The following is a 58,981-nucleotide window of genomic DNA, read 5'->3' as shown; positions in this document are numbered from 1 at the left end:
CAGCAGCACATTATATTTTAGTTACTTTTATACACTTTCATATTTTGGTGTTACTGTTCCTTTAAAATTTCAGGCAACTGCGTGAAGCACCAGTACCACTCCATGGCCATATTTTGCATGCAATCAAAGATGCTAGATTACTTATTACAAAAATAAACCTGTAACATAAATATATTTCTTGAACATATTTAATTGCATGGCTGCTGTATAAATATTGTCTTTTAGGGCAGTGGTGCATGGGACATTCTTGTCACCCACACTTAATCTTCTCCAGCACGGGGGAAAAAAACATTCCAAGTTTCCTTGTTACCAGCAATAATGCAAAGGGGTGTCTGCACGATACACTGGAAGTTTACATTATTGCCAGTGGTAAGGGAACTTTGGTTTGATGCCCAAACTGGAGGAGATTGCGCGTGGGCAACAAAATGTGCCATTGGCCTTGGTGCAGTGAGAAAATGTCACCCCTTTGTTCTGGCATGCTTTATTAATATTTAAAATAAAAACGGAAGCTCATTTAGACATTTTCTTAAAGTTTGTACATGCCATGGCATGTTTTGGGGCAGGGCTGGATTCAGCTAGAGGCTTATAGTGGTATATTTTTTCGAATGTAAGTACAGGTATAGGAATACAGAGACCTTATCCGCACACCCTAGTACTCCAAAATTAAATGCCCGGTGCACACTGCTGGAGGGATCGGCACCCTCCAAAACCAGTACAACCACAAAAAAAGCAAATGGCACTCAGGGCTATAAACAAGGGAAAAACCCTTAGAATTTTATTGCGGAGGTGCACCTCCGCAATAAAATTCTAAGGGTTTTTCCCTTGTTTATAGCCCTGAGTGCCATTTGCTTTTTTTGTGGTAGTACAGGTATAGGACCCATTATCCAGAATGCTCGGGACCAAGGGTATTCCGGATAAGGGGTCTTTCCGTAATTTGGATCTCCATACCTTAAGTCTACTAAAAAATCAATAAAACATTAATTAAATCCAATAGGATTGTTTTCCATCCAATAAGGATGAATTATATCTTAGTTGGAATCAATTACAAGGTACTGTTTTATTTCTACATAGAAAAAGGAAATCAGTTTTAAAATTCTGAATTATTTGATTAAAATGGAGTCTATGGGAGACAGGCATTCCGTAATTCGGAGCTTTCTGGATAACGGGTTTCCGGATAAGGGGTCCGATACCTGTACATGTCTTACATGTTGAGCTTGAATGGGGACAGATGAATGGTTCAGGTGAACTGGCAGACATTAAGACCCCTAATGGCAATTACAATTTATTTAGCTAGGATTTAGCTGTGTGTTTGATTCCTTTTTCGGGTATATTCACCTAGCCGTTCTCCAGTTGTTGTCTCTTTAGAACTGTGTTCTATTGCTTCAGGATTAATGTATTTCTTTATTCATTATTCATTTACACAATTGATATCTAGTATGAATGTATATACTAGCTATTATGAATTTCATCATGTCCCTCTGTAAACAGAGCACTTCCTTTTATAAATAAGAATATTTCCCCCAAGTTTAAAGTGCTATAACTTTTCTACATTCTTCATTACTGTGTGGTGCATTTTAATAAATGTGTTTATGCTTGGTTCCTTACATTGTGTCAGATTCTGAATCCCATGTTATATATGCAGATTTATTAATCACACCTAATTCAGCTGTTGAAGGTGAAATCTTAGAAACTGCATCAGTGGCCAAATAAAAGTATCGGTACAAAAGTATGTTATAGAGGCAGATTTATCATAAATTGGGAAATCCTCAAGGGTACCCAGTAGTCCAATACTAGGTAAAGGTAAGCAGTCACAGCAGTCAGACAGGTAGGGGGCCACGTGTTGGATGCAGCACGCAGGCCGCCAGTTGACAGCACTGCTTTAGGGCATAGAATGTTGATTCTATGTGAAAAGATAAAAAGGATGTTAAACCTAGAAAGGCCTACAGGGTAACAATATACATTTAAAATTCTGGAAAAAAAAGAACTCATGTTGCATAAGAACACATTATATTTAAGATATCAGAGTTGGTGAATTTTCCTTTCTCTGGGACCATGGGGTATAGCATCCACCACTAGGAGGCAGGACACTGTAAGGAAAGAAACTCCGCTGCCTAGAGCTCAGTTTTTTCAGTGTCCTCAAGGAGACAGGATCTGATTTTCACATCACCTTTTATTGACACATTGATTGATTTTGCGGCCAGCAACACACTGGCACCAGGGGATGACCCAGAGTGCTCCTCTACGGAGTACCTCTTTAGTGGCTTCCCCCTACGTGGGATCGCGGTGCAGGGCAAGCCAAACAGCCAAAAACCGTTCCTCACTAAGGATCAGGGGGCTGCCCAGCACACGCACGCTACCTGACGGTTGTCAGCAGGGATCCTCAACAAGGATTCTCAGCGCACAGAAGGGTGAGTGGCATCTGAAGCCCCAACCCCAGATACGTCCTGCCTCCCTCACACCGGCTATAACTGCGCCAAATACGCGCGTGCACATAGGGGGCGGAACTCGCAATCGCGGCTCTTCCGAATTCCGCACTTCCGCTTCCTTTCCTCACTTTGCGCCAAGCTGCGCAACCTACAGCACCAAGGCTGCGCATCTCTCTGCTCTCGCGCCATACCGATCCGGGCAACGAGACGCCATAGACCGGATAAGTGAGCAGCACTTCACGCAGCAAAGCACAAGCCGCTGGGAGGCAGGAACGGGTAATAGCAGCACTTGCTGCACTATACAGAGTAACGCTTACATTAGCTGGGCAGATTGTTGGGGCACATTACTGTGGGGTTAGCTCATACACTACTCCCTACCTAACATGGCAGAGGGCAACCCAGAAGGACCCTTCTCAAGGGCCACCCATTCTAAGGTTAAATACCTGGCGTGCGCCAAATGTCGCAAACGCCTGCCAGCAGGCCGCAAGGAACCCTTATGTTCATCCTGCACCAGCCTACCTGTGGAGGCACCTTCCCAGGCACTGGAATCCTCGACCCCCCTGGTAGAGGTACAAGGTGGGGACCCCCCCCCCTATGGCTACCTCTGATACCTCAGCACAGCCATTATTACCCAGTCAGGATCCCCCTGCTTGGGCACTACAACTGTCCACAGGCATCCCTAAATTAGCTGCATGCCTGGATAAACTTTTAGACAAACTTGACCAGGGTTCAGGGGACCCCCGCACAAAACCCTCCAAAAGACCTGCCCCCCTCCCTACCGAGGAGGACAGCGAGGGAGAGTCACCAGCTCCCTCCCACACCTGGGAAGAGCGATCCCTTAGTGAAGGGGAAATATTTTCAGACCAAGCAGAGGGTGGAGATGATCTCAACAAACCCTCCTCAGAGGCACTCGACAACCTTATTTCGGCTGTATTTCGTTGCCTTGACCTTAAGGAACAGGAATCCTCTTCGGATTCGTCTCTCTCTCTCTCTCTGTTCAAAAGGCAAAACAAAACTTCCCTAACTTTCCCTTCTCACCAGCAGCTTGATAGTATTATACAATCCGAATGGGAACATCTGGAAAAGAAATTCCAAACCAACCGCCGCTTCCAACGCCAGTATCCCTTCCCTCAGGAAACACTAGACAAGTGGTCACTACCACCTTCAGTAGATGCACCAGTATCTAGACTGTCCAAAAACACAGCACTCCCAGTCCCCGACGCTTCCTCATTTAAGGATTCAATGGACAAGAAAATGGAGGGTTTCCTTAGGTCCATCTTTAATGCAGCCGGCGAGTCCCTCCGTCCAGTATTAGCATCGGCCTGGGTCAGCAGAGCCATACAGTCATGGTCTGCATCCCTCATGGAGGGGATCAGCACAGGTATGCACAGACAAGACCTCCTCAACCTAGCCTCACAGATAAAGGAGGCCAATGACTATATATCAGAGGCTTCTCTGGATGCGGCTCAGGTAATCAGTCGGACATCAGCTCTCTCCGTAGCTGCCCGTCGCACACTCTGGCTTAAACTCTGGTCCGCAGACCTTTCCTCAAAAAAGTCACTTACTACCATTCCCTTTAAAGGGAAACTTCTCTTTGGCCCTGAACTTGATAAAATCATAAGCCAAGCCACAGGGGGGAAAAGCACACTTCTTCCACAACCACGCTCCCGCACCTCCTTTCGCCGAGGCCGCTTTTTTCGTCCCTCTAAGACATCCAAGTCTTCCACCTCCAGCAGAGACTTCTCCCCACAAAACACGGGCCCCAAGTACCGCCCTCAAAACCGTTTCAAATCCAATTGGCAGACACGGCGCCCTCAAACCAAGTCATCCGACAAACCTACTTCCACATGACTACCCAGCACAGACACCCGCCTCATCCTCAGTGGGCGGCCGACTCCGCCTATTCAAGGAGGCCTGGTTTCAACTCACTCCGGACCCTTGGATACGAGAAATAGTGTCCTCGGGCTACCACTTGGAATTCGAAACCAGGCCCCCATAAAGATTCTTTATGTCTCGAGTTCCTCAGGAAAAATCCAAACAAGGCGCCTTTCTAGCACTCGTAAACCACATGCTGTCTGACCAGGTCATAACCCCGGTTCCCACCAGAGAAAGGTTCCGGGGCTTCTACTCCAACCTCTTTATCGTCCCCAAGAAAGACGGCTCCTTCCGTCCGGTCCTGGACCTGAAGCAACTAAACTCCTTCATACGATTCACCCGCTTCAAGATGGAGTCACTGCGGTCAGTAATAGCGGCCATGAACCCTCAGGAGTATATGTCAGCAGTAGACATCAAAGATGCATACTTACACATCCCCATTTTCCAACCGCATCAGAAATTCTTGCGGTTTGCCTTCAGGAACCAACACTACCAATTTCAGACCCTACCCTTTGGCCTGACCACAGCACCGCGCATTTTCACGAAAGTAATGGCGGCAGTCACGGCGGACCTGCGGAAGCAGGCACTATCAGTAACGCCCTACCTCGACGATATTCTCATCAAGGCGCCCTCTCACGCAGAGGCGGTATCCAGCCTGGAAACCGTACTACGGTCTCTTTCCAATCTAGGCTGGACCATAAACTATTCCAAGTCCACCCTTACTCCCAGTCAGCGAATCACCTTCTTAGGAATGACCTTCGATACAAGGATACAAAGAGTACTCCTTCCGCCAGAAAAGATCAACAAGGATCCTCCTGACTACACCCCAGCCTTCAGTCAGCCCTGGGCTCAATGGTCGCCTCCATAGAGGCAGTCCCATTCTCACAATTCCACCTCAGAGAACTCCAGTGGAACATCCTGAACCAATGGACGCGCAGGTCCCTAACACAGCCAATCGTCCTGCGTCCCAGAACCAAAGCATCTCTCCGCTGGTGGCTAGACAGCACAAACCTGTCTACAGGCAAATCCCTGAGGGAACCAAACTGGATAGTCCTGACGACAGACGCCAGCCTCCTAGGATGGGGGGCTGTGCTCCAAACACAAACAGCCCAGGGACTCTGGTCCACCTCGGAAAAACAGCTCCCAATAAACATTCTGGAGATCCGGGCAGTCCGCCAGGCACTCTTCCACTGGCAGAACCAGCTCCAAGGCTGTGCTGTCAAAGTTCAATCCGACAATGCTACCACAGTAGCGTACCTAAATCACCAGGGAGGCACCAGAAGTCGCGCAGCACTTCAGGAGGTGGGTCTAATACTGACCTGGGCAGAGGCCTACAGTGTTACACTGTCAGCAGTTTATATTCCGGGACTAGAGAACTGGCAGGCCGATTACCTCAGTCGACAAACACTCGACCCGGGAGAGTGGTCACTGAAACAGCAAGTTTTTCAGACCATCACACGAAAGTGGGGCCACCCACAAGTGGACCTCATGGCGTCCAGGCACAACCGCAAGGTAGACGCCTTCATGGCTCGATGCAGGGACCCACTGGCCATGGCAGCAGATGCCATGACAACACCTTGGGACTTTACCCTGGCCTACGTGTTCCCTCCCCTCCCACTACTACCCTGGGTCATCAAATAGATCAAACGAGAACACTGCACAGTGATCCTCATAGCTCCACACTGGCCCAGACGAGCCTGGTTCTCGGACTTAGTCACCTTGAGCAAGGAGAACCATTGGCCACTGCCACTGACCCCGGACCTCCTCTCCCAAGGCCCCATCTTACATCCCAACCCGGGAATACTGCATTTGACGGCGTGGCTACTGAATCCCTAGTCCTACGCCGCAAAGGTTTTTCCTCCAAAGTCATCCGCACGATGATCGCGGCACGGAAGCCAGCCTCCGCAAGAAACTACCATAGAGTGTGGAAGCGCTACAAGGAGTAGTGCGACCAGTCGCGCATCACGTGGGATCAATTTTCACCGGTACACCTGCTCGAGTTCCTGCAGTCAGGTCTGACTAAGGGTCTCTCCCTAGCTTCCCTTAAGTCACAAATATCCGCACTCTCGGTGCTATTTCAAAAGAAATTATCAGACATTCACGATGTACGCACGTTCCTTCAGGGAGTCGCACACATAACACCTCCCTACAGAGCACCGACACCCACCTGGGACCTCAACTTGGTCCTTCGCTCCCTGCAGGAGGCACCGTTCGAACCTCTGGCCACCATCCCACTGCTATGGCTAACATGGAAGACCATATTCCTCATCGCGATCGCCTCCGCCAGAAGGGTATCAGAGCTCAGCGCCCTCTCATGCCAACGACCGTTCCTGACCTTCCACAATGACAGAGCGGTCCTCCGCACTGTGCCTTCCTTTCTCCCTAAGGTGGTCACCGAGTTCCACCTCAACCAGGAAATCACCCTCCCTACCTTCTGCCCACACCCTCAAAATCCCAAGGAGAAAGCTCTACATGCCTTAGACCCAGTCAGAGCCCTAAAATTCTACCTGGAACGCACAAAGCTCATCCGTACCACACAGTCCCTGTTCATCCTGCCAACAGGCCCACACAAGGGCTCCCCTGCTTCCAAGGTCACAATCTCCGGTTGGATAAAAGAGGCCATCCGCAGAGCATACATAGCCAAAAGAAAGCCCTCACCTCTCCACGTGCGGGCCCATTCTACCAGGGCGGTCAGTACTTCCTGGGCATTCAGGAATCGTGCCTCAGCAGAACAGCTGTGCAAAGCCGCCACTTGGTCTTCCATTCACTCCTTCACTAAATTCTACAAATTCGAGGTCTTTGCGACAGATGGCGCACACTTCGGAAGGAAGGTACTACAGGCGGCGGTTGCCCATACCTAAGCCTCGCTTCCTCCCTCCCTTATCATACAGGGGACAGCTTTGGTATGTCCCCATTGTCCCTGTGTCCCACAGACACAACAGAGAAAAAGGGATTTTGTATTACTTACCGTAAAATCCTTTTCTCTCTGAAGTCTGTGGGACACAGGGCCTCACTCCCGGGAAGCAAACTTCTGGTTTTCCTGATTCCGGTTTACCTGTATATAGTTACTTCCGTTCAATATTTACTGTTACCTTTCGTTGCTAGACAAAACTGAGCTCTAGGCAGCTAGGCAGAGGGGTATAGCACCGGAGGGAGGAGTTTCTTTCCTTACAGTGTCCTGCCTCCTAGTGGTGGATGCTATACCCCATGGTCCCTGTGTCCCACAGATTTCAGAGAGAAAAGGATTTTACGGTAAGTAATACAAAATCCCTTTTTTAGTCCTGTATCTGGGTTCCAACCCCTTTAATTATCAAAGAAAAGCCACTGCCCTATTCCTGATCTTCCAGCATTCTTGTCGGGTTACAGCTGTGATATTGACATCTGTTCAAGAGAAAGTTTTCAACTTTTTGTTGTACTTTTAGCCAGATGTTGATAGCTATTCTAAGTTTGTTTGTTTTTTTAAGCACCACTAATTGACATTCTTGCATAGTCAGCAACCAGAGTGTAAGATGCATAGTTAAGGCCCAAACAAATAAGTGCTAGTAAAACTGTGACTCTCTCAACCTGCTTCAAGGTTTCTATGTAAAAATGTAACAGCCACAATTGGACGCACACACCAGCACTCATTTTCTCCGCGATAAGAAGGCTTTAATTCACATCCTAACGCATTTTGTGTTTTAGCAACACATAATTGTAGGAAAAATTTCTATGATTACGTGTTGCTGAAACATGTTAAGGTGTGAATTATAGCTGTCTTCTTATCACTGAGAAAATAATTGAGTGCTGGTGTATGCGTCCAATTGTTATCTGCAACAATATCACTCTGAAGAACCACATAAAATAATCATATATTGTGAAAAATGCAAATCTGGGATCTACTGATCCTTCATCAGGTGCCTAGTCAACAATACACATGACCCACATCACTTTTAAACCCTTACAAAACCAACAAGTGTGTCCGCTCCATCATGTGGTCAGGCACATTTGATTGCATGTTTCAGAAAACCCCTTACAGAGTATTTCCATCTAGTGGCCTGCTCTGGTAATAAACAAAAAAAGTCCATACACTCACGGTTCCCCTTTGTAAATTCAGTCCGTTATCCATTGGTGCAAATCCTCCAAGTGCACCTGGCTCCAAAGTGCATGTAGCAATAGGCAAAAGAGAAGAAAGAGGAAATGCACACAAAATGATTTTTGCTGGAGTAAAAAAATACCTCCAAAACTATTTATTGCAGAATGCACATACAGACCAAATGTTTCCTCTGCTGTGCACTTTTTCCACTGATGAAGAGGGCGTGAAGTCCTTGAAACTTTTGCTCTGGTAATACACCAATTTGGATCAAAATGATAAGTGATTACATTACATATTCATATACTGGTAATAAAGCAGATGGCAGTCTGCTACCTGCTATGCTAAACAGTCGGTTAGTTTTGTGTATTTGTAAAGTCCATTCTTCCTGAAAAAAATATCTGTATTAGATCATAAAAAGGATTTGTAACTGAGTGCATCATTTAATCCAAAAGGTTACAATGTATTTAATATAATGATCCATTTCACCTTACATTGTAACAGTAATTTCTTTCTGTCACCTCCCCTGGTTGGTAGTTTAACCTCCTCAAGTACTAACCACCTGAGACTTGCCCTGCTATGTCTATATTTTTTAAAAAAATGTTGGGTATGCAACCTAAAAACCTAGTTCTTTTCTGTGCACGTGACAGATCAGATATGTTAAATACATTGGAACCTTTTGGATTAAATGATGCGCTGAGTTACAAATGCTTTTTATAATGTAATACAGTGTAGCATAGCGGTTAGGGGACTGGTGCCTGCTTTATTACTAATGTATGAATATGTTATGTAATTTATCATTTTGTTCCAGAATTGGTGTATTACCAGAGTAGGCCACTAGATGGTATTACAGATACTCTGTAAGGGGTTTTCTGAAATATGTAATCAAATGTACCTGACCACATGATGGAGCTGACACACAGGTTGGTTTTGTAAGGGTTTAAATGTGATGTGGGTCACTGTATTGTTGACTAAGCACCTGATGAAAAAAAATGTGGATCCGAAACGTGCATTTCTCTTACAGGTGTCTGTGGGACACAGGGACCATGGGTATAGTAGGTACCAGCAGGAGGCAGGACACTAGAAGAGGAAGAAGCCCCTCCTCCCTGCTACTATACCCCCTGTCACTTCCTGAGTGAGCCAGTTTTTTTCTAGTGTCCTCAGGAGACAGGATCTCTCTATCATCCTCCAGTGATTTCTTCGTCCAGATTGAATCTGGTACCAGGGGCTGACCTACAGGGGCCTCACCAAGAGCTTTCCTACACAGGCTTCCCCCTATGTGGGACTATGCACACTGGGGCCAGTAAGCCTCCTTTGGAGCGGGCCAGTCAGGGATCCCTGCCTCTAAACGGTGAGCGCAGAAGCTGTCCAGTGCTGCTTGTGCCAGGACACCCAGGTCAGCATATGCCACGCCAGCCTTAGCCTGCCACCAGCCTCTCCAGTCTGCCCAGCCTGCCTTGCCCGCCTCTCCTCCCAGTTTCCCCTCTCCCCGCTCGCCTCCCATTTGCGCGTTTCCTGACTGCGCGCTTCTCCTTCGCGCCATTTGGGACTGCTCTCCATCCTGAACGGTGCTGCATGGCGCAGCTCCGCCTTGCTCGGTACCGCGATCCTCCCTCTGGGGGGGTTAAGGACCCGGCACTCCTGCCTAATGCGGTCGCTCCCCTCACCATCCAGGGACCCACCATTCAACACGGAGGGAGAACGCAGGCCATACCAGGAGTGGCGGTACCTGCACGGGGGGGGGAGCGGCAAGCAGGGGGGGAGACCAGGCTCTGATCTAAGGCTGGTTAGGCAGGCATGAACATTTTTCAGTTGCTTCTCTAGCAAAATAGCACGCTCCTGACACTGTCCCATCAATGCATGCTACTTGCGACGCCATATTGGCATTGTATATATGGTTGGCACTGTACTTGGCAGGGTCCAGAAGCTCCTGTCACGGTACTCTCTGTGCTTACACAGCCTCAGTAGCCCAAAACGGTACTTGGCACTGCTAACAGGCACTGTATTTACACAGCCTTGCCATTCACACTGTACTGGCACTGTAAGTATACGGCCCTGCCATGCTTCGCACTGTACTGGCACTGTACCTGGCACTGTAATTACTCAGCCCTGCCATGCTTCGCACTGTACCTGGCACTGTATTCACACAGCCATGCCATTCGACATTGTACATGACACTGTATTTGCTACTGTGATACTCAGTCTTGCCATGCTTCACACTGTACTTGGCACTGTAACTACTCAGCCTTGCCATGCTTCACACTGTACCTGGCACTGTAACTACACAGCCTTGCCATGCTTTAGACGGTACTTGGCACTGTAACTACACAGCCTTGCCATGCTTTAGACGGTACTTGGCTCTGTAACTACACAGCCTTGCCATGCCTCGCACTGTACTTGGCACTGTAACTACACAGCCTTACCATGCTTTGCACTGTACTTGGCACTGTAACTACACAGCCTTGCCATGCTTCACACTGTACTTGGCACTGTAACTACTCAGCCTTGCCATGCTTCACACTGTACTTGGCACTGTAACTACACAGCCTTGCCATTCTTTAGATGGTACTTGGCACTGTAACTACACAGCCTTGCCATGCTTTGCACTGTACTTGGCACTGTAACTACACAGCCTTGCCATGCTTTGCACTGTACTTGGCACTGTAACTACACAGCCTTGCCATGCTCGACACTGTACATGACACTGTGAATCACAGCCTTGTCACGCTTCGCTCTGTACCCGAACCGCTGCTTAAACAGCTCGCCATGCTTCGCTCTGTAATTGGCACGGTTCTTGGCACTGTAACACACTGCCTTGCCATGTTGGATTCTGAACTTGGCACTGTACTTACACGGCCTTGCCATGCCTGACACCGTACTTGGCACGGTACTCACACAGCCTTGCCATGCTTGACACCTTCCTCAGCACTGTAATTGGCACTGTACCTGGCATTGTAATTACCCAGACTTGCCATGCTTGACTCCGTTCTTGACACTGCTACCACACAGCAGGGACATTCCTGATACTGTACCTGTCCCTACACTGGCACTGTACATTCACAGCCCTGGCATACCGGCAGGGTACCTGGCACTGTACTTGGCACTCTCCAGCCACAGTACCCTACACAGTATTTAACACGGGACTTCACTGCCTCGGCACTGTGCTAGCATGGCACTTGGCACCAGGCTAGTACCGGGCTGCCACTCCACTTGGCACCACGCCAATCGCAGTAACTCCTTTCGCAGCCACCGTGCTAGGCACTGTACTGCCACCTTACTAGGCACTGTATTGACTCTTACTAGGCACCATACTGCCTATTCTCTGGCATGGTATTCTAAGCTACCGGCCTCATTCCGCAGTGTGCCCACAATCTCAAGGGAACTTCTATCTCCTGGTCAGGATTTCTTCCTAGGTCAGGGACTGCCCTAGCCAGCCGCTCCTGATCCGATAACGGCACAAGAGACTCAAGCACAGACTTTCACCTCCGGTACGGATTCCCTCGTATGGGCGGCCCAGCCCCTACTGGCATAGCAGGGTTGACCACCCGCCTGGATACGATCAGGTCCTGATTCAGGCGGTATTTCTGCGTCAAGTGTCTCACCTCCAGGAGGAGCTAGCAACACAAACCCATACACCCTCCGGCCTCCAAGGGGATATTCATCTCCTTATGGTCACGGAATCTTCCCAGGATCCTTCCCACTCTTGCTTCAAGTGTTAGAGGAAGATACCTTTGGCATTCCATCCCACAGACAACTGCAACTCCTCATGCAGTCCAAGTGGGTCACCAGATAATGGCTAACCGACGTTCCAATGCTGTTATCCCCTCCCTCAGCCCGACCAATGAGGATGGAGGGATTCCTTAGACCCATCACCGGGTTCCCAACCTTATCCCGCAAGCTTCCTTGGAGCCAGCACAAGTGCTTAGCCACTCTTACTATCTCGGTAACGGCCTGCCATTTACGTGGCTCCACCTATGGTCAGCCAACCTTCCTCAGGGAAGTTGTTCACAACCATGCTTCCCAGGGCAGATTCCGGGGGGAACCTCCTAAGAATTTCCGACAAGCTACAGGGGAAAGAGGGGGGTATTCCTTCCCCAACCGAAGACCAGGCCTCCCCCTCGTCGGGGGCATTCCTTCGCCCCAAGGGCTTCTAGGCTCCTTCCCAAGAATCATCCTCACAGCCTTCCTTTGCTAGGCTCCGGTTCCAACCGCTCCTAGTTCACCCGGCAGGTAGACTACCAACCAAACCCTCCTATTCCTCAGGGAAGTCACGCTCCTACAGGAGACAGCCTCCATTCTTCTAGGACGCGTAGGATAGTACCCTCGCAACTCTCCGCGAACCCTTGTCCAGTCTGCCAACTAGGTCCTTCATGTCCCGAACATCTTGGGATCACCATAATCGACAGGTACCCTGCCATCATCCAAGACTCTTTGGACCGAGGTGTGATAGCCCAGTACCTTCAGGACCAAGGTCCCGAGGTCCATACCCCATCTGTTTCCAGTTCCAGAGCAAAATGGGCTCCTTGTCCAGTACTAGACCTGAAGCATCTCAGTTCCTTTCTGCTTCTTCATGACATCCATTGGAAGTACTACGCCTACCCTTGGACTCAATCGACACTCTGCATGAATCTCTCACATGCTGTCTGTTCGCACCTTTCCCATGCGATCTCTGGGTTCAGATGCAGTCCTATTCCACTGCTACCTCCACTCAGTCTCACCTACGTGGCCTGCAGTGGAACGTCCTAGGTCTGCGGCATTGCTAAAGTCGGTCCAAAGGATCACATCCTCCACAAGACGTGAGTTCCCCCGGGCGGTGCCCGACACATCTCATCAGCTAAGGGTTGGGTCCCACTGGAACCACAATGGCGGCTCCTGCCCACAGACGCCAGTCTAAAGGGTTGGTTTGTAGTTCTGGACCAGTCTTGACTCAAGGGACCTGGTCGGCCTTGGACATACGGCATCTGATCCACACTCGGGAGATCTGGACACCCCGCCTAGCTCCCTTCTCCCCCTAGGAGGTTAGACCACTTAGGCCAGTCAGACAACGGGTCACGATAACCGGTCACGACTATCGGGCGGAACGCAGAGCCAACAAGTCTCCCAGAAAGTCCTCTGAACTCTTCTCATCCAGGGTACGACTCGTCGCCCTGATTCAGCCCCCCTAAATCAACGGCCAGCCTTGCGCTCCTAGCACCCAGGTTCAAGGAATCTCACCAGACGTCATCCGTACCAAGAGGGCGGCCCAGAAACCGGTATCCTGGAAACCTACCACCCTGTTGGATATCCCTTTAGACCGGGGCAACTCTTTTGCCCATCCATCCCGGTTTTCTCTCGATCTCATGGCTTAGGCCCTTCCTACTGTCTGGACTTGGGTCTTCCTGGGGATCCCTTAAATCCCAAATCTCCCCTCTGTTGCCCTCTTCTACCATGACTGACCATTGCCTGACATTGCCACCCCGCCCAGGGTGTCCCGCGGCAACTTCCTTCCACGATTCCATTCCCCCCTGGGACCTGCCACGCAGACTGAGCGCCCCCAAGATTTCCTTCCACTTGTCCCAAGGTGGTCCCTCCACACCAACCAGGACATCTCCATCCCTTCCTGGTCCCCATCTACCTTCTTCCACGGAAGTGACCCCACACTCCCTTGACTGGTTCTTGCTCTGAATCTGTAACCATTCCAGAACTAGCACTCCTGCCTATCGGCCTCCCTCGCCTGGGCCCCAGAAAGGTTTTTTCGGGTCATTAGAACCACAATACCTCGCCGGATTAGGGAAGTCATCCGCAGAGCATCATTACCAGAGGGAGGTCATTGCCTCTCAGCATAAAGCTCATCCCACTAGGGGTTTTTGGCACCCCTTGGATCTTTAGGAACAGGGCCTAAGACGATCAAGCCCGCACAATCGCCAAGCGGCCCTCTATCCAATTCCTTACCAAACTTGCAATATTGAGTTGTGCAGCATATCCCTCTCATTCGGAGAAGGAAAGACACTGCATGCCTCAGTTGCCTAAAACCGCTTCTCCCACCCTTCTCTAAACGGGACAGCTTTGGTATGTCCCCATGGTCCCTGTGTCCCACAGACATCTGTAAGAGAAAAGGAGATTTTGTGATACTCACCGTTAAATCCTTTTCTCTTAGGACGTCTGTGGGACACAGGGCTTCCCCCCCGGAAGCGGTCCCTTTTTTGGAAAGTTCTGCCTATTCTATATAGCTCTGTTCTACTGTCTCTTATCTTGTTGACAAAACTGGCTCACTCAGAAAGTGACGGGGGGTATAGTAGCAGGAAGGAGGGTCTTCTTACTCTTCTAGTGTCCTGCCTCCTGCTGGTACCTACTATACCCATGGTCCCTGTGTCCCACAGACGTCCTAAGAGAAAAGGATTTAACAGTGAGTATCACAATATCTCATTTTTTCACAATAAATAAATGATGGATTTATTTGTGGTTCTTCAGAGTGTTGCTCTAAATTATATTTAGATGGGATGTTCTATTTACAGCTTTCATAAGAGCCGGTGAGCCACCAACCTGTGACTTTACAAATTCATCTGGGTTATATGGACTAGAATCTGGGAAAGGAATCCAGTATGCATTGATGGGCATCTGCAAAAAGAAAGTAAATCAGCTTTCTTTTAGCCACAGCTATTCTGTATCTTTTAGCACACTTTCAGGAATATGCAGGAGAAATTGAGACTGTGGGGAAAATAGCTGAATTCTCTGGATTTCTTGTCCGTCAGGTATCTCTTGATAATGAATACAATGCCGTTCTGGGATTCCTTCAAGTTCCCATAAGGTCTGACAAGTAGACCTCCTCAATTTCAATATCTTCTGCAACATGCCTGGTAATAAGCTGATCTGTAACAACCCTTTTAATAATGTTATTGGACAACTGACACCAAAAATATTAACACCTTTGTGAGCTAAAATGTAACGATGTCTTAAATGATGAATTACCTTAATTCAAGTTTATACCTAACTTTTTTCCTTCCAATATGTTGCATAAAAGTGATCCTATGACAGTGGCTTATCCACAAGAGTGACTCCAAACAGAAAACTTTATCATATACAAAATCTAAATTGTTTTATTAAAATACATGTTTAGCAGTTTATTTATTACAGTATGTAAAAGATTGTATTTAAAAGTTACAGATAAAAAGGTTCTGCTTGGCACTTCCAATGATCAGTATGGTAGGTGAGGTATTTTGACAACCTTTTTTATTTAGAAAGATGTTTTTATGTACCAATACCTTGTACGTACGGAAAGGTTACAGTAAAATTCATATTCCATTCAAAGCATTGATTGTACCACTAAAGGAGGTTCTGCTTTGGATGGGGGGAGCTGGAGGGGCAGTTTGGCATTCCATGGTCTTTTAATTTGTCCCTGAATTAATTCTAAATGAATTAATTCTAAATGAAATTTTTAAAAAGTCCCTGTCTGTTGATAGGATGTTTAGTACATTGAGCTGGGAGTTATTTTTATGCCACAATAATGGAAGTACGAAGCAAACAGAACATTGTGGCACAGGAAACAGCCGAGCTTTCTGGTCCCACAGTTGGTACTGTTTTGCATAGATGGCAGTGACTTGGAGCTAGAAATTTGGTATCTATCACTTAAAGTCAAAAACCCTAATCTGGACTTGAATTCCAACACTCCTCCATTTTCATTAAGGCATGCATAAGCTCACTTTCCCCCAACAAAAAGAGCGCTTTGGCCACTTTTCCCACGGTAGCATTTTTGGAGCCCTCTCTCATTTTCCACTTATGCAGTGTTTGGTGGACTTTTTCTTGCAGGCCATCCCTTTCATAGTCATGGTCAATTTCATCAATTTCTGGTTCACGGAATCCAAGATGGCGAGCAAACAGTTTCCATTTTTTTGACAAATTTTCTCTAAGTAGTTGCAGGTGATTGTCATTTACTATAGTTTGGCACTCTGTAAAATGAAGAAGGAGAGAATGTTATATATCCTCACTTGGCTGATAAAAGCTGCTGACATATTGGGCCATGTATGGGGCCTTTTTTTGATATCAGGCAGGTTAGAAAATCCTATTGGAAAAGCAATGCTGTGGCATGTTGATTAAGTCTTCTACAGATGGGTCTCTGTAGGCCACAGTATGATCAGATTGTTGCTTGTGGGTGGATAAACCTAATTTGGTTTATTGCTTCAGTGGTCAAATCAGTAAAACATGTATGTTTTCTGACCTTGACTAATGAGCAGATCCTTCTGTCCATAAATGCAGATCTTCAGAGACTTTGTAAACTAGCATTTACACAATAAATACATACATTTTGCCATTATGTGTCTTTGTGCCCCGTAGGAAAAGCCTGATGCTCTGTGGCAAGTATGGTACATAAATGCTCACCATCATACCTGCTTCCTACTCTGTGCCATGCGATGCAGTCGCATTTACAATAACTGCAGAAAAATGTCCCAAAGAGAAGTCTTTACACTAAAACATACCAAAAGCAGCAAGATCTTCCACACTTGAGTTGCTGGTTCTGGTGATATATTCAGGTCTTGGTTTAGGCCTATTGCTGATGACACTCAGTGTGTTATGGTTCCCAATCTGAATTGAATTACTGTTGGAAATGCTGACATTTAGGCCATTATCCACTAAACAAAAAAAAACAAAACAAGAAATTAGTAGCTTTCAGTGATCAAGTTTTTGGGGTTTTCTGTTTAACATGACACCATCTGAATGATTATTTACTTCTCTTAACCTTTAGGTGCAATTTATAGTAAACTACATCTCTGCCTTAGTTATGACCCTGTACATTCAACATTACCGCTCTGACACCTTTTCTTCCCTCCCTATATTTTTAATCTTGGTTCCCTATTAATTATATTGGCATCTGGCATTAGATTTACCTGTTGGACTTTGGTGTCCTGGGCCTACCGGAGCTGCCATCTCAGGGCCCCCCTCCCAGTCATGAGCGGATGTTGAAACCCACTGATCCCCCTCCCCCATATGTACATTATACTTTTCCGTAGTTTCGGGCGGGGCCTACAAGGTTTTTTTTCCCCTGTGTCCCGCCAGTCCAACCCTGCCTGCCAAGCCAGTTAAATACCAGCCACTGGATGACACTTCTAATGTGGAAATGCATGCAAAAGCAATATAATATCCGAAATGATACAATTGGCATTTCCTGCTCTGCATTCTCTTGTTTACAGGATCTTTTACTAAAGTGGCTTCTTTATCTTAATTGTACAGAACCTGTTACCAGGCAACACACACTGCTTGGGGAATATATACACTAGCCCTGGCTATCTCATATGCCATGTATAATGTGGCCCTGCAGAGGGGAGTTTCATGGCTGATGAGTAGTAGTCTGCAAATTACGTTGGACAAAGTAAAACATGACTTCTCTTGTAGAATCCCTGCACCATGGCAATACTTAAAAAAGTGTTTTCTTTTTATATAAATTCTATCCAAAACCATGAGAGGAGACTAGGATTCACTAAGCACCCCCTTTGTTAAGGTAAGGGACAAAACACTACAAACAAAAGGAGAATTGAGTAGTAACATCTACACCCCTACAAAAGAATGTAACCCCTGAAATGAATACCAGCAAGGCTGTTTGTACAGGAAAACAAGCCTCCCTCCCACCTAAGGTTCCCTCCAATAGCCTCCCCGCACCACCATTAGCCAGATCTGGGGTGGGAGGGAAGATTTTGTTCTCTTTTAACATAACCAAAATGCATTATCCTCCTTAAAGAATAAGTAAACCTTTTTTTTTTTCTATGAGTAAAATTACTCTAAACAGCCTCCAGAATTACCTACCTTTGTCCCAGCATTCTCTCTGACCTGGTTCCTCAGTCAGAAGGTGATAGTTTTTCTTTGCTCCTTATGCAGAGTGAAGCCCCCACTTCCTGTTCAGGTCTCTCATCCAAAAAAAAAAAAAAAAAAACCCTGCTAATGCACAGACTGGCTCCTGCTGCCTCCAGGCATGCGCAGAAGGCTCTCCACTCCGACAATCTTGTCGAAGAGAGAACTGAACAGGAAGTTTGGGTGGGGCTTCACTTCACTATATAGTGTAACTATATAATATTAACACATTTATAACAAAGAACTAATATCTGTTTCAAGCAATGTCGTGTTTCAGCCGTGGGAAATTGTAACAAGAATGCCAAGACCCTTCCCTGCATGTTTTGCACCTTGCTAACTGGAATCTTGACTGCTATGCTCATGGAATTAAATCAGTTCCATACAACACTCTCCATAAAGTGGATGATCCTGCTGGAAATAATACAATGTCTAAATTTGGCATCACGCCAATCAAGGCAGTTTTTTTGTTTATCATATTTAAATAGGTTTTCTTCCCTTAAAACAAAATTGCAGGTTTGTTGGCTTCTCATGTAACTGCCTATGTGCCTGTTGTAGGAAAATTACATTGTAAGCTCCACTGAGGTTCTATATAATATGTAACAGTTCAATAAATGAAGACAGCAAAAAGGAAATTTTGTGATACCGTTAAATCCTTTTCTCTCAGGACATTTGTGGGACACAGGGACCATGGGGTATAGTATCTACCAGCAGGAGACAGGACACTAGATAGGAAGAAGAGTAGTAGCCCCTCCTCCCTGCAGCTATACCCCCTCACACTTCCTGTACCTGCCAGTTTTGTCAACAAGATAACGGTGAACTATTTACATATGGCAGAAAGGAATTCCGAAAACCCGCTTCTTGGTGGGAAGCCCTGTGTCCCACAGATGTCCTGAGAGAAAAGGATTTAACGGTGAGTATCACAAAATTTCCTTTTCTCTTGCAGACATCTGTGGGACACAGGGACCATGGGGACATACCAAAGCTTTCCTGTTAGAGATGGGGTAGGAAAAGCGAGTGCATGCTTTTCGGCCACTGCAGAAAGCAGCACTTTTCTGCCAAAGTGTGTGTCAGATGCTGCAAAAACCTCAAAATTGTAGAACTTAGCAAAGGAATGAATGGAGGACCAAGTGGCGGCCCTACAGATTTGTTCAGCTGAGGTCTTGTTCCTGAAGGCCCAGGAGGTGCCTATGCCCCTGGTGGAATGAGCCTTGATGCGCAGGGGCGGAGTCCTTCCTTGAGCAATGTATGCTCTGTGGATGGCTTCTCTTATCCAGCTTGCTATGGTAGGCTTAAAGGCTTGACAGCCCTTCTGGGGGCCCGAGGGTATGATGAACAGGGAATTCGAGGAACAGATTTACTTGGTTCGATGTAGGTAGAAATTTAGGGCCCTGACTGGGACCAGGGAGTGGAGAGCCTGTTCCTTGGCCGGTCTTGGGCAGAAAGAATGGTAATCTCCTGGTTGATGTGGAAGGAGGAGACCACTTTAGGCACAAATGTTTGAAGAGTTCGAATAACTGCTCGGTCTAGATGGAAAATCAGATATGGATGTTGGTGAGATAGAGCACCCATCTCGGATATCCTGCGAGCTGAAGCAATTGCGAACAGGAAAATGGTAAACCAGATTAGAGGAATGGATGCTAGAGGTTCAAAGGGTGGGCCCTGTAGTGCTGCTAGGATTAGGTTAAGATCCCACGGAGGACAGGGATCCCGGAAGGGTTGGTGAAGATGTGATATTACTTGCAGAAAGGTGAGTACATCAGGCAGGGTGGCCAGACGTTGTTGGAACAGGACTGACAGGGCCGAAATCTGAGACTTGAGGGAGCCCAGGGAAAGAACCTCGTCCCTCTTGTAGAAAGGAGAGAAGTCTGGGAACCAAGAATTCTTGGAAGGGTAGGTCCATCTTGTCACACCAGTGCTTGTAAATCTTCCATACTCGGTGATAGGTCCTGGAAGATACCGTCTTCCGGGCTGCCATCATGGTGCAGATTACCTGTGGTGAAAAGCCCTTGTGCCTGAGTACTAGGGACTCAATAGCCAAGCCATTTAATTTCTGGAGCCCCGGGTTGGGATGCCGGATGGGACCCTGAGTAAGGAGATCTGGACGTAGTGGGAGATGCCATAGGGTTGCCCTGCTGAGGGTGACTAGGTCGGTGTACCAAGACCTCTTGGGCCAGTTGGGGGCCACTAGGATCACCTTGCAACTCCCGGTCTTGATCTTTCTGATGACTCTGGGCAGGAGAGGCAGAAGGGGGAAGATATAGGCTAGGTTGAAGTTCCATGTGGCTGTTAGAGCATCTGCTGCAAGTGCTAGAGGATCTCGACACCTGGCCATGAAGTGTGGGACCTTTCTGGCTAGAGGCCATTAGATCTACATCTGGTATGCCCCATCGGTCCACAATGTCTTGGGACATAGTGCCCATTCCCCTGGATCGAGCTGCTGCCTCCTTTGGTAGTCTGCCTGCCCATTCTCTAGGCCGGGAATGTAGACTGCTGATATTCTTACTTCTCTTGCCACTGCCCAAGTTAGAATCTTGGAGACTTCCTTGAGGGCTTTCCTCCCTGCTGATTTAGATAGGACACCGTGGTGGCGTTGTCGGACTGGACTTTGACCTTCCCCGGGAGCTGGTCCTGCCAGTGAATTAGGGCCAGTCGCACCGCCCTGATCTCCAGGATGTTGATTGGAAGGCTTGTCTCCGAGGCTGAGCAGATGCCCTGGGCTACTGACTGATGCAGAACTGCTCCCCAACCCTTGAGGCTGGTGTCCGTAGTCAGAATAATCCATTGTGGTTTCTGGAGGGGACACCCCCTGGACATGTGGGGGGTGCTGAGCCACCAGGATATGGAGACCCTTGTCCTGGGAAGCAGATGGAATCTCTGAAGGAAGCTTTTGCACTTCCACTGGTCCAGTATGTTCCACTGGAGGTCCCGAAGGTGGAATTGGGCAAATGGGACCGCCTCTATTGCCGATACAATTGAGCCAAGAACTTGCATAGCAAAACGGATGGAAGGCTGCGGCATCTGAAGAAGAGTACGCGTGAGGTGTTGGATCTTTGCAATCTTTTCCGGAGGAAGGAAGACTCTCTGCTGTGTTGTGTCGAAAATCATTCCTAGGAATGGCATATGATGTGCAGGTACAAGTCGAGACTTGGCGGTGTTAATTTTCCATCTCAGAGTGCTGGTGACCACCGATAACTGTGATGAGGCTTCTTCGAGGGAGGGAGCCTTTAGCAGTAGGTAGTCCAGGTATGGGGTAATGGATACCCCCAGGGACCTCAGATACGCTGCAGCTGCTGCCATGATCTTGGTGAAAATTCGGGGTGCCGAGGTGAGCCCGAATGGGAGTGCAGTGAACTGGAGTTGGTTTTTGACAACAAAATGTAAATACTTCCAGTGGCGAGGGAAAATGGGCACATGAAGGTATGCGTCCTTTAGGTCCAAGGCCACTAGGAATTCATTGGGATTCATGGCCACAATCACCGATCTGAGGCACTCCATCTTGAACCTGGAGAAGCGTACAAAGGTATTGAGCTGCTTTAGGTCTAGGACCAGGCGAAAGGCGCCATCTCTTTTTGACACAATGAAAAGGTTGGAGTAAAAGCCCTGGAATCTTTCTCCGGGGGCTACTGGGGCAATTACCACTTCGTCCAGGAGGTCCTGAATAATGGAGATGAAGGCGGCTTGTTTGTGTCCATCTGGGGGCAGGCGTGACATGAAAAATCTGCCCGGAGGGATCGATAGGAATGCGAGAGGAGTCAGGGACTGGCAGTGCTGTATTTTTGGAGAGACGTGAAACTGGAGGGTCCACTGATGGTGGTGTGGACCACTTCTCCAGTACCTCTTGAGGAAAAGGATAGGAGCGTTGGAAGCAACGGTTGGCTTGAAAATCAGCTTGAATGATGGTATCAAGTTGCTCGTGGAAAGGAAAAACAGAGTCTTTTTCTGGCGTCTGAATAGTGATTGTGTGGGTGCCTGGGAGGAATATGGAATCTTGAGATCCAGGCAGGAAGTTACATGACATGAGGCAGTAAGGGCCTCGGTAGCCTCCGAAGGGGATCTGGTTGCTCCCTCGGTCCTCGGATGAGAGCTCACCCTCACTTAGGGATTGCCTATCCCAAGTAGCAGAGGCCTGTAGGGAATCAGAGTCAATGAGCTCCTCTGGGGGAGGAAGTGCATGGCGCTTTCTAGGCTTGGAGCGGTCAGGGACCTCATGGTCCAGCTTGTCTAGAAGTTTGCCTAGGCAATCAGCTAATTTTGGAATGCCCGTGGAGAGTTGAACCGCCCAGGGAGGTGTATCCTGGCTGGAGGAAGATGTGAGCGCTGTAGGATGCTGCCCTGATGGAGGGGTGGAAACTACCCCTTGATCCTCTGACTGGCATGGGGTAGGTGGGTCTGGGGCCTGAGGAATGGGCTCAGTTTAATAAAGGTTATTGCCCACTGTCTGCCTTACTCGCCCACTGCCTAATGTCTATTCCCTTCTAGCACCCCCCCTCCTGCTGCAGATACCGTCCATAAGGTCTGTGCAGTGCTCAGGCAGGAGGCGCAATCAGGATGGAGAGTGGTGCTGTGCTGGGAGCTGAACTGGATGAAACCCGCGTGTATGCGACTGATCAGGATGGAGATCGGTGAAAAGTGGCGCTAAAAACAGGCGCAAGTGAAGGAAAATGGCACGTGATGACGTCATCGTGCACGCGAATGTATGGAACGCATCCGATATTTTAACTGAATGGAGCAGCCAGGAGGGAGGGAAAAGGTCAAGGCTGGCAGGTAAGGGCTGAGGGCAAGGCCAGCTATTGTAGGGAAAGGTTGTGCTGAGTACAAGGCAGTGGCACTGACCTGAGGTAGGCATGGGAGGAACTGGACAACTTTTGCCCTGGTAAAGGGGGGCAGGGAATTTCTGTGCGGTCAGCTCTAAACAAGAAGCTTAGTGACCTCAGTTCTCCATGGTCCCACGTAGGGGGGAGCCTAATAGGGGGGGGACTCTTTGTAATAAACTGCTGGCTAGCAGTGGGTTAATACTTCTGCTGTGTTAGTTCAGGTACAGATACACACTGGAACTTTTGGTATATTTATTAGAACATGGCAGGTAGATCTGGCCTGCTCCATGCTGGCTCTCAGCTTAACTGGAAGCACAAAACAGGAATAGGAATATCATCATCAAGCAATGGCAAAACAGTAAGAATGCCCTTAACCAAAATGTCTACACAAGGAGGTTACTACACTCTTGGGTGAGACACCCCCCCCCAGGACAGACCCTGGTTCCTGACTTAGTCAGGCTGCAGATAGATCAGAGCTGAAGAGATCCTGTCTCCTGAAAGGACACTAGAAAAAAAAAAACTGGCAGGTACAGGAAGTGTGAGGGGGTATAGTTGCAGGGAGGAGGGGCTACTACACTTCTTCCTATCTAGTGTCTTGCCTCCTGCTGGTTGATACTATACCCCATGGTCCCTGTGTCCCACAGATGTCTGCAAGAGATGTCTGCTGCAGAAGAAATACAATACAGTCTGTTAATAATGAGATAGATTTGGAAAGCAATGGCATAAAATGTCAGTTCTTTAATTTATTTGATGTACAAAGGTCCTGTCATGTGTGTATGGCCACAAGCAGCTACTCACCTACTCCTGTCCTGTCATCTCTTGCAAACAGTTGGCTCCTTGGATGAGAACTTTGTGCTCCTGTTTCAGGTGTTGGATTTTTCTCTTTCCAGTCAGTATTTGAGTTTTGAGAGAGGGATGTCTGTCCATAAGATCCAACAGGAACATATCCTCTGTTTTGATCAGGTCTCTGGTAAATGTCTTGCCAGTTGTTGAAATGAGAGGCCGGGTAAAAGGGAGTCTCAAAGTTGCCTGCAATGGGACTATTGGTAAATCCACTAGCTGCTGGAATGTGATTCATCCCTGAAGCTTCATTAAATACTTTTTTACTTCTTTCTTCTAAACTACTCTTGGGAGTGTAAGATTGGCTTCCTATGTTATCAAGTCGACTTCCATTTTGGTGGTAATTTATTTCGTTTTGCAGTTTCCTCTCCAAGGTTTCATCTTGTCTTGGGTCCTCAGATTCTATTGGCTCATTAAGAGCAGGACCAAAAAGGGATTCATCAACTTGGTTTGTGGTTATAAATCCTTGGGAACTGTGCAGAGACAGTGGCTGATCTACAAACAGTACACAATATTAGATATTACCAGACAGAATACAATCATCTCAATGTTTTCTTGATAGGAAGCTTAGACTGCAATCTCCACTGAGGTAGGAACTCATGAATCATGAGCAACATCTATGTTATGTGTCTGTGGAATATGTCAGCAATCTATAATTATAGGAAATAATACTCAAATAATAACAGCAGCCCCTAGGATAATCATGGCTCTGCATTGGTGCGTGAAAATTTGTGAAACCTTCTATATATCAGTACATGACCTAAAATGTGATCTATAATGTGTTTAGTCCCAAGACTAAACAACGAGAACCCCATTAAACAAATGAGTCAAAACTACTACTTATACATTTTAAATGTGAAGTCCCTCTGCTTTTCAAAGAAGCTATGCATCAACCACTATGGAAAGCGGAGGTGACTTCAAGCTGAGTTTTCTAATGTGAGTGAAACTTCCGAGTTAACATATAGAGTGATAGAAGAGTTTTTACTAGGGTGCTTAGCAATGGCTGCAGTATAAGGCAAGATGTTTATGTATTCGTGCAGAGTAGATGGTATATGTTCATTACCTCTTGGCTGAAGGCTTGGAGGCTCTGCCACACAGTCCAGTTGTAATGAAGCCATGCGTTCCACAATCACATTTGGCCTTTCAAACTCACTCTATAAATAGTCAAATAACAAGAATTAAGCCCATATATATCCCTATGTATAAAGGTATTATTTTACATAATTATTACACAATACGGAGACTAACAAAGGTTGTCGCCCCCAAGTCTGCAACACCTGCATTTTAGTCAAAGGGCAAATTAAACTTAAAGGGCTTACAATACCTGCCCAGAAGTACAATAGCGATATGACAGTGATGTTCTGCAGCTCCAAAAATATATTTTTAATCTGTAGTGGCCCTTTTCCTGAAGTGCTCTTGATTGATGTAGGCACTTACCTAGCATACTCAGCATACAGTGTATAACTCCATGTTGAATCACCCAACACCCTATGTTGCCCAATAAGATGGCAACCACTTGGTAGTTTTAGCTTTGGAAAGTAGGTTCCAGGTAAAATTTGTGGAAAGTGTATAATAAGCTGAATCAGCTGAATGAATCAGATGAAAGGAATGTGGGACTGGCCATGCCAAGGATGAATGTGTCGGTAGTTGCCCAGCTAGGGCTTTATGCACAAAATGTCTTAATATCCTGAATGTATTGATAATGGGTATGATAAGGAGCTCTTGTCTTTGTATTTATCTGTGGTTGCACTCTCATTGCACCACCACCTAATGGTTTTAAGGGAGAAGGAAAAGTGGAATCACTGGAGGGGTGCCAAAATGTTTGTCAACTCCCAGGGATTAAGATCACTTACCTGATACCCCAGGCTGGTGCTCCTATTAGCAGGAAATCACACCAGCCCATGTTACATGCAGGTGAGCAATCCTCTTCCTTTCTTCTCCTTTCGCTGCAAACCCTCTATTAAAGTGCGGCTTTTCACTCTACTGCGCTTGCACAGCCGGCGCAAAGAAAGAAGATGGAAGAGGATTGCAGGTCTGCATGTACCCTGGGCTGATGCATTTTTTTTGCTAACAGGAGCACCAGCCCGGGGGTATCAGGTAAGTGAATACAATCACTGGGTGGTGCATAACATTTTGATACCCACCACTGATTCAACCTTTTTTCTCCTTTAAAAATGTTTACTGGTGAGCACATCTTTACCTGTTGCTATAGTTTATACCCATGTTTTTGAGTTCCTTAGAGGAATTAGTAGAAAGATACTTACTTTCATTTTATCCACGTCTTTTTCAACATGCATCATTTGTTTGAGTGTGTAAAATGGCCTGAACTGGCAATCGCATTCTGAAATGGAAAAAAAAACCTACACATTTCAAAAAATGATTTGAAAAACGTGCTCCAGGTGAAGATTTCTAATACAGAGTAAGCAAATGTAGGGGGTGTGGGGTTTACTGTATGTTTCAACCTTCTCCTTCTGGTAAGCCACAAGCAAGCAGGAGCAGCAAAGAGGGTTAGTTGGCTGAGGACACTGGCAGGCGGGTGGCACTGACAGCTGAAACAGGTCAAATAACATTATGCCACTGATTACCAGCTAATATAAATCCCAAAGCTAAAATATTTCAGGTTCAGTACAAACATGCACTTAAACTACTTGGGCACTCTTTACCTACAGAGCTGTGGAATTTGTTGGCACAGATATTTCTTTTATTTTTAATAAAAAAATAGTTTTACCTTTAAACAAAGGCCTTTTGTCTGGATTATCATCCCAACATTGCTGCATCAGATCCAATGCTTCGGGCGGACACTCTTCTGGCAGCTCCTCCAGACATGGCCTCTCACTTTTTTTGACACAATAAGATATTTGCTCATCGTTAAGAGCATCTAGGACAAGTAGACAAAAACAATTAGGGTATATAAGGCAACTGCTAAATTGTAAAAAGGGCAGCTAAATGTTTTATAGTTTAGTTTAGTACTGCGGTGTCACTCAGTTCAGCAACAGTGAATGTTACAACATACATCAGTAGCGCTATGTTTTTTTTGGTTTGTTTTTTTTTAAATGTTAAATTCTTTTTTTTTTTTTTTTAACTAGAGTGTCACAAATTAAACTAGATGGGACTTATGATATCAAACCCCACCAATAAATATAGCTGGGAGTAAAAGGCATATCACATCTATGATCTTGGGGGTTACAGAATGCCAGCAACTAAAGTTGAGCAGAAAGACTGCAGGTAGAAGACCTTATAAAACAAGAAAATAAACTGATAGAGGGTCATACTGTACAAACATTACTTGCTGCTTAAATGTTACATGTGTTTATGACTTTGCACTTCAGTATTTAAAACACTGGACTGCTAGGCTAGGCCTCAGACAGCTCTTTCAATGTAGGCAGGGTAAAAGCACACACTTTTCACACACATTTTATAATGGCTCCATTTGCCTCAAAAGAGGTCTCAATATATTCTGGCATATTACCAATAACATATGAGCTCTGTGTATCAATGCACACATATACATTTGCTTTTAAATATTCTGTACAAATAGAACAGATATTCTTACTTTCATAGGGTTCCTTGTTAGTAAAGATCACCCATGTCACTATGCCAAAGCTGTACACATCTGACTTTTCTGTAGGCCTGGCATTCAGAGATCTTAGATGTTCTGGCGCCATGTAGATCAGAGTTCCAGCATTGCTTTTGTAGCTACCTGTGCTTTGGTGCATGTACTTCCTCTGTAGCTTACTTTGCTCTTTAGTCAGTTTGCTCCATCTGTTAAAGGTAGCCAAACCAAGGTCAGCAATCTAAAATGACAAAATAAAGTGGTTTGACTTTGAAGCGTTGTGTTTTAATGGCTTGGCTCTGTTAAAGGTTTACATTAGGAAGTATCTAATGGGAAATAATACACAACTAGAGAAAGTAGAAGTAGACTTAAATACTTTATAAACCATTCAACTCTTTTTCCTACCCTACAAGAAACAATATATTAAAATCAAAAGCGTAAAGGGTGGCTTTGAAGTATATTTCTGCTATTTGTTTTGTTTTACATAATTTCTTGTTTAATATATTTCTTCTAATTATATCTTAAGGACATTCGTGATTTCTCAAATCATTATGGCATGGGATAATTCATTTGCACTTATGGCACATACAGTCTTCTAAACAACAGTCTTCTTAGTTGAAACCACAATGGTCAAAAACAGCCTTTCCAACAAGTATTCACTTTCCCCCCCCCTTTTTTTTTTTAGCGCTGCTAAATATGTATGGCCAAACAGGCTTTATAGTGTACAGGTAACTGAAGCCCTAGAGGATTTGTCTGGGGGAGAAAGAGAAGTGACTGTCTAATACTTCTGCTTCCTCTTGCTGTTCCAATTAAATGCATCCATATGTCACTACACACATGGCAGAGTTCAGCCTGAAAACTCTTAAAGGGGAACTCCTTCTTCCAAACCAAAATTTGTTGAAGAGCCCTACATAACACAGAAACCCCTAATATACCTATCACTGTAATCTGTTCCTTTAAAAACTATGAACAAATAAAAATTTTATATGCTGAAATTCAGCTGCAAAACAGTTCTTCTCTTTCTGCATCATTTGAAATCCTGGCAGGGGAGGAGGGACTAAAACACTTGTAAGATTCTTGTAAAATATAGATACATATTGTGGGTTGCTATATTTTATTAATCAGTAATGAAACATTTTCTTTAGTAGAGGAAACAGTCTAGTTAACTTAGCACCTGGTTGTCTGGTCCAAACAATAGGAGTTTCCTAATTTGGAAAACAAAGGTACTGGTCTGAGAAAGGTGCTGTCACACCTAAACTCTAATTAACATTAACAAAGGGTCAAGGACACTGGAGCCAGCTGAATGGATCCCTGGTGATATGCATAATCAGTCAGGAAGGACAGTCTTTGTGGAAACGCAGACATGACGATTGGAATACCCAAAATGGCGGACGGGTAACTTCCTGTAAATGACTCGTATGTACTAGCATCATTCAAATGGACCAATCAGGAGAGATTTCTAGAAAGTTCTAGAATCCACCCATCACTCCTGTATATAGGTTGGCTTCAGTAGGGCACAAGAAGACTCAGGGCCAGGAAAGGAGTGACCACCGTACCAGATCAGAGGAAATCCTGACATCACAGACCAGGCACTTAAGGAGAGGTATACTTAGACTGTGTAATCTTCTTCTAGAGTTAAGGTTTCATAGAGTGTGTTTATAAGGTGTGGTGTGGGATATTATTATTATTTAGGTGACTGGGTCTCTGGGTTTCACTTTAGCGTGTTTAGTTAAGTTAGTGTGTATATTTGTAGTGTATTGTTTTGTATGACCTTTTTGTTTATATGGTAGTCTCTTGTTTTATATGTTTTATTTACTTTATGATTTATGTTTATGTAAATATTTGTTTCCAATCAATATAAAATCATTTTTTACATTTATTGTTCAGTGATCTCTTTGCCACACTATACTGTAGAACTTCAGTTATATTAATAATCTTACACACTTATGTTTCAAATTGTTACACCGCTTACACACAGCATGCAGGAACTACATAACCCACAATGCATTGCACAGTGACGTTTCTTTCCTTAGTGACATCACATGTGCAGGGAATTGTGGGATTTGGGGGATGATAGCTGAAAGCAGGCAGAAGACAGTTGACTGTAATAAATAAATGTAAAATGATACACTGTAAATAAAATGAAAGTTTACCTTGATGTGAAAATCTTCATCTACTAATATATTTTCTGGTTTTAAATCCTTATGAACTACTTTTTGATCATGTAAGTAGCTCATTCCTTCAATAATTTCCAATATAAAACGGGTTTTAACTGAAAGAGGGACTTCAACCTAACAAGAGAGAATACAGATGTAAAATATGTCAAATAATTCAATTGCATTTACATGTGCAACTGCATGTGGAAGTGACGACTGCATGTGATATCACTTCCCCATCGTTGTGCTTGGCACCCCCCCACCCCCCTCCCAAGCTCCACTGCCGGATTTGCCCAGGAATCATCTGGCAGCAACTGAGGAGGTTTTTTATTTTTTAAAATTGTATTCATTTTAGGCAATTGAGGACGCCACCCTAAAGCTGCTGCCCTTGGGTGTCTATATATAAATAAGGCCCTGCTTAACTCCCTAATTTATATATACTGTATGCTGTGCCTTTAACCACTGATATTTATACAGCAGTAACCAAACATCACTGAATCCACCACTTGTTTTTGCACACAGACACTAATAGTAAAGTAAATTTCACGTGAAGCAAATGCTTCAAATACTTTTAATACCTGTTGTAAAACAGTCAATAAATGTCCATTCCGGATGTACTCCATCACCAGTGAATAGTTCTCATTTTCTAATATGAGGCCAAGAAGTTTTACCACTCGATCATTCTTTAACATGTGCATAATTTTACCCTCTTCAAGAAGTTTTTCATTAGACCTGGAGAGAAGATAAAATAAAACGATTATAGCTGCCCTTTACTTAGAAAGCTACTGCATTTATAGATTGAAATTATACTAAAATGTATATAATATAAGTATAACCCTGTCAGAAGTGCCAGAAAGGGTGTCGATAGGGTTACATTTTAAAGGCACTTGCGAATACCTGGGCACAGAGAAAGTAAGATAAAATGGCGTTGTTCATTACAACGTTTGGGCCTCAAAAAAAATTAGGCTCCTGTAGTGCACCCTATGATACTGTAAGTAAATGAGGAATTTACTGAAAAAGATCCTAAATGGATTCATTTATCGACCTGTAGTGGTAGCTTTGCATGGATAGACAGTCTTGTTAAATCTGCTTGGGGACAGTCCTGCAGACATATGAATGTGTTTGTGAGGCAGAAGTTCCTAAACAAATTTATCCGCACTCACTTGTAACTGTGCTGCAATTGTTGTAGGGTGCTATAAGCCTCTCATAGCCCACCTCCATTTCCCCTTCATCAGGTTCAGATACTGAAGTGAACATACATCAGAGTATGTAGAGCAGAGAGTATGTAGCGTAGTAGAGAGTAATGTAGAAAATTTGCCTCTGTTGAGACTCTCGGGCTGGTGTCACATGAGACAATTTCTCTGCAGGTGTAAATATCCTAGTGGAGGACTGCTGTAATAACTCCAACTTTGCATTATGCATTAGAAGGCAAGGCATCTGCCTGTCACTGCAATGATCTGGATTTCAGCATAAAGTCAAGAAAGTGTAAATTTTCTAGGAGAAATCTGCCCCTTGTATGCACTTACAGGCAGATCTTTAATAATCTGGATGTTGCATTATAAAATAAATGAGGCCATGTGTTTTATATGTTTGTACAATATTTTTTAATAAAACAATACATCTAATAAACTCAAACCCATTAGAAAATGCAAAGTAGCAACACTTACTGAGTATGCATATAGCCAGTATATACTGTTTTCAATACAACCAGTCCATGAATCCGATGATGGCATAAGGACACCAGTCCACATCCTCCAGCATCAAGTTTGTGCTGGTTTATTAGGTCTTCGGACTTCATAATTATATTCTCCAGAGATGTACCTTCTGCCATGGTACTCCCTTGTAAATAGCACAACTGAGCAGATCTTCTATGATTTTCTAAAATAAAAGTTATTGCTTAAAGCAGTTATTGCTACAACACCGGACACAACTTGTGCAACAGCTTGACCACAAATTATCTTTTTGTCTGTACTGGTGGTCATTTATTAAGACTGGCCAAATTTGACCAGTGGGCAGTAATACATGGGAAACAATCACATTGTTGCATTCATTTTTCTACTTGCAGCTGACTGAAAAAGACTGATTGGGGGCTATGGGTTACTTGATAAAGGAGCCCCTAAAGTTAATCAAGTGGTTCAAGTGATCAAGAGATTCTCACTATAAACCACTGCCTCACTCGCTGCTTGTCTTCTCTGCCTGTCTTGCTGAATAAATATGTGCAATGGAGTGTAAGCCCTCCTAGCACAGTGACACTGTCTGATTAGCCCTTGTGATGCCAGTCAAAGTGACTAACAAACACTACAACAACTGACCATAGACCAATAGCAGCTAGTATCCTTATAGCTATTGGTGAAAGGGCAGACAGTCTTCTGAAAATAACCTATGTACAATGCAAACTCATAAGGCACAGCTCATGATTTGCGAAACACTGGCATATATTCACATGACAAATGATTCCCAGCAACAATCCCAATAAGGGATCTTTCCGTAATTTGGATCTTTATACCTTAAGTCTACTTAAAAACCAATAAAACATTAATTAAACCCAATAGGAAAATGGAGTATATGGGAGACAGGATATATGTTGTATATATATACAGTTAGGGGACCTGTTATCCAGAATACTTGGGACATGAGGTTTTCCAGATAAGGGATCTTTACATAATTTGGATCACCATACCTTATGTTTACTAAAAAACATTTAAACATTTAAACATTAAATAAACCCAATAGAGTTGTTTTGCCTCCAATTTGGATTCATTATATCTTAGGATCAAGTACAAGGTACTGTTTTATTATTACAGAGAAAAAGACAAACACTTTAAAAAATCAGAATTATTTGATTAAAATGGAGTCTATAGGAGATGGCCTTCCAGTAATTTGGAACTTTCTGGATAACGGATCCAATACCTGTATACCTGTATATATATAAGTAAATGCATATAAATCTATGCACTGGAGGTTATTTGGAGGGGCTAAACTTTATGGATGTTTGTATTTTTTCAACCCAAATTAACTATGAACTTAAAAAGCTTGTGCTGATTAAAAAAATGTTGAAACAAATTATTGCACTTAACAAGGGACAGGCTGAAACTGAAACTACTTTCACTTTCCAGTGACTAGACACTAGTTCACACATCTGTATAAAATGAGCTGCTCATTATCTCAAAACCTGACAAAACTTGGAAGAGGGTTGTTTATACAGAGCTCATTATCTCTAAACAAATGACCATGTTTAAAGGCAGTAGGCATATCTACTTGTTCTAATGATTAGCACTGAAGCTAAAGCATATTAGACCGGATCCGATTCTCTTAATCGCTTAAAAACGCAGGTGGAGAGAAAAGGACCCTATGCTTCATGTAGCTTTGCCCCTAAGGTTGCAGCTGCTGGAATCTGAGGGCAGAGTCATGTAATGGGCCACATGCACTCTTTATGCATCTGTTACTGGCCTACCCGGATGCATTTCAATACTTGGAAATGTGTTAGTACAGGGAAATGAACTCCAGGAAATTCCAGAGCTGTCAGCAGTTTCAGTTTCGGTTCACTGTATGTTAATTTGTGGCAATAAAATGAGCTCCAACTGCGTTATGGCTGCCACATATGCTGCAGTCGCACTAGTACAGCCCAAAAAGCACTCCAGCTTTTGCACTGGCAAAAATTGCTTACCTTTACCTTAACGAGCAAAACTCCCAGAAGCCCCTGTGACCTGTAAGCTCTGCTGAGAAATGCGGGGTACTAGGAGTTGTACTTCCACAACAGCAGGAATAGCCAAGGCAGCCTGTGTCTATTATCACATTTACCCTGCTGTGCCTAGTAATAGGCCGCTGTGCAGATCTCCATGGCAGCTTGGCTGCTCCCACACAAATGTGGCTGCTGAGATGGGGGTCCGATGAGCTCGGCTTTAAGCTTCTTCCAGGTATCCCCTCAGCAAGAAATGAAAGCCCCCAGACAGCTGGCACACCTCTCCCTCTTCTCTTCCATAATGTATTTGCCGTCCGGGCTGCACTTCCTGGTGAGTGTACAAGTTCTGGTACCTCCCATAATATCTGAAACATACGGCTGTGTCTGCAGTAAAAGGCTCAGGTTACTGCCCTCCCTCCAGTTTTGGCTGAATATAAACACTGTATTCAGGGTTCTTTTATATTCATTTAAAACCAGTTGTTTTTACCACCAATTCCTTTAGGTCAATATTTTATTTTAAGCCGTTTAAAGCACAAAAACTACATGAACACAAAAATGGAAGAGTATTGCAGAACTGTAAGTTTCAAAAAGTGCTAATCAAAAAAAACTAGAAGCTATGTATAAAAATGTATTGTGCACAATAAAGAAATCTTTATCTTTATATGACTAATAGGTTTAACAAAGGAGGCAAAAGACACATGTAAGTCATTTATTTAAGGTGACAGGTCCTCTTTAGGGTTACAGGGCCTTGTGTCAGAGGGCAGTCCTGAGCAGGGCCGGAACTAGGGGTAGGCAGAAGAGGCAGCTGCCTAGGGCGCAACGATTGAGGGGCGCCAGGCAGGAGCCTCTCCTGCCTACCCCCAGTGCTACTTTGTCATTGCCGCCGCCGCTTGTCATTAGTGGCGGAGGCAATGACCGATCTAATCGCGGGGAGGTGGGCGGCGTTGGCCGACCGGGTTGCCTAGGGCGCCCGGTCGGCTTGGCCCGCCCCTGGTCCTGAGACAGGCTATGTGCACTGTTTGAGGAATTGTCACTGGCCTACCCCGAGCCGTTTCAATACCTAAAAATGCGCCATTACAGGGAAATGGATTGCCAGATACAGAGTATTAACAACACTGGTCTTAATTATCAGCAGACCCTATATTGAAGGATATTTGTGCTGAGAAACCGTGTGTGTGCTTTGGAAAAGCAAGGACTATGTCAGCTCCAAAAATAATTTTTTGCATGATGAAAGAAAACATATTTCTAAGCAACTTTCCAATAAAAGGTGTTTGTAAATGTAATTTCTATTGAAAGCAGCATTTGCTGAACTAATACAATGATAGGGCAATCCAGAAGATGCAGAATCCACTATGCGACGATCAGCCTGTATAGATGGAAGGCTAGGAGGAGCTGACGATCGCCACGTAGTGGATCCTGCATCTTCTGGATCGCCGGATCGCCGTATTTGAAATGACCGGATGCAACGTGTTACAAGGTATTTTCTAATAAAGCATTTAAAGTAATAAACGCTGGGAAGGATAGGGCAATTATTGGAGCAGGGTAGAATAGATTGTTTACTTAAAAAATGTAAGTGTTACTTTTCCTTTAAAGGTAACAGTAACACCAAAAAATTTATATATTTCAAAGAAATTAAACTATAATGTACTGCTGCCCTGCACTGGTAAAAGTTTTGTGTTTGCTTCAGAAACATTACTAGAATTTATATAAACCCTGGTGTGTAGCCATGGGGGCAGCCATTCAAAAGAAGAAAAGGGACAGGTTATATAGCAGCTAACAGATAAACCCTGTAGAATACAATGGTGTCTTATCTGTTATCTGCTATGTAACCTGTGCCTTTTCTCCTTTTTTCCAGCTTGAATGGCTTCCCCCGGGGCTACACAGCAGCTTACAGTGTATTTTAATTACAGTGTATTTATATAAACTATAGTAGGGTTTCTGTAGCAAACACCCCAGCTGTACCAGCGCAGGAATGGCTGCCCCCGGGGCTACACAGCGGGTATTTATATAAACTATAGTAGGGTTTCTGTAGCAAACACCCCAGCTGTACCAGTGCAGGAATGGCTGCCACCATGGCTACACAGCAGCTTATTTATATAAACTATAGTAGTGTTCCTGAAGCAAACACCCCAGTTTTACCAGTGCAGGGCCACAGTACATTATATTTCAATTACTTTAAAACACTTTGATTGTTTGTGTTACTGTTCCTTTAAGTTAATACAGAGGAAAACATTGGCTTTTTAAATTACATAGTCTGTAGCCCAGTGGGTTATATAATGATTTAGATCTAGTTGCATTTACTCTTGTTGGACAATTAAATTCTTTTTTAGTCTTAAATTTTAAGCATGGATTTATGTATTTTCATAATTGTTAATGCAATATTTTAAGGTGTATTTTGATTATATTGCAACTTATAAGATGTGTTACGGCAACTTGTTTTATATATCTTGTTATTCAATATCCCTATACATTGTTCATCCTGCTATGACAACAGATAGAAGGAGAAGGTGGTGAAGTAGCAAATAATAACCCGAAGGGTGCAAGTGTTGCCATGGTGATGGGTAAAGAGTGTTCACAGAGAAACTGTTAGGTCCGGTCAAGCTGGTTGATCTCCCATTGGTGGAGCGCACGTTTGGTTCCTGCACTGTGGAAAAGAGGCCTGGTTGCCGGTTACTTGGCAACACAATGACGTCACATACGTGATGACATCATTGCACACAAAAACACATGACGAGTATACGCCAATGGGAGGACACAGGGATTTTGTAGTTGGAAGGGAGGGGGACTATGTGTATGTTATTTAAGCACAATGGCACCTAGAAACAACATATCCTCCTGAGGAATCTTGGTTGACCAAATGAAAAACGTAGGGGAATTTGCACTTGGTCTCTAAATGATTACTTATACAATGCTATTTGTCATATTAAATTTATAGCTAGTTGGGCTTTTATCTTCTATTAAAAAGGCATACCTCACTGGTATTCAGGCCCACATTTGTGGCGAGGCCACAAAGGCCCGGGCCTAGGGCGGCACGTACACAGGGGCGGCATGCCGCCCCGCTGCAGGCAAATTTTCAAATTTTGCTCCCATACGGAGCAATGGGGACCTCTCCCCACTGCTCCGTATGGAAGTTCTAACTTTGAAGCATGTGCGGGGGGGGCGAGGGGGGGTTGTTCGTGCATGTGCGTTTGCGCGGTGGCGGCGGGGGATAGCGGGGTGCCGAATGGGGGTGGCCTCAGGCCCCCCCCCCAAGAAGAAATCCGGCGCTGCTGGTATTCCCTCTCTTATTCCATAGGTTTTGGAGAGTTCATGTATTATATTTGGTGCATATACCTCCTCCATCTGATGAGCAGGTAACCTCCCAAGAGTGACTGCACTGCACTTTCAACGCCTGAAGTTGTTTTACACATGGCATATGGTGCACTGAAATAAGAGATTCACTGCTCTAGAAATTCTGCACCAGGAAAATAGTTTTGTGCTTTCCCACAGAGTTTGCTCTTAAGTTTGTGTGACTGTCCTGCAAAGTAGACTTATTGCGTGAGAGCTGCAAGTGACAACATTTGGATCTTCATCCTTATCTTTCTTCTTTTTGAGTCTGTTTGTCTTTCACTCTGCTGCACATACGCCTGCCAAAGAAGAAGCCAAAGAAGATGGCAATGAAGATCTTAAATACCTCAGGCTGGTCCAGTTTTTAGTGAGCACTGGCCTGGGGTATCAGGGTAGGTGATTATAGTAGGCTTGGCTAATTAACAAGATGAATGTCAGACTGAACAGATTTATGTGCAGCCATGCAGCATGCATCTAAATTAATTGCTAACTAACCATGCAAGATGTAGCCTCAAAATGTGGCCAGTATTAAAGGGGTGAGGTGGCAACCCTACTGGGGGTGCCTAATATTTTAGCTCCCCCACATGATTATACCTTTCATTCTCCTGTAAAATGTCCATGTCACACAGCCCGCCATTTAACTAGCAGTCATCATGATATCATAGAAATACCCCCTACTGCTAAATATACAAATATAAGAAATCGCCATGGAACTCAGTAACCATATAAAAGCCTAGACTGTACATTATGTACTTTCATACTGTAATTTTTTTAATATCCTTGTATTCAACAATAGGGTGACACGTTATCTGTTATAATACATGAAATTTGTGGTGTAGGGATGTGCTTTTGTAAAGTGGTGAGGGCACAAGTGTAGAGAGCTAGAGAGCTGCTGATACCACACAGTGGTGTTCCAGTTAGTGCCGTGCATAACATTAGTATGCATCTAAGTCCACTTTTAAACTTTAGTAAATAGCATGTCCTATGCCTACCAACTTTGCAAAAGGTATTTATTATTTAAAGTTTTTGAGTTGTTTGCCTTCTTCTTTTACCTCTTTCCAGCTTTAAAATGGGGGTCACCTATTATCACCTATATTCCTGTCCAGGGCCCCTCCTATCCCTTCAGTCTCTCTCTCTCTCAAACTTCTGGTTGCTAGGGAAAATAAGACCCTAGCAACTAAATAGCTGCTGAAATACCAAACTGGAAAGCTGCTGAACAAATATCTAAAAAAAACATAAAAATTAAAAAACAAAGACCAGTGATATTGTGATATAGTGAACACCCCTTTAATGAATATTCAGGAAGCAGCTAATGTACTTTCTTTCTGGAAAATGTAAATCTTGAAGAAGTCTATAGAGCTATAGAGTGCCTAGCAGGTACTTCCCCAGAATCATATGGCTGTACTGATACATGTACTTCTGCTCTGCTTGAGCTTTCCTTCCTCCTGCATAATAATTAAATACCAGTCTTTGAAACACAGCAGGTTAGGATGATATGTCATCACTTCTGCTACAGAAACTTTCATATATTGAATAAAGAAAAGTAGGCTTGGATAATAATTTATGTTTTATGCTAAAACCAGCTTTTCTAATGATGATATTTCACTAGCACTTTGAAGTCTGGATAAAAATTACACTACATATGAAGACTGAAGAGTCTGTTTTTGAATCCCAACATTTTTTGGGACTGTATTACTTTTGGTTGAAGAATTTTGCAGTTTCTGCAGCAGGTACATTGGTAAATACTGTATATAAAAATAAATAAACAGTTCTAGTAGTTACTGTATATACTAGAACCCTTTCTGTGTCAGGGTCCTTTTGATATTGCCATGACTTGTGTTGCCAGTAAAACCATGGTGTGGCATTTACCAGAAAGGATCTGGAAATGTAGACTCTTAAGGTGCCCATACACGTGAAGATTCGCTCGCTTGGCGAGGTCGCCAAGCAAGTGGATCTTTACCCGATATCCCCACCTACGGGTGGGCGATATCGTGGAACACGTGGGCTAATTCGATCGTTTGGCCCTGGGGCCTGGTGCAGCAGTACATTATCTTTTACATGACAACAAGCACAGAATCTACAATGTTGACATAAAACTATACTGTATATTCTGCTTTTCTGGGTAGATCACAAGGTACCAACACTGAAAAAGGTTAAAAAACAATATTCTGAATAATAGCACAGGTGATTAAAATAATTCATCTCGTTGTGCTCATATTACTTTGTCTTAAATTTGCTGTCAGTTCTACATGTCCTAACTAAGCTGGCGAGAAAAGAACTGCTTTTTTAAACTTTTTTTCTGCTCTCCAAGTTTTGCGATAAAGTAGGAGACTGTATTATTGTTCATAATTCTGTTAAAGCTTGGCAGGAAAAAGATTTGTTTGCTTATCACAGTCTGAAAATGATAATTTCCTGTTATGTTAAAGCCACCAATTGCAACACACTAGAGTTATGAGTTGAACTTCCCCATTCACATTATCAACGTCAGAGTTTTTTTTATTTGTGTTGCCTCTTACACAACATATGTTATTAATGAAGTAGTATTGAGCAAGCTTTGTGCACATGCCAAAATGTAGCCCATTTGCTGCTAAGCGTAGTTGCAAAAATGTATTTGTATTTGTAATAAAGGGGATGTCCACCTTCAGACAATTGTCAGAATTTGAACAGCCCCTATCAGAAAAAAACATCTTAATTATTTAAAATGTTTAGTTTTAAAGCTACAAACCAGGATCAGCGCTGCTACAATTGTCACGAAACTGCTTTCTAAATAGGGGATTTCCCAAATGAGGATTTAGCAGGCAGTGAAATAGTAAAAAGTTCACACTCAATTGGTTCTGAGCATGCCTTACCTTTCCTGCTTCATTTGCATATCTGATACCATTGGCTGGCAAGGTTCTGCCAATCCGATCAATGAAATGCAAATAAAGCAGGAGAGAGAAGGCATGTCAACTTCCTGTTGGTGCAGACCAGTGCTGTCCAACTCCTGTGATACCGAGGGCCGGAATTTATCTAGCATACATAGTGGAGGGCCGCTAATAGAAGCCAGTTTTGACCACTCCCCTTTTTAAACCACACCCACTTCAAACCACATCCATGTTATCACAAGAGCTTTTAAGACCGTGCCCACATTAATGCTGGTAGCGTAGCATAAACCCAAATGATTGGTGCTCACTGTGGGGATGTCAACCATCATTCATATGTGAAAGAATTATATTATTTCATATTAAGACAGACCTTTAAATCCATATTCCTCCTCCTCCCCTGTGGGTAGCACAGCAACCCCCAGCTCATACTTACACACCTTAGGGACCATTTATATCCAACTGCTAACAAACTCCCAGAACAAACCCTGCCAGGTTTCCCTTCCCACTGTCAGCAGAGGGCAGGAAGAGTATGGCACACACAGGCAGTACTCTGCCTGCACTATGCTGCCTGTGTGTGCCATACTCTGCCTGCCCTATGCCGCCCATGAGTGCCCCAATCTACCTGCCCTACCCTGCCTGTGTGTGACATACCCAGCCTGCCCTTAGCTGCCTGTGTGTGCCATACTCTGCCTGCCCAATGCTGCCTGTGTGTGCTATACTCTGCTTGCCCTGTGCTGCCTGTGTGTGCCATACTCTACCTGCCCTACCCTGTCTGTGTACCATACTCTGCCTGCCCTATGCTGCCTGTGTGTGTTATACTCTGCCTACCCTTCCTGCATGTGCCATACTCTGCCTGCCCTACCCTGCCTGTGTGTGCCATACTCTGCCTGCCCTATGCTGCCTGTGTGTGCCATACTCTGCCTGTCCCACCCTGCCTGTGTGTGCCATACTCTGCCTGCCCTACCCTGCCTGTGTGTGCCATACTCTGCCTGCCCTACCCTGCCTGTGTGTGCCATATTCTGCCTGCCTTACCCTGCATGTGTGTGCCATACTCTGCCTGCCGTACCCCACCTGTGTGTGCCATACTCTGCCTGTGTGTGTCTTGCTCTGCCTGCCCTATGCTGCCTGTGTGTGCCATACACACAGGCAGCATAAGACAGGCAGTACCTACAGTGACTCAATCCTGGCACTGCTCCTGAGGTGTGAACAGGTGAACAATGTGGTTGCTTACAGTCTGAGCCTGACATGTGAACACTGCAGGGGGTAAACAATGCAGAAACTAAAAGGTGTGAACAACACAGGAGATTACATGTTTAAACAATACAGGGGGATTACAGCCTAAATCTGAGGTGTGAGCAATGCAGGGGACCAGTTAATGTCAATACTGATACCATTTAAACCTTACACAAAGGCCATCAAAGCAGCCAGACAGGTGGGGGGCCACACAGAGGGGGGTTGCGGGCCACCAGTTGGACAGCACTGGTGTAGACAATCCCTTCAAAATAGAAGGAGAGAGCAGAGGAAGCACCTGTTGTTTTGCCAGTTGTTGGAAGAGAGATAAAGAGTTAGCAGCCAGTACCAAGTGTTCTGAGTTTAGACTGAAAGGATAAGAGTCTGCTTGGTTGCCAGTGCTTACAAAGTCCTCTGTGGAATCTCCATGAGTGTCCCCTGGTGTGAAAAGGTATTGCTTGTTTGCCTGCTACGTGGGAGCAGCCACCTTTTTCAAGGGGAAGGTACTCTGGGGCAGGTAGCGCTACCTGGGGGGACTTAAGAGCTTTTGGGGAAGGGACTGAACTGATTTAAGGGTTGGGGTCCGGATCCAAGTTGGGACTGGTCACCTACAGAGACTGTGCCAGGAGTGGATAGACTGCACAGGTTCCTCAGGGCAGGAAATTCAGTTATCCCTAAGCTGTTTTACATTCTATTTCAACAGCTATATAAAGTTTGATATTGCTGTGCCAAGGAAGGGTTACATAATAAAGATGAATTGCAAAAATATTTTGTCTGACAGGGGCTCTTTAAATTTAGATTATTGTCTGAAGTTGTACATCCCCTTTAGGATGGATTCAGTTCCATTGCAACAGCATGCTGCAACCTCTCATTCAAAGTAACAAATTAATTAACCTCTTAAGGGAGGGGCAAAAGTTTAAAAACTTGTGGGTCTACACAGGTTTCTGTAACTACCACTTCTTGGGTGGGGGTGGGTGTACAGCAAATCTGGCAATGTTACTTAGAAATAATGTGGAGGCAAGGTCATAAGGCCAATTAGCAATGCAACCCCAGAGAGTAGTGCAGAGAGAGGGTATGTGTACAAATGTATTACTTATTACCAGTGCCATTTTTCTAAACATGGCGTCCAGATGCACCCCCGCCGTCCATCCCCAGGATCACGCTAAAGTGCATCCTTTTAGCTCACACACATGGAGTACTGGGGACAGGACGAGCAGAAAACTTCAGCGCACCTAGACCCCAGTGCTCCATATGTAAAACAAAGTTTCGGTTTGGCTGGGCAGAATGGCACCCCTAAATTTGTACCACCCTAGGACTGGGCCTTTGTGGCCTTGCCAGAAATCCGGGCCTGCTTATTACCCAGCAATGAAACAAAATGATTTTTCAGTGTGAATGAAATGTATAGACCACTCCAGATACCTTGTGCTTTGGTTTAAACAATAATACTTAACTCTGGAGCACCCTCCTCTGTCCAGACTTCCCAGGTGAGGGCCTAATTGGTGCCCTTTCCCAAGTGAGGGCTTGATTGGTGCCCTTGAGTTAACAAGTACTAGAACAGCATTTAGCATAAGGGTTTATATGCATAAAAACAAAGCTCTTTCAACTCCTTATATATTTGTTACTGTGCAGTTCATTTTTATTTCATAATAACTTTTGCATTAAGGTTACCAGATCATATAAAATCAGAGACCCTCCTAAATCTAGAGAAGAATTGCATTAATTACAATCAAATTAATTGCTGTGATTTTTCAGTCTATGCTGATGACTACCTTATTTTAATAGTAATGCTATTATAAAACAACAACTATACTTAAAGAGAGAATATACCTCCCCTTTGACAGCACTAAGTTGGGGATATGTTAAAAAGGTACATAAACATCAACTTATTACATAAACATACAAGTTTCCGCAGATTAAAGGAAAGCTCAAATCCAACAAGCTATTTCCTAAGATGAACTATATTCTTCTGTATATATACAATCAAAGAATGATTATTGCCCACAATTTCTTTATTGAATATATAGTAAATGATAAATAGGTTTCAGAAAGGGAATCTATTAGTCATATCCCACTGATAAGTCCTGAATTAAATATAAGAATAAACAGCAAAGATTTCAGTGGAATAAAAACAACAACATTTATTGGCTCAAATAAACAAAAACATGACTCATAACAAAAGCATACTATACCAAAACATGACCAGGTGCATCCTAATCTCCTAACACGTTTCGCACCATGTGGCGCTTCATCAGAGGAGGTGTGGTTTACTTGTGTCACTTCCCTTATATACCCTTAGTATTTGTAATATACAGTGTACAGGGTTGCTTAACTAACCCTCTATCAGGCCATTAGTATATCAAAAAATCTTTTTAAACATACATGGCCATGGGTTTTCAGACAACCCTGCATATAGCACATATCATATAGTTGTATTAGAATGACACCAAATAATTCAAAGTTTACAAAAAACCACTAAACAAAAAACAAAACCAATTAAGTGATTACATCATTAATTACATAAATAAATCTACATCTAAAGACCTATAGAAGCAGACATCTTAATAGATAACTGCGTATTAAAGTGCATAACTGTGCATAGAATTGTGCATAAGATTCATTTAAATAATCCTATAAAGCACTTAATGTTGTTATTGCATCCAGGAGATTTCCTAAATTACCATAACTACAATAGCTATAATAATAGCCTTATTTTAACCTCATATATCATTTATTGTAAAAAATAAAATTTAATTTATATATTAAACATAAAAACCTAGAAACCTCCAAGATGCATAAACATCACAAGTGCACAATAAATACATAATATAAATAATAATACCAATAAACGTAATAAATGTAATTAATATAATAAATGTACATAAATGTAATAAATATAAAACTGCCCATTACTTTACAATTATGAGATATTTATCTATCTCGATCTTTTCATAATCACAATGTGATATATAGGCATAGCATGTCACAGCAATACATGCCTGTTGTAAGATAATGAAAAATAATAACATTGAATACCTAACGCAAAGGTATCAAAGTATAAGCAACAACATTTCCAGCTGTGTTTTGCACATTTGCATTATGCAAATATAGTCTTGTTATGTAACAGTCTCACAATATTGCACAATAATAAAGATGATAAAATATGCTTGGATTTTTGAGCAACTCCAAAGATCATGAAATATATCCCCTTCATATTGCTATCTTTCCATAGCTTGAATTCTTATGGTTCCATAAGAGATTATAAACAACAGAAACATTTTAATAAAACTTCTCTATATGATTAGGTGCAGAGCAAAACTTCTCTCTACATTAGGTGCTGAGCTCACATTTTTCCTCTGTATCCAAGTCAGGTAACAGTTGTAAGCATTTTCCTGCTCCCACTTTCCCCTTTAAATAATCAAGCAATCCAAAACTATAAACTCTGATGGAGCTCCCTTGGTTTCACCACTCTTTTTTCAAGTACAAAGTACAAAGTTTTGTATAACTTGGCACAGCATAAAAGTGATTATTTGCCTTGACTCCTTTCAGCTTTTTAATGGAGGTCACTGACCCCAACAGTCAAAACACCATTGCTCTGTGAAGCTACAATTTTATTATTGTTGTTACTTTTTATTACGTATCTTTTTATTTCTAGCAACCAGATAGCTGCTGAAATAGTAAACTTGAGAGCTACTAAAAAAACCATAAATAATTCCAAAAACTCAAAAGAATTTAAAGGTAAACACCCCCTTTAAGGAAGGATTAAAGAAAAAGACAAATTATTTCCAGGAGTACCAACTTCTCTGTATAGAGGGACTAACTAATAAAATTGATCCATTTGATCAGTATTTTTTCTGCCAGTCTTGTGCTCAGTGGGGTGACAGTGTGGAAGGTGAACATTGTAAAATGCATATATTTAGACACTTACCTTAAAGGAGACAAGAGCCAACTGCTCTTGTGTAGAGAATCTGAAGATACAGGAGATAGCAACTGAAAACTCCTCTGCACTTATTTGTGACTATGGGGCCAAATCACTAAAGGTCGATAACACTTATCACATGCTTTTTGCGAATAGAAATAGTACTAACGCATGATTCACAAACACATATGAAGCGTTAAACGCGCAAAATATCGCTTGAATCTGTGCGAATATTAACACCTACTTGGGGCAGGCGGTACTTAAAGAACATGGCGGTTCATGAGCTTTTGGCAACACAACATGGAGTTTGCAGTCAGATTTTTTCAAGTATGTGATCGTCCAAGAGTGATGCATCCTCCAGTTTTTAGGGAAATGGTAATTTTCAGAACGTTAGTTTTCAGAAAGTAATGGTTACGTGCGTAATATTGTGCGCTAATATCACATGTGGTGGAAAATAACGCAAGATATCGCTCATCGCGAATTAAGTAACGCAAAGAACATTGCTTCTTAATTATGACAAGTGTCCTTTTAGTGAATCGAGCATTAAGTCGCAAAAAATAAGATGTGAAAATTTTTTTAACGCATGCTATAAATAGCGCTCGTTTTATCAACCTTTAGTGAATCGGCCCCTATACGTGAAGTTCAGTAGGATGCTTTTCTATGCAATAGACTCAGCAAGGAGGGGGTCAAATGATGCAGCGGATCCTCTCTGACCCTGGCCACCCCAGCCACAGTCTTTTCACGCTCCTACCATCAGGCAGGCGGTACAGGAGCATCCAGACCTGCACCAGTAGATACAGAGACAGTTTCTACCCACAAGCCATCAGGCTTCTGAACTGCTGACATTCTGCCCAACACACACTCCCCATAACTACTGGACTCTTCGCAGTGTCACTTTAAGAAAAACCACAATTTCAAATATTTCATTGCATTTTTTATTGTAAATACTTGTACCTTTATTGGTCACTTTTATTATATTTAATATTTGTATTTTTTTTATTATTATTATTATTTTTTTTTGTCTATGTAAAGTTGGGAGGAACACGGGTCAAAAAATGTCATTACAGTAATGATACTTCATTGTTATTTGTATATGACAATAAAACTTGAAACTTGAAACAAATGGAGGGCATTGAATGGGGGCTTTTGTTTGTGGGACGGTTTAGTCTTTCTTTAAGTGCATGCCTATGACAGTAGAAATATTTATTTACTTATTTTATTTATTACTTATTTATGCTGCTAAAATTAATGATTTGGGTGCATCTCAAAACTTACAAATGAAAAGTGCATTTACTGTGGGTAACTACTACCATCTAGTGGAGAAAAATCACATGTTGGCTACAGCACTACACTGTAATATCTGATAGCCCACAAGCATTGTTTCAGGAATATATATATATATATATATATATATATATATATATATATAGGATATAGGGGTTTATTTACTAACTTACCCATCAGCATTTTTTTTATTTTCTAACTTGTATTAATCTGCAATCAAAGCAATTGCTGGTTTCTATGGGTAATTGTACAAGCCCAATTTAGCTGCAACAATATGATTTGTTGCATTTAGCCACTAGAGGTCTTACTGGTTTAGACCAGCAGTGTAAGAGTTAGATTGTTAATAGTATTGAGATTGTTAGCTAGTTGTTGGTAGTTGCAGATAAAGGTGTGCAGCAGTTTATGGCTACTGTTGGAGGCATCTAATAAAGTCTGTGTTGCAAGATGATGCAAGAAGATGTGTGTAACCCATCTTAACATTAGCATGTGTGTGTGTGTCTAATAATTGGCCTCTAATGTGTCAGTCCCTTTCTGCACTTGGCATTGGCATTTTTCTGGGCCAGATTCAGTTCTGTGAGAAAAAGTTATCTCATGTTTATCATGTGAAAACTCATGGACAAGATTCTATTTGAGGAGAAAAAACTTTTCTCCTAATTTAATTCAGTTTTCCCCATAGGCTTTAGTAGAGTTTTTACATTTACAACAGTGAGATACGTTTTTCTGAATTGAATTGCAGCTCAAATTAAATCTTGTCCACAAGTTTTTACATGATAAACCTTTTTCTCACTGAATCTGGCCCATTATGTTGAAACTTTCAGAGCAGATAAATGTCTGTTGCTGCTCAAGATACCTGCCATAATGGCAACCACCTGTCACCAGCAAACATGTTTCATTCACTTATTGGCCTGGCAGACCCTCTGACGGTTTCAGCCGACTTGCATTTCACCCCAGCTCCCTGCACTGGAACTGCGGTGAGGGATGGATGTGGATGGACCAACTTGGTCTCAGCCACTTTCTATTCATTCCCATGGGATTTTTAGAAGTGTATTTATTAAATGGTAAACTCTAACTTTCACCCATTGATAAATACACATATGAGTGAACAGAGAGTGGATGAATTGTTCTGTGGTAAATTCTAATCTCACATTTTAAATAATCTGCCCCAAAGCGTGGGGTCAAACAGACTGGCAGTTATTATATGTTATGTGATTATGTGTATTATAAGTTTATGTGCACAAGTTTTAAAGGCAATTTTGTGTGGCAATGTCTTTCTTAGTGTCTTAAATAGTTATAATTGTTTAAGTGCTGCTGTTGTGAGCACTTTAAGACACATTATAGTTGTCTGGCACTGCTTAATGAATTTTTAGTTTTGGGCAGTTATTACTGTACCTTTTATATTTAAATTGTGTCCCATTTGTGTCTTAATATGATAAAATAATAATATAAGAGTAAACATATAAAAAAGCAAAATATTGGCCTATGCTCCAAATGGATCAATCTTTTGAGGGATTGTTCAGATTACTTCTATTATTTTCTTAAAACAGTAGAAGAAAATTTTTGAGAAATCTGCTGAGCACTAGTAATGTAAAAAAGCAAAAGACAGATTCCTGGGCAATCTGAGATATGATACTTACCTATGCCTAAACTGTGTATGTTGCAGTGGTATCATGTCTCTAAATAACTCACCCTAGCAAAGGTACAATATTCCATTTAAATTTATGGTACTTGAGTAACTGATAATTTAGTCTATTTTAAAGTGCCCCTGTGGCAAGGATTATGTGGGAGAAACAATATAGCCAGTAAAAGAAAGGATCAAAGATCATAAATCTGCTATGAAAGTACCGTAACCCCTGTATGGCTAGAATAGACCTCATCCAACTAGACTGGTTAGAGCATGGGGTACATTAGATTCTCTTTCAAAGGATGGGCCTTCGCTATATGGATGGTGTTTTTGACCTACACCTCCCACTGCCAAGTGGAAATTAGTGATGTAGAAGAAGGATGCCAGTAGTTCTTTTGCAGGAAACCCAGAACTAACACAAGACAATAGGCAAAGGCAAGGCAATAACCAAGACAATAGGCAAAGGCAAGGCAGGTTTAATACAAATGCAGATGGAATGGCAGGCATGCAGATATATTAATATGGCAGCAGAATCAATATAATGTACCACTGCAACCAGAACCAGTTTGGGCAAGTAGATTAATATCCTTAGAGATTCCACCTTAAATCTAAGCCGGATACCCTTGTCACTACTGCTGTCCTTTCACTGAGGCAGCAGAGCTTTTGAGGAGACTACTCCCTGTTGTCTCTCCTAGTTGGAGCACACCATAGCTACTCTTACTAATTAAAGCTATTTCACTTTCCTAGAAAGTGCTATTAAAGAACCTGCTCTTACTATCCCTTGTTCACAGGGTGAACTAGAGAGATTGACCCCCCTCTAGGGCTAGATGCTTCTGGGCCACTTTGGTCCCTGGTTTCCTGAAGCACATCCACCTCAGTCAAGAGAGGAAGGCCAGAGAGGAAGGGCCATCCCTAACCAAACACTATATTAAAGAGATACTGACACCTAAAATTCAACTGTTTTTAAATATTTTATAACATGGTATTTGCATGAGCTTTATAACTTCCTGATGAGTTTACATTACCTGTCTGATCCCCCATGTTCCTCTATGAGGGGGCTGCCATATTTGTGCAGCAGTAGGCCGTTACCATTAGAAGCTATAACTGACAGGTTGCAAAGGGACAGTCAGGTTGGCAAAACAGTCAGGTTTAGGAACTTCAAGTAACAATTACTTACAAAAGCAGCCCTATCAGCAAAAAATGATTAACATGACTTATAGGTAACTATTAATGTACATTCATATTTTGAAAATCATTTTTTTCGTGTCAGTATCTGGCCATGGTGGCCCTAAAGCCTTTTCCTTATAAATGCAAACACTGTCCTGTTCTATGCATTTATTAAATGGGAAGATCAGTTCTATTTAATGTGGTATAAAATCACAGATGTTAATTATCCCCCTTATTTCATTTTACAATTTAGGCTGAAGAGGAATTACATTTGAAAAAATCCAGGACTGGATCATTATCACCATAATAACATGATTTTACCTGACTTCTCTGAGACGTGTTTGTGACAGGTGAATGAGACATCTCTGAACTCTTTGCACCTATATATTGCACATTACACATTGCTACATGCTGATTACACTTAAAATGGCATTTGCTCGCCGTTCTTGTGGACGTAAATGTTTTTTCCCCCAGAAGTATAGTAGGGGTCATTGACTATATCCAAGGCAGGATAGAGAGTGCAAAAAAATGTTTTCTTGTACTTTGCATCCAGCCTTTGCACAATTTTTTTTTAATAATTCCAGTGTAGGGCCCACTACATGCAAACCATGCTAAAATACAGATACAAAGCTTGCATATGTAAATGCTGTTGTATCTATGTCATTATAGAATAGCATTGGTTTACACATACACAATCTTGAATTGTGCTTGAATTTGCAGAAGCTAAAAAGAGTGTGCAGGGCACAGTGGCAGGTGTAAAGTAACAAAGATGTAAAGCTTTCCCTTATGTTTTAGCAGATTACACGTAACAAGCACAACATACCTATATACAAACAGGAACAATTATTCATTCTTTATTTGACTCACAACATTTTGTGATTAAATAATAAATGAAGCCTGTAGTTGTTTTCAAACTCAAATATGTTATTTTTTGATGATAGTGTCCCTATAAATTGCTTTGATTGCTTCTAAAATATGATTCAGTTAAATACATGCTTGTGGGGCTACCTTAATAGTATATAAAAAGTATATATGGTTTGTCTAAACCTCATTATTGTGGAAACCTCATTGCATTCCATGGAGAAATCTGGAATTTATTCTTAAGATATTTTTCTTGTCAAATATACTGACCCAATGCTGCCAACTTCATAGGGGTAATTTACAAGCACAAGTGCAGTGTGCAAAGTGCTAATCAGGATTTACCCACAATGCAACATTTTTTCCCACAATTCCAGGTCATTGTGGTAGCGTGGGGAGTTGCAGTTAAACCTATTGTGCCCATTGTGCCAGAATGGATGCACTTGCATTTTCTAGATCGGATTCGAGTCATGGCTAAAATGTTCATAGTGGGGATGGCATCACTTCTGACATCGCTTGCCATTTCAGTGATGTTAGCATGTGGTTTTTTGGGGCGCAAGTACCTTGTGTCAGTATGAGCAACTTTTTGTCCATTTTAGTTCGGGTGCACTTACGTTCATAAATGAGCCTTCATGTGTTTTACAACCTACATTTTACTTGAGCTATGTATTTATAGATGCAAAGGAAGTCAAGAAACCCAGATGCAGCAAACCAGGATGTACATCTGCTTCATCCCACTGCATTAACCACCAGCATATATCTAGTGATGGGTGGGGCTGCTGAAGAGAACCTTCTAGCAGAGGAAATACCTTTTGAAACAGCATCTCCTTTACTTCCTCCTGTGTATGTAAAACACTAAAATCAGTGCTCTTTTTCCTTTTCAATAAATGTATGTAGTTAAATCTTGCAAGATGTGTGTTCCCCACACTGTATCTACTTCCTAATTTCACATTCATTTTACAGTTAGGTGCTGCAGTAGGGCATCCCCAAGGTGCCATTAACTCCCACACATGCCATTAATCTATGGAATAGTTAAATAAGTTAATTTGGTGCAATGCCATGTAACTCTTTTCTAACTATTTGATGTGGGTTGTTAACTATTGTTACCTATATTAGTATTAGTATTATATATATATATATATACAGTTAATTGTTTATTTGACTACGTTTGTGCATCATGCTTCTTGTGGTGCTGGATACTGCGTCCCCTTAAATCAATACAGGCATATTAAAAGAGATAGACTCGTCCAATTATGCGCTAAAGAAAGAAGAATAACATAAACTGGAGACTTTTTACAATAAAATTAATGTAGTGCTGGATACTGAGTCCCATTAAATCCCCACAGGTATATTCAAAGAGAGAGACACGTCTTGTGCACTCAAAAAAGAGGTAAAATAAAATAAACTTGGGGCTTTGATGGGGTATGCAATGATATGTGTATGACCTGAGGTTTTAGTATATTTCGCGCTTCTAGGCAGTAGGTGTTCATGCTCCGAGTTGAGGAAAAAGCTGAAGGAAGCATATAAAGGGAAAAGTGCACAGAAAACACAAGGAAATGCGTCTAATATACAATAAATATCAATTTATATTAAACAAATAATGAAACTAAATATAATTGATATAATTTATTCATCATCTTAGAGTCCATAGATGTATTTAATGAAGTACCAAGTATCGTCCTATCATGATCTGTATGGAGAAATTAGTATAGTCCAGATTCGTATATTAATTAGATTCACCACAAAAGGCCAAAGAGTCCAAGCCATCAGTTTGCTTTTTATTCTCCTTTTCTTTAGCGTGTAATTGGACAAGTCTATCTTTTTTAAATGCCTTTATGGATTTAAGGGGACTCAGTATCAAGTGCTACAAGAAGCATGATGCACGAACGTACTTAAATAAACAATTAACTGTATGTGGCATGAGTGTGACATGTTTTATGGCAGACTTTCGTTCCGCTCAATATGCGTGAACTCAGACAATGGTGGCTAAGAGATATAGGGGGAGATTCACTAAGACCAGAACGCTCCGAGCGTATTCTCGCCGTTTTTTCGCGCAGATGCGGCATGCCCGCGTGAAAAATTCAGAAAGGCTCTCCTGCTGTTTACAATGGTCAGTACGAAAATTTCAGGACTTTCGGATCGCCAATATGATATTATCGTGAGTAATACGATTTTTTTGTAAGCATTTTCGGGATATTTGCGATCTTCAGAATTTTTCGTTTCCAATCCGAATTTATCCCATTCGTGATTCGAATTCGTGGATTAGTAAAACTGCCCCATAGTGTTTGATATAATGCCTGTATGCGATCCTCTATGATTCGGCCTGAGTGACTTGATTTAGGTGAGCTCCTTTCTGTTACTTCTCCTCGTTCTACATTTGGTGATCTATGGGTGTTGTGACATGCTGACTGCATGTACACGTAATCTTTAGGGGAAATTAGCTATGGTAGGCAGGTAGGCAGGTATGCAGAGGATCTGGAGCATAAGAGACAGGGACACCACTTCTTCAGGTAAAACACAGGTTTATTCAGGGCCAAGTCTTCCCAACAGAAACATAAGTCAGTTCATTAACAGTTCATGGTTATTGTTTGTCCCTTCTTCAGGGCTCTCACCTTCCAGGGTAACTTCTACCCTCTGGAACCTTTACGGGGTTTCACACCATCCCCAGTGACATTCTTACATCCATGGTGACTCACACTTGTGAACACTCAGGCTTCACCTTAAGCCTTGCTGACTCCTCTAAGCTCTCATCCGCCTGGTCACGACTCCCTCTGCTCCTTGCAGTGGCAGGAGGCACTCCCAGCTCCTCTGGGAGTTCCTAACACAGGCAGGCAGCCTTCCTGCCCTGTGCACCACTCTGAGAGTGACCTGCTCTGAGTCAAGAACCAACCTCCAACTCAACCCCACTGTGTAATCCCACAGTGCTTTTATTTGCTGCTCACCTGCAGCCAAATCAGGCAGCTACCTACAGCTGGCCAACTGAAAACGTTAACTGAAGTTTGGAATGGAGGGTCTTTCCTACTCTCTCCCTCCATTCACTCCAGGGACCTATTAACTTGGCTTTTCCTAAGCTGGTAACTTAAACACAGCATTACCTGCTGCAAAACCAGGTATGTTACCTGGTGCTACTTGTATCCCACCTTCAACACTGGAAAACACCCCAAATAATGATCTTTTCCATTGCATCTCTCAGTGTTTAAACTCATATTTGGCATCTGTATCATTTGTGTTATACTTTGACACTCTGTTTTTTTTTTTTCATTTTCATGGTAAATTTGTTTGCTACATTGTACTGATTATTATACTGCCGAGCCCGTCTGGTTAATCCTACGTTTGAATATGGTCAAAAAGGATTATGCGTTTAAATATCTACTTTTATTTGTGACCTATGTTTTGCACTAATTACTATTCTTTATAAATTTTATCTGTTTTACTTTTATACTTTACATGTTATGTTTCTGCACAGTGTTTTACTGTTCACTTATGACGTCATCCCTGTGCTCCCACCGTTCCTTTCCCACCACCTAGGGTTTATTAGGCGTGTGTTTGAGGTCATTTAATCACTTTGAGAAACGTCAGTCTCCCGCAATAAAGATTTTTACTGACATGATAAGTCCTAAGATGTGCAAGATTTTCTTCATCTGTGTTTTATAAATATATCTTCAAACTGATAAAGAATGTCGGCACTCTTAGGATTTCCACAATCAAGCACAAATCAATAAAAAGCTTTTTAAATGCAAACAGTGAAGTTTATTGCGTCCAACATTTCAGTCCTGTACTAGGGCTTTCGTCAGGTAGTGCAAGACAGCGTACAGATTGGCGCTTTTAAAAGCATAATTTGGCGCCAAGAGATTGTGTCGCTAGGTAACTCTCTGTTACCTAGCGACACAATCTTGGCGCCACAATCTTGGCGCCAAGAGATTGTGTCACTAGGTAACTCTCTGTTACCTAGCGACACAATCTCTTGGCGCCAAATTATGCTTTTAAAAGCGCCAATCTGTACGCTGTCTTGACTCCCTGACGAAAGCCCTAGTACAGGACTGAAACGTTGGACGCAATAAACTTCACCGTTTGCATTTAAAAAGCTTTATGTATATATAGGTTAGAAGTGGTAAACTACTTTATTTAAATATAATACCCAATAAGTCTGTTGTGCAAACTGGGCTGCTAAAAGTTGTATAGAGGGAGCTGTGTACCATATCCTAACTCCAGCAACCTTTTCAGGTCTGGATTTTGGGTTTGCCCAATGAACTGGACCCTGTGGCAGAGATGTACAAGACCCTAGTCAAAATGCTGTTAATATATGGACATGACTTGCCTTTGGGGTGTTTGTGCAATGTTGTAGGGCACCATATTGTCCATTATCCTTCTTTTTAAAATTCTTTCTAAACACTTACAACTATACTTTCAAAAGGAATTTTTTTCCAACAGAAAATTTACATTATTACATGACCTCTAAGAGAATCTAAAGTGGCATATACATATCAGTAAATATTGCACTTTTAGTATAGTCAGTTTAAATGTATATTTTATTTAACCCCTTTAAAATTGTTTTGCCTCTAATTAGGATTAATATTATCTTAGCTAGAATCAAGTACTGTACAAGGTACTGTTTTATTATTATAGAGAAAAAGGGCATGATTTTTAAAATTTAAAATTATTTGATTAAAATGCAGTCTATGGGAGATGGCCTTCCATACTTCGGAACTTTCCAGATAACAAATTCTGTACCTGTGCTCTCTACACTGCTTTTTAAACTGTTGATAGATAAACCCTGCATTATTTTGAATAGGGGCTATACATCCTAAAGCTTGGCAATAAAAATATTGTTTTATAGTTAACTGTACTAAAATTTGTTTAGTATCATTCTTAAATATTCAAACAAATGTTTATAGTAGACAGAAATGTAAACCTGATTTAACTAGCCTTCTCTAACTACATTACAGCCTATTATGGGCCAGACTCAATTTGATGAGAAAAGCTTAATTCCTCATTCAATTCTAGATTTTCTCATATAGCCAGATGCAATTCAATGAGAAAATCTTATCTCTCTTTATCACATAGTTGAATAGTTACTAATTAGGTGACTAGTCATATTACCTAACAGAAACAATTTTACATTTAAAAACACATGCCGGACCCTGGCATTGCTTACCTTTTTAATTGTTCAAGTGTACATATACATACATTATACTGGTACACTGTATGTAAACACAATGTGATACAGTAGATTTATACATTTGGACTGTGCTTTATTCTTTACTAAACCTGAAATAAATAGAAAAAAAGTCAATCTGGTGGTTTGTTGCATTGAAATACCTTTAACCTTTGTACATATCAACAACAGGCTAAAAACATCCATTGTTTATATTAGTAATTTGTTATAAATATCAGTTAATCTATGGAAATGATAAAATATTTTTTGAAGAATTACAGATTAATTGTCTCAAAAATTATATGACAACCCTGCAGGAGGAAGAGCCCTAAAATCTCTTTAAGGACCACATCTGGCCTCTAGCTGGACAAGCCTAAACTGGATGATCATTGTTATTCTGAGAAAGTGCCATAAAACATTACAAAAGTAACCCAGATTTTTATAAGACAAAAGAATAACATACATAACACACACTTGGGGGCAGATTTATCAAAACAAGAGTTCGAATCCTGAATGGGAAAAATTCGGATTGGATACGATAATTTTTGATGATCGCAAATATCACGAATACGCTTACGAAAAAATCGTATTTGTCACGATAATATCCTATTGGCGATCCGAAAGTCATGAAATTTTCGTATCCGACCGATCGGAAAATGCAGGAAAACCTTTCCGACTTTGATCCTTCTGTGCAGGATTTTGGAAGCCTCCCATAGGAATCAATGGCACTCTGCAGCTCCAAACTGGCCCAAGGAAAGTCATGATACCGAAGCTTGAATGAATCCGAAACTTTCGTACTTGTTGCGACAATACAATATTTTCGCGGTTTTTTTACGCACAGTACAAATAAAATAAATAACGAAAAAATTGGTGAAAATACGTAAGGTACGAAAAAGTCGCAGAAAACACGAACCGTTCATGGATTGATAAATCTCCCCCTTGGTGTGTGAATAGTGTATGTTATGGAACTTGTCACTCTAAGAAACAATTTTTTTTTTCTATTGTCATTTTTGTCAGGCAGGTGCCATTTTGTGAGCATTGTTATTAAGGCAAGCTTTGTATCACCCCAGACTCTCATTTATGTGTCAGAATGGGGACCTGATGCCCATCCCATTCCCATGCACTGGCAGTGATGTCTAAGAAGTGCAGAAATGAAAGTAACTGCTATGCCTAAAGCTTAGATGCAGGGCAGGCACTATTTGATCAAACATAAATGCACATTTATAAATGGGAGAGAATAACTAACATTACATTGTAGTTTGATTAATGGGGCATGTGCTAAAGATACATTTTGCTTTAATCACAAAAAATCTATGCTTTTTGTTATTTCATGAGCTAAACAGGGAAACCAAAGCTTTTCCATGTTTGATTCTTGCAAGATAGATGAACCCCCTGGACAACTGACATCTTTTTATTTGTAAGACAAATGCAGAGCTCAGTATTCCTAGTTAAACTATCTCAGCACATTAACAGTAACATAGTAGGTGTAAACACAAAATAATGAATTATTAATTTGGTAGCTTCTGCTGTATAATAAAATGAACCAAGAAATGTGCATTTTAATATTAAAATAATAGGCAGAATATGTTTTCTGCTTAAATACTATTTATTTTGTAAGAAAAAATACTAGAAAAATGTAGATATAGATCTATACTGCCCTTATTAATGTCATCTATAGTGGTACACAATGCATATTCCAGTAGTCCTTACACATGTATACTTTTTTCCTGGTAATTGTGTTTATTATACTGGTATAGGAATTAGCATAACCATTTTTAACAAGGTAGAAAGTGGTGCCCCACAGATTTTTGTATTTAGCAAATCAGACTAAAAGTGCAATATCTGAAGCTTGAGAAATACAGTTTTTAGTAGGATTATGTATATGGATAAAAGAAATATAATAAATAATATTTCTTACTGATCTGCTAGCGACCACAGTGACACAAGCATCTCCCTTTAACAAGTCATATTAAAAGAGTCATATTAAAACCATTAGATATAAATAGAACTTCATGTAGGATTAAAAACAAGGTCACTTATAGCAACAGGCATGTCTGATAAGCGTCTGTTTTAGATCTGTAGGTTTGCAGGACAATAAATTCTAATTTTCTTTTAAGCCCCTTGCACAAGTCATACATTAAAATGATGTTAGAGAAATATTATTTTAGCACACAAAACATACTTGAATTGTACATATTTCCATAGATTCTTAAAGATTATACTATAGGTAGTGGCATTACATAAATGTTCAGTGGTTAGAATTCACAGTTGCTTAATGTAAACACTAGCATTTCAGTGATAACATGTTGGCCTCTCAGTTTCTGTTTCCCCAGTCAGTATTACAGCATCACACCTGGGGTGTCCCCTTTAATTTTAAAGCCCACGCAGCTACAGGATGAATTTCCCCAAACCATCCTTGCAAATCCACCACCACATAGAACAGCACCTGGCCAATGTTACTTCCCCTCTGCACATTAAACAAGTTCTTCTTTCACCCTCACTGCTTCTTCCTCTAATAGCTCTTCCTGTCCATAGTCACAGATAAGAACACACCCTACAAGATCTCCAAGATCTTCACGTAATTGCCTTCCTCCATTAGCTTTACAGGCTGTGTGTGTGTGCAGGGTGGAATTTGGTGTAACAATAGTAATGCTTGACTCTGCCCTCACATACACTCACTGGAAATGTACCCCCACTTTAGCACACACACACATACACACAGTCAGTGTTGTAACTTGGTCACTCCAGGCCCCCCTGCAGAAAAATCCTCTAAGGGGGCCCGGCTCGATCGCCCCCCAACCTCCCTTCCCAGCCCTCTTGCAATGAATCTGCTCTGACCTCCAACTGTGCCGCTATATTTAAAAGTAGGAGAAAAGCCTGGGAGGGGGGACTATGGTACTATGCATACAGGTGTACTATATACATTGTTACACCACTGCATGTTATAAATGTTATTTTCTTATTCATTTATGATTGGATATTGGATTTTGATGCAGTTTATTAATTTTTCCAAAACTCAAAAAAAGATTAATTTAAATCAAGTTTTTTTAGCACTATTTTTTTTTTAATTGCTAGCATATTTATAAAAAAAAAACTTGATTGCAAACTGGTTTTTTAAATCAAGCTATAAAAACTCAAATTAAAAAAACACAAGCAATTTTATTTTTCAAGATTTTTAAAACCGTTACATTTTTACAGACTCTGCTATAACTATGCTAACGATCAAAAAAATGTAATCATAAAAACACTTGATTGTGTTTTAATGATCAAGTTTAGAAAAAAATTGAAGGGTCATATTTAAAAAGCAGTGTAAAAGGGTTAATAAAACTAAATAGTACATTCCTGATATGCTATAAAAAGACCTATTGAAACAACTGCTTTATTTTTAAAAACCATTGTCTCCCAAAAATATTCTGAAGCGTTATTAGTGATGAGCACATATGTCCCATTTCCCAAAACTGCCGAATAATCTGCAAAATAGCCAAAACCACACCAGAACAAACCCAGAACAGCGTGCAGACCAGGACATGTGCCGAGGGTATAGGGAGGCACCAAGCAGAATGCATGCCTAACAGTGCCCCCCGGTCTTCAAACGTGCCCAGGAACAGGTTTCTCTGGATGAGAGATGCACTGGTTTTTCCAGTGAATAACCCTTCCATTGGACCAAACACGGAAGTTGGCCTCTTCGGAATCTCAAGTGCAGAACAGCTTGGACTTCCTACCTTACCAGGATTAGGTAGAATTGAAACATGACCAGGAAACATATTTTTCACAACAGGTTTCATCAATTAAAAATGGAAAGTTTTGGCAATCTTTAACTTAAATCTAAAGTGTTTTAAAATATACAAAGGACCAATAAACGTCTGATTGAGCTTCTTGGAAGGACAAGAGAGTTTCAAATGAGAAGTAGATAGCCAAACATAGTATCCCACTTCAAACTCCAGATTCTTCCCCCTTTCTATCAGAAAATGTTTTGAAACACCTGGTAGTTTGAATATATTGTCTTGAATCATCTGGAAGTTTGAATATATTGATCAAAAAAAGTACATTTTTCTTTTGAAGCTGGCAGAGATTAGGGATCCCCAACCTTATTTTACCGGTAAACCACATTCAGATATAAAAAGAGTTGGAAAGCAACACAAGCATGAAAAAAGTTCCTGGGGGTGCCAGAAAAGGGCTGTGATTGGCTTTTTGGTTGCCCTTATATGAACTGGCAGCCTACAGGAGGCTCTGTTTGACAGTACACCTGGTTTTTATGCAACCAAAACTTGCCTTCAAGCCAGGAATTAAAAATAAGCACCTGCTTTGAGGGGTTGCTCCTGAGC

The 58,981-nt window shown here is 42.4% G+C and overlaps 1 protein-coding gene and 1 long non-coding RNA gene across 2 annotated transcripts; one reads left to right on the top strand and one right to left on the bottom strand.

Moving 5' to 3' along the window:
- Nucleotides 1-15,423: 15,423 nt before the first annotated feature.
- ripk1 (receptor interacting serine/threonine kinase 1) lies at nucleotides 15,424-33,559 on the bottom strand. Its single transcript, NM_001079035.1, is given in 11 exon segments — nucleotides 15,424-16,295; nucleotides 16,824-16,976; nucleotides 23,802-24,338; nucleotides 24,907-24,997; nucleotides 26,108-26,184; nucleotides 26,572-26,721; nucleotides 27,397-27,637; nucleotides 29,550-29,687; nucleotides 30,131-30,284; nucleotides 31,220-31,420; nucleotides 33,220-33,559. Coding segments are annotated over 10 exon segments (2,010 nt in total). The 5' UTR covers nucleotides 31,384-31,420; nucleotides 33,220-33,559; the 3' UTR covers nucleotides 15,424-15,990.
- LOC108647900 lies at nucleotides 28,577-50,385 on the top strand. Its single transcript, XR_001924764.2, has 3 exons — nucleotides 28,577-28,999; nucleotides 48,897-48,993; nucleotides 50,178-50,385. It is a non-coding gene; the product is annotated as an uncharacterized LOC108647900 (long non-coding RNA).
- The last annotated feature ends 8,596 nt before the right edge of the window (nucleotides 50,386-58,981 follow it).

The sequence above is a fragment of the Xenopus tropicalis genome, chromosome 6, assembly GCF_000004195.4.
Source record: "Xenopus tropicalis strain Nigerian chromosome 6, UCB_Xtro_10.0, whole genome shotgun sequence".
Lineage (NCBI taxonomy): Eukaryota > Metazoa > Chordata > Amphibia > Anura > Pipidae > Xenopus > Xenopus tropicalis.
Note: the sequence above shows the minus strand (reverse complement) of the source record. Positions and strands in the feature narration are given on the sequence as shown.